The sequence below is a fragment of the Lycium ferocissimum genome, chromosome 12 (genome assembly GCF_029784015.1).
Source record: "Lycium ferocissimum isolate CSIRO_LF1 chromosome 12, AGI_CSIRO_Lferr_CH_V1, whole genome shotgun sequence".
Classification (NCBI taxonomy): Eukaryota; Viridiplantae; Streptophyta; class Magnoliopsida; order Solanales; family Solanaceae; genus Lycium; species Lycium ferocissimum.
Genome location: NC_081353.1, coordinates 45,455,119 through 45,520,106, shown reverse-complemented (window position 1 = coordinate 45,520,106; position 64,988 = coordinate 45,455,119). Strand labels below are relative to the sequence as shown.

The 64,988-nt window shown below is 34.2% G+C and overlaps 4 protein-coding genes and 1 non-coding gene across 6 annotated transcripts; 3 read left to right on the top strand and 2 right to left on the bottom strand.

Moving 5' to 3' along the window:
• Positions 1-13,276: 13,276 nt before the first annotated feature.
• LOC132040580 (uncharacterized) lies at positions 13,277-14,961 on the top strand. Its single transcript, XM_059431228.1, has one exon. It carries the CDS (start codon positions 13,620-13,622, stop codon positions 14,559-14,561), a length of 942 nt encoding a protein of 313 aa, XP_059287211.1. The 5' UTR covers positions 13,277-13,619; the 3' UTR covers positions 14,562-14,961.
• A 1,314-nt stretch (positions 14,962-16,275) lies between these two features.
• TRNAR-UCU (transfer RNA arginine (anticodon UCU)) lies at positions 16,276-16,348 on the bottom strand. Its single transcript has one exon. It is a non-coding gene; the product is annotated as a tRNA-Arg (tRNA).
• Positions 16,349-24,079: 7,731 nt separating this feature from the next.
• Positions 24,080-27,070, bottom strand: LOC132040868 (inactive TPR repeat-containing thioredoxin TTL3-like). Its single transcript, XM_059431558.1, has 4 exons — positions 26,155-27,070; positions 25,581-25,776; positions 24,731-25,237; positions 24,080-24,437 (listed from the first exon to the last, which is right to left on the bottom strand). The coding sequence occupies exons 1-4, from the start codon at positions 26,910-26,912 to the stop codon at positions 24,294-24,296; spliced, it is 1,605 nt and encodes a 534-aa protein (XP_059287541.1). The 5' UTR covers positions 26,913-27,070; the 3' UTR covers positions 24,080-24,293.
• A 4,058-nt stretch (positions 27,071-31,128) lies between these two features.
• LOC132040047 (uncharacterized) lies at positions 31,129-32,890 on the top strand. The gene is made up of 2 exons (XM_059430656.1): positions 31,129-31,519; positions 31,682-32,890. Exon 2 carries the CDS (start codon positions 31,686-31,688, stop codon positions 32,784-32,786), a length of 1,101 nt encoding a protein of 366 aa, XP_059286639.1. The 5' UTR covers positions 31,129-31,519; positions 31,682-31,685; the 3' UTR covers positions 32,787-32,890.
• Positions 32,891-44,330: 11,440 nt separating this feature from the next.
• Positions 44,331-48,090, top strand: LOC132040248 (uncharacterized). Of its 2 annotated transcripts, none has more exons than XM_059430873.1 (3): positions 44,331-45,093; positions 45,926-46,677; positions 47,030-48,089. In XM_059430873.1, exons 1-3 carry the CDS (start codon positions 44,806-44,808, stop codon positions 47,547-47,549), a joined length of 1,560 nt encoding a protein of 519 aa, XP_059286856.1. In that variant the 5' UTR covers positions 44,331-44,805; the 3' UTR covers positions 47,550-48,089. The 2 variants fall into 2 exon arrangements, with proteins under 2 accessions (XP_059286856.1, XP_059286857.1); XM_059430874.1 differs by having other exon boundaries at positions 44,895-45,093; positions 45,933-46,677; positions 47,030-48,090.
• Positions 48,091-64,988: the final 16,898 nt, after the last annotated feature.

Below are 64,988 nucleotides of genomic sequence, written 5' to 3'. Positions count from 1 at the left end.
GGGAGCATTTTCACAATCTTGCCAAAAGTGGGGTCCTCCACAATATGGACATGGGTCATCAAACTATGGGTTGCAACCATCAAACCCATTTTCATTCCATGATGTCATAGTAACACAAGTAACAAAAATAAATAACAAAAAGAAAAACTAACACAAAGAAACATGAAAAATCACAAACACATATTCATAAGTTTTGACCAAAGCAAGCAAGCTTAAATCCTAAACTAACCCAAATTACCCAACTATGAGTCGGGGTCGAATCCACAAGGAACAATATAAAGGCGATTTAAACAAGTAAGGAATTATCACTTTCTACGCTAAGCCAAACACTTGATAATATTTTGATTTTGAGAAAATTATAACTAATGCGAATATATAAACTAATCTAGAAAGCAAATAAAATGATCAATGGCCACAAGTATGGATACAAAGGGTATTATGCTCAAGTAACGATCCAATGTATTTCACGATTTTACAACTAAGAGTGAGTTTATGCTAATTAGATAATAGTTTCTAAAATCTCATCGAAAGTCTTCCCATCAAATCAATGAATTTCACTCTAAGTTTTTTCAAGCCTTAGAGTGTGATATCAAGCACAACCAATTGAATCTCAAGTAACTTTCCTATTCCTAGCTCAAGTTATTAGATGGGGGTTATGCCCCAAATTCTTGTTAATTAATCATTCCTAACTCAATTCTCCTCTTACGAGCTCAAATAGAAGTAAATGGGCGGGTCTTAGGGTTAGCTAATCTCTTAAGAAACATTAAAGTACAAGATTAACTAAAACAACATTAACTCACTTCTTTAGGAATTAAAATCATTCAATACATAAGCAAACCAAGAGTTTCAATCCAAACTTTAACAATGTATACTTCCATAAACAAGGTTCAAGTATAGGAATGAAATACTACACACTTAGATATTCAATACATAGCAAGGAATTGAAGAAATGAGTAAAGGGGTAAGAAATTTCTCATTAAAACTTCAAATCTTCAATCCTCAAGTGTGGGTGTTGGAACCCTAGCTCTCCAAGACTTGTAAAAGGGCCAAAGATGAGTTTTACAAACCCTAGCATTCTATTTATAGACTTGCTAAAATGGGAACAATTTCTGGACAAAAATACCCTACGTGTCATACATGTTAATCGCATTTGGTGCCGCATGTGCAACATGCCAGTCGCATGTTGCACCAAACTCTAGCGTGTTGTGCATATGCAAGCACGTATGTGACACATCTTTACGCAATCTTTGTCGTATCTGTGACGTACTCTCGCATGTGATGTGGTGCTCGCATGTGCTGCACAAACTATCTTCAATTTCTCACCTCTCTGTCAGCACATGTCGGCGCAGCAAGTGCTGCTCGTATGCACAACATGCTACTCGCATGTGCTACACCAACTATCTTCAATTTCTCATATCTCTTCGCGAAGTCTTTTTCGACAAATGCACAACATCTTCTTAACGTGTCTTCGCTTGTTCTATTTTTGTTCCATTATGCTCTCGGGACATCTTATCCTATAAAACGACATAAATACATGAAAAGTAAAACCAAAAGTGCTTGAAGAGTCACAGAAGCTTAAGGAATTAGGATCGAATATCCCGTAATTTCACGACACATCACAGGTTCGAAAGTTGAGGTCGAAATAGATTGCCTCGGTGAAGGTGCAATGGAAGCACCGTCCTGTTGAGGACGCTACTGAGATTGCTTCGGTAAAGGTGCAATGGAAGCACCGTCCTGTTGAGGAGGCTGCTTGGGAGACCGAGTTAGATATGCGTAGCCGATATCCTCACTTGTTTGCGGATTCACATATTTCTCGCTCTTTTTCTTTTCTTCGCTCGAGGAAGAGCGACGGTTCAATTGGTATCTGATGTAAAGACCCGTTTAGTCGTTATAGTTTTTTCGGCATTTTCACCATTTCCCGAGCATTGGTTAGCTTATTTTGACCCGAGGGGACTGTTGGCACGCTTTTCGAGGTGTCTAGATCGAATTCGAGCAACTTTTGTGAAAAATAGGCTTAAAGTGAAAAATGGTTGACCCAAAGTTGCCTTTTGGATAAACGGACCTTTTTCGAAACTCCGTCGATTTCGAGAGGTCCGGATGGTCGTTGAGAACTTGTGTGTGTATTTGGTTCGGTTTCTAATACACTCGGATGCATTTTGGGACTTGGGTTGGAAATTGGAATTAAGGCGTTGGGGGTTGACTCGGTCAACGAGACCTCCGTTAGAAATTTCGAGGCCACGGGTGCGTTCGTAGCATATTTTTATGTGTGTCTATGTATATGGTAGTGAGCAGATGGCCTCAGGAATTAGTCAAAAAATCGGATCAAATGGTGAAACTTCGGTAAGTTTCTGGTGTCTAGTGCCGCTTTTGCCGGCACTAGACCATGACAGGCCGGAACTCTTCTTTGGAGCGGTAGCTATCTTCACTGGAGCGATCAAGTGATATTTTCCTTTACCGCTGAAGCGATCGAGTGACCGCTGAAGCGGCACTGCTGGGGCGGTTCCAGTGTCGCTAAAGCGGGTGACAGATAGTTTGTAAAATTAATGAAGTGTTAAAAGCCCTTAGACCCTCATTATTTCCCATTTCGAAATTAGAGCTTTGTGGAACAATTCTTTGAGATATTTTGGAGATATTCTTGGAGGTAAATCTTGCTTGTTCCTTTACTCTTCCTTTAATCATTATCATCTTAGATTCCCCTTTCCCTTTAATAATCCCTTAGTGATAAAAGTTGAAAGAGGGTTTTGATGAACATTTTCCCTAGGCTTATTAATGACAAAATTGATGGAGTTTATGTTAGATTTTGATGAATCTACGCTTGTTAATCATATATCTTCCATTTCTAGTGTTGAATTTCAGAATTAAAGAGTTAGGATTTATACCCAAATTATGGGTTTTGCTTGAAATCATAAATTAAGCTAATCCTTAAGTTAAATAAGCAATTAGTGGTTGGGTTATGATCACCTAGTGCTTAATTTGATATTTTGCTTTCAAATTTTTTGTTTTACCCTTGTGGGCCCGTTTTCCCAATTTATAGGGTTAGAATTGACCTAAATTGAATAGTAACAATATTTGTATCTTTCTTCATGATTTCTAATCTAGAATTAGATTATGCTTAGACTACTTTGGTTCTGATTTTCAGCCGAAAGGCAAGGCAAATGAGTGAGTTATTGGTATTGCGGTTTGGCCATTCAGGTAGGTTATGGCTTACCTTTGGTGAGACTTCGTATAGCGAAGCATATATTTAGATTATATTGTTGGAGACAGCATGTGAACCTTCGGTATAAAGTTGGGATGGATATTGCCTTAGGTTGGGCCCTGTTGTGTGTCAGGGCTAGCCACCCCGTTGTGTTGTGATTTGATTGTTTTATTGTGTCGGCTTGATGCCATGAGTTGTTGATAGATATTGGATTATGTTTTTATCTTCTTAATTATGATATAGTTGGCATACCCACTATTCGTATTTGTACTTGGATATATTGTTGGCGTACCTACTATTGATACTTGTGATTCGGTTATATTATTGACATACCCACTGTTGATATTTGTGATTTCGGATATATTGTTGGCGTACCCATTATGGTACTTGGGATATTGGGCCTGATTATTGATGTTGATACATTCATTGCATGCACTCTCATTGTCATGATCCACTGTTGAGATACTGATGATAATTGATAAAATTCTTTTACTTGAGTGGCGTGAGATGGCCGATGTGTGATAATTAATTCTGGAATCGTTGATTATGGCATATGTCCGATGTTAGTTCCAGAATCATTGATTAAGTGAGTGCACGGACTCCGCGGGTCCCCTAGAGTGGTGCCGGTGAGAACCCCCCGTGGATAAAGATCCGGGGTCCTATCTGTCTGTTGGGCAAAGATCCGGGACGGGTGGCACTTAGACTTGAGTCACACTGGGTTGTGCTACCGAGACATCGATATTTTCGTCCGGAGTACATGTGTACATAACATTTGCATGGCATTGCATTGCATTCATACACTACTACATTGCATTGCATTATGACTTGATTTTGAGATGTTTGGTGTTGTACTTGTCATGTTGGATTGGATTGGATATATTCAGACTTGACACATTTAGGATTAGATGCTTTACATAGGTGATGACGAATACTTGAATTTGATTACATTGACTTATATTTGTTGGTTTGTCTGCTTTATTATTTGAGTTGTGTTAGCTATGCTTAATTAGCCGATGAAGCCTACCGATCTTTTGTTGATTGTATTGATCGCACCCTGCGCATTCTTTTATGAATGCAGAGTATCAGGTTGGATCCACTTCCGTGACGCGTGGCTGATAGTCGCTTCAGCTTTCTCTTCGAGTTTCCAGGGTGAGTATGGCCATCCGCTGCCTTGAAAATGTTTCTATGTTTATGTCCTATTCTATTAAGAGTTATAAATACTTTATGTATTAGTATTCCAGATTTGTATTATTTACCTTTTAGATGCTCTTGTGTTATTCAGACTAGACCCTGGGGGTGTTATTATCATTCCGCACTATGCTACTACTTCTATATATATCGTGAGACTTATGTATTTATTCTATTCCGTTGCTTAATTCCATTCTTTTATGTATTTATTCATTGTTGTGTTGAGGGTTTGCTTACCGAGGTGGGAAGGTAAGTGTCCGCATGGCTTAGGCAAAATAGGTCGTGACATCGATATCCATATCTTCATATCTAGGGTCATGTCCTTAGTAAGTTGCAGGATGTGCCATGTCCTGTCTAATAACCTCTCCCCAATATTTTTTCGGCCTACCTCTAACTCTCATCATACCCACCATATCCAACCTCTCACACCTCCTCACTAGGACATCTGTGCATCTCCTCTTCACATGTCTGAACTATCTCAGTTTTGTCTCCCTTATCTTGTCCACCACGGAGGTCACTCCCACCTTGTCTCGGATGTTATCATTCATAATCCTATCTTTTCTAGTATGTCACATATTTATTTCAACATCCTCATTGGGACTGAGAGTGGAGTCATTCCCGTTTGAATGAAGAAGGTAAGAAGTAGCTCGGTGTCGGCTCTGCTTGTTGGTGAAGGATGAAAAGATCTGCGCCTTTCTCTCCCTGTGATTATGTCTCCCCTGCCCGCTACTTTCATCTTCTGGACGTGCGAATTTGACCGGCCAATAGTACTCCATCCCATACAACATAGATGGTCTGACCAACACTCTATAAAACGTACCTTTATGGCTTGGTGGTACATTCTTATCACACAAAACACCTGATGCGGGCCCCTATTTCATCCAATGGCTCCAATATGATGTGTACCATTATTGTCAGTCACCTCATTTCCATTTCCTTGGATTATTGACCCAAGTACTTGAAACTTCCTATCTTGGGGATGACTTGTGTATCATTCTTTTTTTAAAAAAAAAAAAAAAAAAAAAAACCTTTTCTTTCTTGTGACGCAACCTTTTGTAACGCCAAAAAGGGATGCAAAACGTAGGAGGAAACAGAGTCCAACCCTACATTACATAACAAAGCTGGAAACTAGATTATCTAAATCACAAATTTTACATGTTCTGCACAACATATACAAAGGGTCCAGTGTGTGTTAAAGCAAAAAAAAAAAAAAAAAAAAAAAAAAAAAAAAGCTTGTGTATCAATTCTTACTTCCACATCCGCCACATGAATTACGTCATTGAACTTTCATTTCAAGTATTGTGTCTTAGTCCTACTCAACCTGAACCCTTTAAACTGTAGGTCTTTGTCTCCAGACCTCCAGCCTATGGTTAACTCCACTGCTTGTTTCGTCAATCAAACTATATCATCTCTGAATAAAGAACATTAATAATTTTATTAGGCACTTAAAAATATATAAAAGAACATATAAAGAAATTGAAATTTAGTAAGAACTAAACGGGTTTGGGTTATGACCCGCTTTTGGCTCATTTTAGCCCGAGTGACCGGTCTATTTATTTAGGGATAACTACATGGCATAACTAACTCTAATACATATTTATATTTAGTAGTTATAGTTTAGATTAATTACATCCTATAGCAAAGAGTAATATGTTAAATATAACTAATAGCTATTTAAAGTAGAATACTCTATTTTTATTATTTTATATCTTGACTGAAAATTTTTAGGGTAGCTTTGAGATGCTTCTTCTCTCTCTGCCGCCCCGACCACCACAAAACCGCCGCCGGAGCTCCGTTGCCGCCTTTGTTATCCTCTGGTCAAACCCAACAACTCCGCCAAAATCTTTATAATTTCGTTTTAAGCTCTTGGCATTTTTTTTGCATTACAGTGAAATCTACAATATGGCCAGTCATTAAAGTTCCTGTGAACATCCATGGAGGTGGAATTCGTTACAGTTCTAGCAGCAAAAAAAAATGTAATAGTTTCCGGTCATATCTGAAAAAGAAATAAAATACACTGTATTTTCCTTCAGATCCGGTCGTTTTCCGTAGTCTCCTCCTCCATATCCACCGTTTTCCGGCGTCTCCTCCCCAGATTCGATCGTTTTCCGGCGTTGCCTCTTGAAAAAATCTCGTAGCTGATTTTTAGATTGTATTCTTCATTTTTTTAGGGTGTATTTTGTTAGCATAAGGGTTGTTGTTGTTGTGAATTTCATCTAGCCGGAAATCATCGGCAGATACGTTTTAACTAGTGGTTGGTTTTGTTATATTCACGAATACAGCAATTGTATTTACTTTTTTGAGCTTTTTTTTTGTTAAATTTTTAGATTGTATTCATTTTTTTTAGGGTGTATTTGTTAATTTTTGGTGTATCTATGTTTTTTTGTATTCAATGTTTTACTCGTTGCATTCATGAATACAATGAGCCCGTTTATGAATACAGTGAAAGAGTAGCTAAAAATGAATACAGTTGAGTTGAATACATTTGACTTGAATATAACTTAGTTGAATATATCTGACCTGAATACAGCGAAATCGGACCTGAATACAGCGAAATCTGAACTTGAATACAGTGAAATATGACTCAGTCGAATTTTGAATACAATCCGAATTTTGAATACAATCTATTGTAGAGCGTGAATACAATCTACTGAAGCTACGAAATGTAATTAGCTAAAGTGTAGCTACGCCAAATTTTTAACCCTCAAAATGTAGTCATTTATGTAAGTTTCTCATTTATTAACTCAATTCATTTTGACCAACCAAAATCCAATCCACTTTGCCAATTTGACACCCTTATATAGAAGGAATCTTTTGGGATTTTCTTTCTGCTCAAGACTAGACAAACGCTTGTAACTCAACGCCTCTGTCCAAATCCATCTTCTGCCAACCCTACATGTACTCCCTATTTAAATACAAGCTAAGTGACCACAATCCACTGAGGAAACTTTATGTCCTGCATTACAATATTTAACCCAACTTTAGGATACCTTTTGTTTGTTTGGCCCAAGTTTTAAACTCAAAATTGAGAGGCTCTGATGACCCTTCTTGGATAACTGCAAAAGGTACCCGTTATATATAAATAATCTATACTATATTAAAAGCACGAAAGACTTTAAAAATGTTGACTAAACTTTTTGCCCTTCATTAAGGGACTCTGCAATAGACAAAATCGGCATTTACTATTTTCTTCATATTTTACTTAATTATCTTTATAGTAATTATTAGGACTTTGAGATCAAATAAAATTTTCTTATTAAGTCTCTTCTATTAATAATATGTATTAATTCCTAATATTTTGGACTTTAAAATTCACAAAATTTTTACCTTATATATATTTTTATTAAAACTTCAAATTCTATTAAGATTTTAACATATGTACCAAAATTTAATTATAATAGAACACGTTAGAAAAGGAAACTATTTTGTAATTTGATCACCATTAAACTTCTATTTAAGTAATACCTTTTAATGATCAAACCACTCTTTTTCATATAGCAAACCCTATAAATCTAACATGCCCGTTTTTTATACTGTTCATTCCAATTGTGATTCAAGCCTTTTTCTAGCTTTTATTGTGATCTTTCTTTTTTGTGATTTCTTTATTTCTTTTGTTAGTATCTTTAATCACAAATGCATGTGTTGATTTTGAGTTACATCATTGAATATTATTTTTAATTAATTTTTTTGTTGGTTACATTATATTGAAGCGTTTTTACTAATTAAGTTTTTTTAGTTTTACTCTTGATGCAAATTAATAGTTATAACTAGAAGGTTTTTTATTGTAGGGATTTTAATTATTCCTTGTGCGATGAATGTGAAATCCGACAAGGCCTGACGCCAGTCCGAAAGATTAAAGAATATTGTAGATAAATTGAGGTATTCAATTTCATCCTATTAACACAGATATTTTTAATTAGCTCAGTCTTTCGATTATGCCCGTACTAGCATAGATATGCTCGTATTATATTAAAAACACGAAGAGCCTTCGAATGTTGATTGAACTTTTTGCCGTTCATTAAAATACTTTACAATAGACAAAATTGTTATGGACAAAGGTGCAAATATACCCTCAACTTTGCGATTTAGAGCAGATATGCCCCCCATAAAAAAAGTGGTGCATATATACCCTTACCATTACAAAATGGTGCAAATGTAACCCTGCCTTACACAAATAGTGCAAATATACCCTTTTCGCTAATTGGATTTAAAAAAAAAAATCATTTAGCTAATTTTTTAATTTAAAAAAATGTCGTGTGGCTTTTAAAAAAAGTCTACTTATTTTTTTTGAGTAGACATATTTTTCTAACGCCACATGGTAAAAAAAAATTTCTGGTGGGTCGGGTCTGGTTTATTTAAAAAAATATCTTCGTGGCTTTAAAAAATAAGTCTACCCATTTTTTAAACGAACCAGACCCAATCCACCAGAAAAAAATTATCATGTGACATTAGAAAAATATGTCTACTATAAAAAATGGGTAGACTTTTTTTTAAAGTCACATGATATTTTTTTAAAATTAAAAAATAAGCTAAATGAGTTTTTTTAAAATTCCGTTACCGAAAAGGGTATATTTGCACTATTTGTGTAACAGCAGGGGTATATTTGCACCATTTTGTAGCGGTAAGGGTATATATACACCACTTTTTTAATCGGGGTTATATCTGCTCTAAATTGCAAAGTTGAACAGTATATTTGCACTTTTTCTCTTTACTATTTTCCTTAAATTATTATTTAATTATCTTTAGAATCTATCTATATTATATTAAATATAAAAATATCGTTCACCTTTTTTACCGTTTAGAAATAGATTTCACACTAGAAAAAATAGTCATTTAATAGTTTTCCTAATATTTGGGGTTCGAAATTAATTAAATTTTCGCTATCAAAATTTTTAGTTATTTGAACTAAGTAAGAACTCCTTCAATTTATGAATTTCAAATCGAATAACATTTTACTTATAGAAATTCTTTCCTTAATTTTTTACTTCACAATTATTTATTTAAGTTTGTCCGTCTATACTTTTGATTTGTTGTATATTATAGGATATTAGTGTAGGTTTTGTTATAGAATAAAAATTGTGGAGCTCAATTTAAAATCCAACATAAAACTGAAGAATACATCTTTACGTAGTCACCTCAGTTGGGGTGTACCTTAAGTTAGATAAAATTGAAATTGTACTCAAATGTTTTTTTAGGAGAAACCAAAATTTTCCAGTTTAAATTAGTTTTCTTATTATGGAAAAAAAAATAGTTTTCTTATCGGACAGGGCTTTTGTTTATTTAGTTTGAGGATTCACTTTACAATTGGAATTCCTTTATACCAATTATTATTAACTATATTGTCTTTTCGTAAGATAGGTTTAGAATTAGGTTTATTTCGTGCTGGCGATTCTAACAGTGTTTCACTTTTAAAATAAAATTAAAAACAGGGAGCTCATTATCACGATTTCCCTGTAAATTTACAATTTATGAGATTTCATTGCTTTCATAAGATGAAGGGAGCAGGACAAATTTGTTTGATCTAGCAAAGGTCTTATATTTGTTTCTTTATTCCATATTCTTTAACGTGAAATCTTGGTAGTGTTTATGATTGCAGAAATAAATTTCCTTGTGATTTGAGGTAAGTTTTCGAAAATTTTAGTCTGTTCTTGAAGTTATACGATAATAAACGATGTTGTATTCTTGATAAGCAACTTCTAATTGAAAAGTTGTAGTTGTTTTGTTTATAATGTCTCATATATAATTGATAATTTAAAGTTGACTTATTTACAATTTCATACAGGTTGTTTGGATCATTACATTATGTCACAGAAAATTTGTTAGGTATTCCAATTCATAAAATTAATGAAATTATTAATTTAAGATTATTTTTCCTATGTTTATAATTATTACTCCCTCTCTCCCATATTAGTTGTCAACATTACTAAATATATCCGTCCCAAATTACTTGTCAATTTACAAAACCAAGAATGAATTAATTTAAATTTTTCTATTTTGACCTTAGCATTAATTCTTTTTTAAAGTAATCAATATTAATTAGAGTGCAATTTATTGGAGAGAGATAAGAGTAATGTAATAAAAATACACTTTTATTTATGATTTCTTAAAGGACGTGTAAAAGGAAAGGTGGATAAGTAATATGGGACAAAGGGGTTAAATACTATTCTTTCATCAACTATAATTATTAATTACTCATTTTTCATAAACCTTTGGTTCGGAATAGGAGTCCTTATCATCGAAGAACATGTGGTTCCAAACGCAACTCAAATGGACGTTGCATCATGTTGCTACAATATTAGTTCAAATTGATTAAATGCAAATTTGAAGTAACAAGCTAAGGATGAAATAGTAGAAAATAAAATATATTCTAAATAAATTTTATTATTTTTTCACGCTTATTATAATAAAAGAAAATTTTCAATATTCTTTTATATTACTGATTTCACTACTAAATAAACATGAATTAGGGACCGAAAGTTAAACAGTAAAATTCGTCGCTAATTCTACAGATTTAGCGTCAAATTAGAAACGAATTATCAAAAAAAATCTTAGATCCAAGTAATTTTGCAACGGATTAATAACGAAGTTCATAGCTAAGTTCAATATTTTTTTCTGTAATGTTTGTCATCAAATGAATATGCGCTTTGGTCTTTGCGCGTACGCTTAAACTAGTACAATAATATAAGTTTGGTAGTTAAGCTCAATAATCACTTAATTAATGCCCTATTTTTGATTTAAATTGATAGCTAATTTTGTATGTTAGAGTCCGAAATTAGTTGCGGCAACAGAGTTATTGATTGAACAATCCTCCCCGCATGATTGCAAATCCTATTTAGTTATGGATTATCAAAAAAATTTACTAGTTATGTGCGAATTATCTAGCAATAGATTAAGGACGAATTTCATAGCTAATTCATGTTTTTTTAGTGTATAGGTGAGTATTGAGTCTTTACCATCTTCAAAGGACTCAACTAAAATTAAAGCGAAGTTTAATCTTCAAGTTAGATGTACCTAGTGCCTACCATCAATTATAATTTTGCTCTCATAATAGCATGTTCTCCACTTCATACCTCCTATTATCCTCTTGATTTTCCATTGTCCAACTTTCCCTTCTCCAATTCAGGTGATCAGTAATTGCGAAACCACAAATATATAAAAGGAATTTAATTTAAAGATATAGTAGATTGTCACATCTAAAATTTGAATTTATGACTTAAAGCATTTTTAAACCTCCTTTCCCACATAGAGCCCATTTGGATTAGCTTATAAGTTGCTTATAACCTGTTTTCAGCTTTTTTGAGTGTTTGGCTGACTAGCTTAAAGTCATTTGTGCTTAAAATAAGCTCAAAAAAATAATTGGATCCGTTTGACTTAGCTTATCTAAAGCAGCTTATAAGCAAAAAAAAATAAGTTGGCCTACCCTAACTTTTTTTTTTTCCAGCTTATAAGCTGCTTAAAATAAGCCCATCCAAACAGGCTCATAGAATCTTTCCTTCTGACGATGATTCAATAGTTCATATATAAAAAAATAAAAATAAAAAAACATTTTTGTTGCTTTGTGTTGTATAATTTCTCAGTGTAGAGAATTCAATTAAAACCCCTTGTCTCCCTTTAGCTCGCCCCTGCAAGTGATCTCTGTAGATAGGGGTGTTAAATGAGCGAATTAGGCTGAATTAGGTGGGTCAAAATGATTTGAGCTAATAACCCCCCCCCCCCCCCCCCCCCCCCCCCAAAAAAAAATTACTTGGCTTGAAATGATTTAGGCTAAAATGAGGTAAAAAGCGTGTTATAACATAACACGCTTGATTTTAACTAAATTTTAATTTATTTATTTGTTTTTAAATTATTTCTAGTACCTAAATTATTATTTTTTATTATGACTATATATAACATATTAAATAAAAAATAACTTGTTAAAAATATTTGATAGGTTTTCTCATGGGTCAATTCGGACTACATATCAGCCCAATCTTAATAGGCTGAAACTGGCTGAGCTAATAAATAAATGGGTCAATGACCAGCCCAAATTTAGACGGGTTGAGCAAGTCATGTTTTCATGGGCTAATTTTTTTCACCTCTACCTAAAAAGTTTATCAATTTTCTAAAGTTATGCATTCATCAAAATCCTCTAGCATTATATAGCTAGTATCCTATACCTCCAAGAAATAGATGATAGACCTATTTTAAGCAATGAGTTTGGTAGTCTGGTTAAGGACATTTTTGTGGAAACAAGCATTATATGGCATGAACCTGGCCTAACTTGGCAGACAAGGTCTCACAATTAAGTTTTAGGTTATGATTAGATCATGAAACTAAAGCTCGTGAATCCAAAATTTTCCTTCTTTATCCCTTTATTATTATTATTATTATTATTCTTATTATTATTATTATTATTATTCTCCTTTTGCTTTTTGTTTATTGATCTATCTAATATTTGAATTCTTTGCTTGGCAAGGGGTTTGAGAAAAAGTAAAGGCTAAGAAAGAAAAGTAGGGAACATCACCCTTTGTGACCCCATTTCAAAACAAAGCAAAATGAAGGTTAGTAAAAATGCATCATTTCAGATTTGAGCACTCTCAATGAAATCAGACGGATTCATGATTTAAACTTTATGTGTTTAATCATTAAGAATTTCAGTAGTGAATTTTATAATATTTTTAAAGTTATGGGTTCATATTTACTATTTATAGTTCTAATATTTTTTAAACATAAATTTATGCACCGCATCGAGAGTACTGGGTTCCTCTGAACCCAGTATTACAAAGCACCATCCTCCCCTGAAGCCACCTATATCAAGGAATGCTTTATTTCTAATATGGTACTTTCCCGTATAACCAATTTAATCGGACTTCAATATAAATATCGAGCTCCGGTTGAGAAACAAAAGGAAAGCATAACAGATGGTAAAGATAGAAACAATAAACAAAAAAGTAGCTACTAAAAAAAAGCTAGCTGTCCACTGCCTTTTGCCTCTCCCCTTTACTTTTCTTTAAAACTTCACTCTTCCAAACACAATTTCAAAAAACCAAGTACACCAAACATATTCATTATCATCCTTAATATTCATCAACTCTCAAGATCTGAATTTAAAGTAGCTCAAACAACATTCAAGAAGAAGCTCAACAATAAGCAAAAAGCTCGCCTAATTTTGATTTTCAGTTCAAATACGAAACGTGAAAGCCTGACCTAACTATCCTTTACACCTTTGAAATTCGAAGAAAGAAAATATAACAGCATGAAAGGTAGAAAGTGTAAAGAAGCTCCTTCAACAGATCTATTAGTCTGTTTTCCTTCAAGAGCTCATTTAACACTCATGCCAAGTCCAGCAACTCACCATCATCATCATCTAAGAAGATCTAACACAAGAGGTATTGGTCCTGCTGGACAAGCTAGTCCAATGTATTGGGCCAAATCAAAGAGAACAGAGATATCAGAGCCTACATCACCAAAAGTCACTTGTGCTGGACAAATCAAAGTAAGGACAAAACCGAAATCATGCAAGATCAAGAATTGGCAATCAGTAATGGAAGAGATAGAGAAACTACATGTTAAGAAACACAAAAAGAAAAAGAAGCCTGTTTGGATGGAAGCAATGGGGTTCAAGAAGGACGCGATGCAGTTCCTGACATGTTTGAGGAATATAAGGTTTGATTTTCGATGTTTTGGTTCGTTTAATACAGCTGAAACGGATATTATTACTTCGGATGATGATCAAGAAGATGAAGAAGAGGTTGAAGAAAATGATAATGAAGTTGTTTCGAGAACTGTGTTCTCGAAATGGTTTATGGTTTTACAAGAAAACCAGAAAACAGAGTACACAAAAACAGAGGAAACAGAGTGCTCTGTTTTTGAGGATCATGATGATGGTACTTCATGTGCACCACCACCACCAAACGCGCTTTTGCTTATGCGTTGTCGTTCTGCTCCAGCAAAAGGTTTGGTGGAGCAAAAACACGACGAAGAAGGAGAAGAAGAAGAAGAAGATGATGATGATGAACAGAAGGATGTAAAATCAAGAATGACAGAATCGGAGAGTACTAAAAAGAATAAGAAAAATTTAGTGGTGATGAGATATGGGAGCGATTTGTTCAAATTTTCATCTGATATAGCAAAGGAGAATTGGGTTGTGGGTGGAATTAAAGATCAATTGTCAAGAAGTCGAAGTTCGAAGAGGTAAATTAACATCGTGATGAACAGGTGTCTCTAACGCTATTCCTGTAACGGGATCACCTTTGATCGGATTATTGCGCAGAAGCTCTAGTGTGAGACAAATCTACTTCGACTCTAGTTCAAGGTCATTGCTCTTTGGCCAAATATTCCACTTTTGTTCTGAATTTTCTTAAAGCTTCTTCAAATACTAGTGTTTAAATTTTTAATGTTTGAATTATGTTTTTGTAATGTGAACTCTGAAGAAGTGAGCTTTTGGTTTTTGATCCTTCTGACTTCTGAGGGCTCACATAGCTAGAAGTGTACGTAGATGTGTAATTCTGTATAGTACCTTTTTTGTCATTTTTTTTTCTTTTCCTCATCTCTGGTTGTTTACTGAACCAATATACAATCTTAGGATATATTTTTAATGGGTAGAATTACATATATTGTCGCATTCGTTCTCTTAAGTTGTTTTTGTATGTCGGGGTGTTTGGTCATTTTTATTTACTTATCTTTTAATACGCTACCTTATGTGTGGTTTAGAGCGTGATGGGTACAGGAACTACTAAAGATACTAAAGAAAGAAACAAGAAAAAAAGATTGTCCTCTTTTGACTTGGCACAAAGTTTAAGAAATAAAGAAAGATTTTTAAAATGTGTGGTCCAAAATCAGCTTTAGATATTTGTGTGGCTGTAAATCATATCATAAAGTTGAATTGTTTCTAAATATAGAAAGGGAACAATCTTTATGGAACAGACTAAAAACGAAAGGAGGACAATTATCAGCTAAGATACTCCCGAGTATTTTGAAGCAGGCGTGGAGATGAAATTCGATTTCAAAATTTTCGCCATCATATTAAAGTATGCGGTCATCCCATAAGTTAAAGTCGATAGGAGTACAATTTTTTTGTTTGTCGTCAATATGGTGCATCAAGTTGACCTGTAGCTTCCGATGCTAAGTGCAAAAAAAAACTCAAATAGACAATGCGCCACAGAGAAAGTTAGGGATACAATGGATGATATATATTTGGTGAAATTTATAATGACAAACATCTACTCCTTGACATTTAATTTGAAAAAAAAATGCTATAAAATTTATGACTTTGACGAAGATGACATAAAATAGAATAAAATATTTAAACTACACAAAAAAAATATCAAATTAATTAGGTGCCGTTTGGCCATAAATACCAAAAACAAATTCACTTTTTTTGGAATTTTTGAAGTTGGAGTTGGAGTTAGAGCTGTGTTTGGCCATAGTTTTTGAAATTGTAGTTTTTGGTGAAATGTAGTTGTAAAAAAGTGAAATTTTTTTGAAAAACAAATTTTTTGAGTTTTTGGTATTCCGGAATACAACTTCAAGTTGTATTCGGACTATTTATGGCCAAACGCCCAAAAATGAAAAAAGTGAAAAAAATTCTGAAAAAATGAATAATTTTTATGGTCAAACGGCACCTAAATGTCACACTATTGGTTTGACGTAAAGAATACTCAACCTCCCTTTCAATTTACATGATGTAGTTTTAGTAGACACAAAATTTAAGATGAAAAGGGAGAAAGTTCAAAATTTCTAATCTAAAATATACCATAGCATGTGAGTAAGATTTTTGAATCTGAAACATCTCATAACATTTATATCCTATAAAAAACTAGAAAAACACTTGAGAGGAATTACAAATAATTACAACAAAAATAACTACACCTCATCTCAAATAAGTTGGAATCAATCAACCAAAAAGAACACACGCCCAGTGGGACTCGAACCCACAATCGCTTGATTAGAAGTCAAGCGCCTTATCCATTAGGCCATGGGCGCTTTGTGTTGTTAACCATCAATGAATGGTTTACGATTCTTATGTCTCATTAACATGAATTTTCCTTTTCCACATTTGACGTGTCATATTAGGGGTTTTAAGACAGTAGTGTAAAATGTGATATTTCAACACTAATTTTTTATACCATGTTTGATAGAAGGTATAAATTTATCCTCCTTCTACCAAACTGAATATAAAATGAAGCATAGTCCTAAGAGTGGGATATCCCACCTTATCTCACTAAGATTGGGATTATTCTATCCCATCTGAGAGATGAAATAAATTAGTCCCGGTACTATAATTCTGGGATTATAATCCCGAAATAATTTAATCTGCATACCAAACGATCATTTAGTGTACTAGTACTACTATACTATAAATGGAGATATGCATGCAGCAGGTCAACATGCCTGCTTTGGCATTTTGAGATTAATTTGGTCATTTTAGTTAAAATGAAATAACATCGAATTCTATGCAGCTGCTGTATTAAATTTGAGTGAGTTGACTAAATTGTCCTTTTGCTTGTCATCATTCATCAGACATTCAAAAGCCATACCTGTCTTTTCCGTGCTACGTGGCATAAATTTGGAAGATTTTTTTTTTCCTTTGTACTGTGTACTCTAACTTTTCTCTCTTCACGTAATTACACCTTTCACTGAACAACTATTTATTTCATTTTTCCTTTATTTCTTTTTCTTTTTGTTGTATTATAGGAGTAATAAGTTTAAGACTAGCTTTACATTTAAAATTCACAAAAAACAATATAAATAAAATAGCAAGACATAAAGGAAGTTTAAAATGAATTTATTCAAAACATTTGACCCCCCTAAACGAATATTAAGGACGATATTAAATATAATAGTTTAATCTATGTTAATAATTTTGGGTAATAAATTAAAAATACTTGTAAATCTTGAAGAGTATAACATGTTATACCCCATTTAAACGGGTTAAATTAGAGTACAACATATTTGTGATTCCTATTTTGCTTATTTTAAGGAGTCGCCACCTAATTAATTTTAAGGTGAATTAGGGCACCTAATTTATTAACTAAGGTAAAATCTAACTATACCTCCGTTAATGGTCTGCTTAAATTTAATTCTAGGTAAGGGTTCTAATTATCCTAAAGGGAAGGGGTTAGGCATCCTTTAGAATCCGCTAACTACGGTTTACCGGCCAAACTTAGGTTAATTAATTAGATTAAATATAAGGCTTAAATTTTAAGGAAATAGCTTACGAATATCACTAAAGTTTAAAGGAAAATAATATTAGCTAAAATAAACTTGAAGAAAATAATAATTTATGAAAAAGGACTTTAGAGGCTAATAAGACTTATAAAAGTTATTAAGATTTTAAAGGAAGAATAATATTTCACAAATACTGCTAAGGCTTTAGAATGCTATTTAAAATAAGGTTTGTACCAAATATATTAATCTTGCATAAAAGGAAATTTCGGATGCCGTTTAAAATAATATTGCGAAGGTTTTGAATAATAATGCCATTTAAACTAAAGTTTACAAAATATAATGGCTTATATATAAATAGGAACCATTTTCGAAGAAAGCTTAGCGAGTTTAAAATTTTGGAATAGAATTATATTATAGGAACATAGTGATGCGGAAAAATCTAGACTTATTAAGTAAAAATGCAAAAGGGTAATGAGTTTCTTTCCTCAAACCTTATTTAGTTGTATTCGGCTAAATACGTATAGTTTGATAAATCTTAAGGAAATAATTTGTCAAGTTCCTGAATATATATTTGTATATTGATAGCATTTGAAATCTTAAGGTATTGAAGAAAAATATGATTCCATTAACTCAAAGTATATAGTTACACTATTTGCAAATTAATTATCCTAAATGAGTAAAATATTAAATGCTATAACTAGTCTTGACAAATATTGAATGCTATACTAATTATAAATGCTATAATTAATATTAGTTTCCTACCCATTATTAAGACTAAGTCCCACTAATTTACTAAAATTCATCTAAGTTATCAAAACCAAAATAAAGGGTTAGTCAAGGAATACAAATTAAATGCATAAACAAACAAAGTAGAGATGTAAATAAAATTAAATGGGGCTCAGCCCATTTTAGGCTTGGTCGTATCATTTGTTGGGCTTCCCTCATTTGAAAATGGCTCGCTAACGAGACCGCAATTGAAATGGGTTCGGCCCCATTTTAGGCTCGGCGCGGACCGGCTCACGCCCGCCGGGCCTTGGCCTCGTAATTTTATTATGCTGCTACTGTTGGGCTTCGGCCCAACTGATTTTCATTTCTATTTTTTGCTGCGGACTGGCTGGACACGAGAATATTATGTTGGGCTTTTAGCCCAACACTGAATGCGGGGAGGGACGAGTCGCTCGGATTCGCGCATGGTGTCATGCATAAAAAGAAAGGGAAAAGGATTAGTATATGTATAAGCACATAATTTCATCATTTAAACAAAATAAAATATGCAAACCAAGCAAATACACAAAATAAACAATCTAAGACAAACAAGCCTTATCTGGGCAATGAGAAACAAGTTTAAGCCGAAGACAAATCATTAAAGTGAAAGTGGACATAACGGGTTAAACATGAATGCTGTTCTCATTTTATTCCCTTTGCTTAACTATCGTGTTTTTTGTCTCATTCTCATCTTAACGAGTCCTATATGGTCCAAGTGTCTCCTTTTTAAGGCCGATTTTTACATGGATCGTATCAAAGTGATTCTAGCGAAATACGGACCTCATAGACAACACTACTCACAACATGCCTTCATTAAAAGATCAGTTTCATTCTATCGCTCTATCATTAGTCATGTTTGTTACACCATCTGCAGGTTAGTTCAATTGTCTAGTGACCAAAACAGGACACTCACGTTGAAAAGCAAGCGGCAAAGATATATATCACATACACTTCAAACTATTTCATTTTGCCAAGGATAAACTACTCAATTTCACTCTCAGTAATCAGACATCAAACAGAGAAAACTTGAGGGTTTGGACCTAAGGACAGTCTTAGCCTATTTCATGAAATGCATAAGCGGGCAGAGGCCCTAAATATTGAACTAATAATAAGCTAAGTGTCATTTTCAACCAGTTCAGACTAGTGCTCATAGCAGGTTAAATGGGGTATCTAAGGCAATGTTTAAATTAAGCGGAAACAGAGACATGAACCCGGCAGGAGGGCGGACATTAGCATGTAAATGGACTACTTAGATCTAACAGACAAAAATAAAGTCTCAAGGGGCAGAAAACAGGGTCAAACATGCCATTTCCAAAGAAGTTTAAGCTTTCTTAGGCCAGCAAATAGACAACCATACTTGATTTTACTACAAATGATATGACCTATTCAAACAGGAGCACTTGCAGTACTTATAGACAAATTTTGTTGAAAGGAGGAGCATAGGGCATCATTGATCATACAAAGGCATGTTTCTCATTTTACACAAATCAGCCAAGAGGAGAATGCTTTAAAGTTTTTGGGATGAAGCAAATGATTAGACCATGTCTTAAATGTACTAATGACAATATTAGAAGCGCAAGAAAGCAAAGATGCGAGACCGTATGACCAAGATGAAGGACTAAACAATAGATACAGGGGTCCAAACAACAACGTAGATAACTAGACCCAAGTTTGTTATTCTCGTTCGCGGACATGAACTAAATCAGATTACATTCTTATGACATTTGAATGGGATGGAAAACATGTTAATATGTACTGGCATCAGCATACTACGTTATCGGAAACTAAGCGACTCATTATACCGATCAACATTTGAGCATTTAAGGAGGGGTTTTCAACACACATTGGCAAATCTATAAATTCACAGCCAAACAAACACATAGGAACCACTAAATTTCCACATTATTCTCCACTATCGAATCCCAAACTTCAATCTACAGCTAACATCATCGATTAAACCAGACAAACCAGCATAGACAAAACTAAGTTACAAAATCAAAATATGAAACAAAACAGACTAAAAATAGAAATTATGCCGAAATTAAAGGAGAACGGAACAAATAGATGAAGGCTTACTTTTTGTGGGTGCAGTGGACTGAGGCCTCGATCACGGATCTACACCCGAACAACAACAATGCCAAGCTTCACACACTCGGATCCGATATCTCGGTTGAGATCCAAAATGAAAACGAAGGTATAGAAAAAATATTTTGAAGGGATGTTAATGACAATTTCAAGGGTGTTCTTCGCGGACCAAAAAAAAACCTCCCTTTCAGTGACGGAAAAGCACATACTTATAGGAAAGTTCTAGGGTTTTTGGGTTCAAAATTGGGCGGGATTTTGAGATCCCTTTTCGAAATCTCATTCAAAATATGGTCAAAGTGAACGTTGGTATATCTGAACGACCTCGCTGACCATCACGTGATCGATCCATAGTTGCCCGAAATGGTGATGCCTTGGCTGGAGTCGAGAAATTCATGCACCTTGAAGCGCGAAAATGGAATCACGAGACAGAGAGGCGTCTGGGAAAAGCATTCATTTACACGGAAATGGCAAGGCAAAACTTTTGTTTCACTGAGGATGCTCTGGCAGCGTTTTGAAAGAGGAAAATGAGAGAGAAAGAGAAAGGGACGCCTCTGTTCTTCAACAGAGAGCCCTAGCCGAAATGAAAGAGGAAGGTGGGCCGGGTCGGATATAATGGGGGTTGGGCTCGGCTGAAATGAATAAATGTGGGCTAATTTTCACAGATTGGGCCTCAATTTTCTTTTGGCTGAATTAACATAGTGGTAAATAAGGAACATATATGTATATGTGATATTAATAATAATTGAGCCATTAGAACTAATAAGGTGTAATTTAATAAAATATAAATAAGTAATAAATGAGGTTTGAAAGTAAATAAATGTTGTTGTCCAATTGTATAAAATAAATGCGACGCGTTTTACATAAGACGGTAAAAGAAAAATGCTAAAAGCGACTATCGCGATCATAATATTAGGCGCGCTCGCAGTATGATGATAATAATAAATAATAATAATAATAATAATAACAATAACAGTAATAATAACAATAATAATAATAATATTAAGACGGCGATTATGATAGTACTAATAATTAAAATATTAAATGCTTGCAGCATAATAAAACAATAATAATAGTAGTAATAATAATAAACATAACATTAATAATGAAAAATAATAATAATAATAATAACGATAATGGGTGACGACTGAGTTGGACAGTGACCAAATTAATAGAAAGCAAATAATTGTGGTAAAATATACATAACTATTGGCAAATAAATATTTTAGAAAAGGGCGGGACAAAATCGGGTGTCAACATAACATTCTACTAATCTTAAAACAATAGAAGTTTATATTGCAGTTTAGACAAAGCACAAACAAGCTATATCCGAAGTTAAATTGTATTCATTTTCGCCAAAATTTTGTTCAATTAATCGTTGAGCTCTATTTGGGGCTTAAGTTTGTCATAATATACATTCTATTAGACAAAAACAACATAGGAAAAAGCATATTAAATATGCTAAAAAATCCAAGGGGTAAAAACACAAAAGAAATAGAAATATTAATTGCTTTTACGGTTCAAAAGTTGGAGTTTAAAGTAAAAAAGAATTGAATAAAATAATCACAAATTAAAAATATAGAAAATTGGTATACGCAGAAGAAGAGTTGTTTCTGATGTTATTTTTATTGATCAGGATCGAAATATTTAAATTCCTGTTAAATGCATGCAACAAAAGTTGAAATAAGCAAAAAATAAAATTGGCTTCAATTAACATAAGAAAAATACTAGGAACTGCACTAGCAGTCGAAACATAAATGAATCATATTGAAATTGAGTTTAGTATAAGCATAAACGAGTACTCTCTCCATTTTATTATGTAGAAGTCTCATTTTTTTATTGGACACAAAATATTTTTAAAAAAAGAACTTATAATTTTAAATATGTCATGATATTTTATGACTATAAAATTGTACTATTAAGAAATAATAAAGATTTAAAATAAAATTATTTCGAAATATGAAAGAAATTTTTCTTAACAGGTTAAATAGAAAAGAGCGGCTTAGGTTGTGGTAGAGTGGTAAAAACTCCTTCATCCTTAACTAGATGTCTCGAATTTGAACCATGCTGGATACAGAGTCGTCTTTGCTAGAGAGAGCTTTATTTCCAATAATATACTACCCGACACAAATTCATAATTAATCGGACCTCAATACGGATATCAGACAACAAGAGAAACAATGAAAAAAGTGTCACGTAAAATTTAAGGGGAGGCCAGTTTGGGTAGCGCTTTTGGTTATTAAAGACTTGAGGGTAGTTGCGTGAGGAAAAGATAGAATTGGCCGCTACAGATGTGCGAAAGTACTGTGATTGGTGCTAGTACTATGCTTTTGAGTCTCTTCAATAAATCATTCGCATCCTTCTATTGAGTCTCTTCAATATATCATTCGCATCCTTCTATTGCAGGATACATTTCAAAACAGAAGCAGGCCAGCAATGTCTATGATCTTGTCACTCAACAGGAAAGAATAATATCATGGCAAAAGGAATGTTTGGTGGTTGTAATTATGGGTAATTATTATGTCACTCTTTATCCCTATTATAGTACTGCTGGACCTGGTCCCACTATATATGGATTGGTAACTAACATTTGTATTTAATTTCTATTTACACTCAACTATTTATAAATAAACAAAAAATATTAAAACTCATTTCAATCAACTAATTTGTTTTAGTAAGCTCCACTTATTTGACTTCGGAAAAGATTATTGACCAAAAAGAAGGGTAAAATTTTTACCTTCTCTTTTTTGAGGTTGCAATCATATGAACCATTATAGTAACTCTCGGTTCTTTCTATTTTATAGTAAAGTAATAATAAAAATGGTTTAGGTGGAAGACTTTAAGTTTGTCGATCAAAGCCCGCCTTCCAGAATAAAATTGAAAATTAAAGCAACATGAGAGTGTAGAGTGTTAGAAAGGAAAATAATTAAATTTGATCTTTAAATCATATCAGCTGAAACAGGGCATGGTCATTTTTCTTTTCTTGCTAGTCAAATAATTCAGTAAATGGCTTTTACGATCAGTAGTTTAGCTAGATTGATTGGAAAGTAGTTTAATTTGTTGGATTCCTCACATTATACCGAACATTATAAGTTCTCTGTTGATTCGGAACGTAGCTTATAATATGTCGGCTTATATTGTAAGGGCACATACCCACGCCACCAAGTGGCGTGAAAGCCACACTACTTAAAGTTGTTCATCCGAACCCCCTCGCTACGAAAAAAAAAAAAATACTATTTTTCTGCTAAAAATTATTTTTTATGTATATATATTTAGACGTCAATCCCCTTGAGCTTCTTCGTGACATGCATTTTTTTTTATATTTTAACCCCCATTGCGGAAATCCCGCTCCGCCACTGCACGCCACAAGACCTAAGTTGTGTTTAGTCCAATTTGGAACTCAAATTTTCTTATCAAAACAGAGACTATGTGGACTTCCTGTGACAAAAATAGCAGGTTTTAACTTCCACAAGTATCATGTGCGAAAAAATTTCTGTTTTCGAAAAAAAATTATGTTATATGTCCCATTCTGCTGATGGTTCTTTAATATTATATCAATTTAGTACAGTACAATTCCTGGTTACTCAACCAGTATATAATTTTCTTTTAATATACAGTCAGAATATATAAGTTAAATACAAAAATAAAATAAAAGGACGTGTTTTTTTCTGACTTAAAGTTTACAAGGTTGAAAAACTGTTGACTGTAAAAAGATTCTGTTAATATTCACCAGCCTTTTGGTACACTTCATGACTAGTTCGCACAAAGACGGCCACAATTATAATCCAAACTACATTTGTCTGTACAAGCTCTTGCATATACTTTGGAAAATTAAATGTCATATTCATGATATAAAAAAACGTTGATATTTGATAAAAGAAATGGAAAAATGTAAATTAATATGAAAGACAATTTAATTTCTTTGGTTATGGTCCTCCTCTAGCTGCTTTTGTAGCTGAACTTTTGCCTCTGAGAACACTCTATTTACTTCATAATCCTCTGGATTTTCTTGAATCAACACTTCACAATCTTGAATAGCTAGCTTCCTTCTTTCCAACTGCATATATCACCACACAAAACAAGTAAACAAACATTTATCAATCCAAATTCTAGTCTTGTTTAATAAACATGACTTGCTTTGCAATTGCAGCCAAACTACATAGGCTGTTCAATTGTATGACCAATTCACCTAAAAGCTTAATCTGTCAGAGAACACATTTTTATTTACGTAGTTATGTCTTCAACACGTCCCTTTACGTGCAAACCTGATTCACTTTAATTTTCATGGATCAAACACGTGGAAATTCCCTTCTTTTTAAAAAAAATAATTATTGGCACGCTTAGAATTACCTTTATGTTGCAATCAGCTCTTCGCAATCTGGCTTTTGTATATGAAGGACGCAATAGAAGAGCTGCAGTACAATCCTCCACTGCTTTTTCGAATTGTCTTAGCTTGAATCGACACGCTGCTCTGTTAAATAGCAGAACAGAATTGTATGGCTCTTGTTCTAGCCCTTCAGTGTATACAGAAAAAGCCTCTGAGAATTTATTTTCTCTGAAAAGCTCGTTTCCCTTTAACCGAGCTGATCCCAACCGTTTAATTCTCCTTAGAATTGTATTAATTACTTCATTACTTTGATCTAATTTTGCTGCTTCTTGAGCTGCAGCTATGGCATCAGTGAACCTCCCAACTGTTGCATAGGCCTCAGCTCGAGTGATTAAAAAATATGCTGTTTTTGCTGAACCGAAAAGGCTAGCATATAGCTCGGTTGTAAAATCAGGTCCATTCTGAATTGTTGTGTATGCTTCATCATGTCTATGTAACTTCATCAATGCTTCAGCCCTCATGGCAAAGACCTTTGATTGAGATCATGTAAAAGGAAAAAAGTCAACCATTTGGACATGAATTGGGTGATATTTGAAAAAAAGTAGCATCTGAAGTTAAGTTGGAAAATGGTACTTGGAAGTTGAAGTTGTGTTTGGACATGCATTAGTTGAGAAAATATTGTAGTTTTGTTACAGAAAAAAGAATTTACTTTGAAAAACTGGTTCGAAGTACATTATCAAACTTGAAAAGCTAACTTCAAGTTGGAGTTGGAAAATTGTGGTAACAATTAACCAAACATTGATTTGAAAGTATTTTTTCACATAAAAGGAAAAAAAAAAAAATTATGTCCAACCTTAGACTTTGTACACTAACCTGTGGAGCTGAATCTGCTCCTAAGGAGATTGAATTTTTTGTTTCCTTGAGCAATGTGTTGTAATCCCTCAGCTTTTTTGCTTCTGTGCATTTTATGATTTGTCTCTTAAGATCATGTGCCTCGGAAATATCCTTCTTGTCAACTTTTCGTCCTGATTGTTTATAATGATCTATCGCTTTCTTTGCATCTCCCAGTCTGTTGAAATTAATAAATTTTTTGTATCATAAATCAAACTTAAACAAAACTGTTTAAGAAAGTATTGGGATAATTACATTTTTGGACCGCTCAGAGGTATAATAGCCAGTAAATGTATGAGTTTTGTATATTAAGTATAATATACATATAATATACACACATATATATATATATATATATATATATATCTGTGTGTGTGTGTGTATATTATATGTTATATACACAAAGTATACATCCAATATGCATAAATATACATATAATATACATAATCAGTGTATAGGTTTTGTATATTCTGGCTAGCGCAAGCAATTATTTTGGCTGACTGGCCAAAAAAGAAGAAAAACACCCAAAAACATTTGACCATTCAAAATGTTGCACCTGAGGTATAATCTTGCAAGACGATAATGTGCATTGTGATAAGAAGGGTCTAGCCGGATGGCCTCTCTGCACGCGACAACTGCCTCAATCAGGTGGCCTAAACTCATCAAAGCTGCACTTTTGTTGCTATAATAACAAGCATTTCTTGAATCAATTGCAATTGCTTGATTGTATAAAGCCAATGCCTCCTCAAATTTGCCCTGTCTATACTTCTCATTGCCTATGGTCTTGAGTACATCAGGATCTAATTTGTTTGCAGAACCGCGAAAAAAACTGCCGGATTGATGGCTTCTTACAGTACTAGTCTTTTTGTCCCTAGAGGAACTTTTGTTCAAATTTCCCAGGTGGCCTAATTGCGTAATATTGCCTGTTGAACCGTGATTCAACATTATATTTAGCCTGGATTTTCTATGACTAAAGATTGTCATGCTCAAATCACTTGAGGTGAAAGTTGGTTCTCTTCTAAGCTTTTGTGTGTATGCCAAGTTCACAACTTGTGACATTTTATTTACACTAGAAAGGTTGAATGATGCTTTCTTCGAGTTCTTCGGATAAGAGCTGTCATGACATCTTCTTGAATTCTTGACAACATTGGTGTATCTGGACTTGGTTGGAATTGGTGGTACTGTTGATTTATTTCGGTTAATATTTCTTCTTGGGAAAAAAGCACCTATTAGACCACAACCCAATTCATGTTCCACTGAACTATCTACAATTCTTGACATGGTTGATTGACTACTTTTTCTAGTTTTTTCCATCTCAATAGGTTCTTAATTAACAGGGGTTTACAAGAGAATAGAAGCTGACCACTGATTCAATTAATCAAAGAGAAGAAAGAAAACATGGGACTTTATCCAAAGTGAATTACTGATGAATTCATACAAGAGGGTCAACTAGGATAAATTATACTTGTATTAAATAAACAATCGAATGGACACATGGTCCCAAAAAATGGGAAAGAAATGAAGATAAATCTTGAATGTGAAGGGTTCAAAGTGATAGGCCTGTTACTTATGGAAGATGAGTGAATATTAATATACACCCTATAAGGATCCTAGAGTGGATGCCAAGAAATTTCCTGTAAAATAAAATTAAATTCCAGGAGAGGACAACTGGAAATCTTTCTAATATTTTATTCAACTATGGACGTTTCTTATCAGCAAAGCTTGGAAAATTTCATTCATTTCTTTCACATTTTGTTCATCCATCCACATTTTCTCTATTACCAAAGAAATAGGACCTAGCTCTATGCAATCGTGAAATAGTATTCAATTCTAGTTGGATCAGCTTCATGCAGCATACCACCAATTTTACTGCTGGACTAAGTCTGTTAAAAAATACTCATAACATGATGTGAATACTATCGATATTTGGCTAAGCTCGCATTTTTATTTCCTCAAATGTCTCACACCATTGAAAATATTCATACACGTTATTATGTACATTCTTTTTCAATGCCATCACTTAGTTAGGCTTGTGTCTTTAAGTTATTTTTTTCATGAGCCACAGGCCACAGCCATAGGAAGTAAAAATCTCAACTTGATTTGTCCAACAGTTGTAGTAACTTATTAATTACTTCATAAAAAATAATGATGCTTTTGTGCTCTTGTGGAACTCGGTTAGTATGTGTCATTATCTTCACTTTCAGGCAACCAACCTAAATTCCTAAGAACCTATCCAAAAACAAAAAAACTAGCTAGCCTGCATGCAATTAAGATATGTACTTAATTATCTGCTACATGGTTTGCCGGCTTGTTTTCACCTCTAAATGTATCAGAGATCAAAATAAAGCCAAGTGTATCTCATTCTTGTAATTGGGCTAATTACTTAACGGCAGAAATGGACATCTGAAATAGCATCAAGGCAATCACAAAAATAGTTTTTATCATTAGTTGGATGACCATCTGACTAATTGACTCTTACTTTTAAGATTGTTTATTTAGAATATAGCCAACATTTGCAAAATAGTTTTAAAAAAAACCATAACTAAAAAATGCAACAAAGATCCGCAAAGTAGTGGAACTAATAACCATTATTGGAACTTTAAAACTGTCCTAAAATTTGAAATTCTCCAATTTTAGACCAATTATACTCGCTGGTGTCCAATTCTAATACAAAGCATCACTTGTTTACTGGGAATAATGATAATGAGGATTACCTATCTATGTATGCAATATGAATAGTCAGTTTTTGAACTTATAAAAACATCAACCTTTCACTTTCCCAGGTTGTTAAATTGGTCATTACCAAGTTACAACTTACAAATACGATGTTTCCTAATACATGGTTCGTTCAAGCAAAAGGACGATATATTTGTAGTTCAATTAATGAAATTCAAATAATGAACGACTGTCGTGAAGTTTAGTTGTAAAAGTTTGAATTTCAGGATACTGTCATGAAGTTCTGTTATAGAAGATTTAACCAAGAAACTTAAACTGCCACAATTAAAACATCTATACCAATACTTTTGTCCAAATATTGGTTATATTCCAAACAATAACCCAAAAGGTGGTTATGTCTGAAAATTAATGACGTATATATACATAAGAATAGGGTATATTTATAAAATATGATGATACTTTTCAGTTTTCAAAACATAATAATAGATTTCTTACAAAAAATTTCGCTCAAGGCTTAAGATTTTGTGTATGAAAACTGTATGAAATGTGTATATTTCGCTCAAGGCTTAAAAATTTCGCTCAATTTTTTATTTATGAAAACTGTATGAAAGATGTATTTCTTGTTCAAGGCTTGAATATTTTGCTCAATATTTTGTGTATAAAACGTGTATATCTCGCTCAAAGCTTAGAATTCTCACATTTACTATGTATTGCTCAAGGCTTAGAATTTTGGTCACAATTTTGTGTATGAGAACTGTATAAAATTGGTATGAAATATGTATATAACTGTATAATTTTTGTATAAAGTTCATGTTAGGTTTTTCGAAATTTAATACAACTACAACAACATTATTTACAACTTTCATACAATATTCACACAAATTTAATACAAATAATACAACATACAAAACTTAAAATACAATTTTCATACAACCCATGTTCAATTATCATACAACTTTAATACAATTTGACTTTAACTTCGAACTTCAACGAACTAGGACTGAAATTCAATCCAAAAGCATCGAATAAAATCTACCTAGTTACTTAGTAAAGAAGTTAAGTACTTTCCACTATTTCCTACTTTTTATTTTTCGTTCGTATCTTCCTTTCCCTAGTTCCTTTTCCCCTTTGTCTTCCTCTCCACTTGATAGCGGGTTATACATACAAAAGGAGGGAAAATAGGGGCCAAAGCAAAAAGCATCATTGAAGGTTTGGTCTGTTAAAGAGGTTGAAAAACTTTCAATGCGAAGAAAAAGGTGTGGAATCAGCAAAACAGGGCGAAGTGCACAAACAACTGAAGAAAAAAAGCATGAAGGAGAAGGCTGTAATATTTTGTAAAACATCGTTATGTTTTACAAATAAAAAAATATTTATATATTTAGTAATAAAGAGTCTTAAATAGATACTCTATATAATTTTTCCTTTCTATAAATATATATATATATATATAGAGGGATGAAAACCGAGAATGGGCCCAACCCAAAGGCCCAAATTAACACTGGCTTTCCCGTATTTATAGTATTCGTGCACTGGCTTGTTTGCAATTTGTGGATTGTGAATTTGATTATAAAAATTATTTATTCACCATCGATATTCATATAAATTAATTAATGAGCTGGATCTGAAAACAGTATATGCGAATATGAACCAAAAGAAAGCTATTATGCCCTATGGTCGTGAGACAAATTAAAATGCTAAACACTAAGCTTTAATGCTAGTCAAAAGTGTAAGTATGCTATGTACAAAGCTTAGTTAATTTCAATTTTCAATCATTATTTTGCACGTTTGATAAGCTAAGTAAATAATAAAGATGTAAAAGTCATATATCATAATTATGCCTTCCATTTCAATTTAAGCTGCATAGTTTAGCTCGAGGTTTATATAATATAAATAAATAGACTTTTGAAATATTTGGGCTTACCACCGAACATCCGTACAGATATAAAGCTAAATCTGTGTCTTAAGCATGTCATATCACATTTAAAATAGAGTTGAAAATACTTAACTTCAAAATATTATACCTTAATTTACATCGCGTCAGGCAAAAAATACCACACTATGAAATAGAGGGAGTACCTCTTGCAACTCTACCTTCGTTTTGTTATGCGTTTTTATTCGATTGGACGCATAGTTTAAAAATCAAATGAAATTTCTGAATCTTGTAGAATTAAACCAAAATATGTACAATCTATTAAATGTTCTTTGAATTTTATGATCTTGTCATGTGGGACGATGGAATTAAAGAGTTACTCAATATAGAAGATGACATTTTTTTTTTTTGAACAAACTAAAAAAAAAAAAAAAAAATAGTAAGACACATAAATTGAAACAAAGAAAGTATCTTCTTAACTTTAACACTGTTGAATTCGTTTCAATTTATTTGTCTTATTAGTCCAGTTAATTTATTTATAAAAGGTCACATTTACCATCAACCCTCTCTATAACGTCTTTTTTTGGGATATTTTTTTACTTCCACAGCGAAATGTTGTTACAGAAAACATACAATATAACATAACATGAAAAAATCGATTCCAAGAAAAATTCGACCGTTATAGTGAAATGTTGTTAAAGAGGATGACTGTTATAGAAAATTCTCACTATATATCTAGTATTTTTTTTATTCCAATGTTGTCATTTTACCCTAGTGATACTTTTTTATAAAAATGACATGGTTTGATTAACGCCATAAAATCTAAAGATATTTTTGATATGCTATGTACACTTTTTTTTCCATTCCATGAAACTTTTCTTGTATTCATTTTTTCTCGTTTTCACACTTACCCCACCAACCTCCCCCACGCCCCTTCTCTTGCTTTGTAATAGCTCTAATTATGTTTCTCTTTTGAGTGAGTGGAAAACATAAATTGAACCTTTATTGCCTTATATGCCTCTCTTTTAGAGCCCTTCTCAAAGCCTTATATATTTTACAACCCTTTTCTCTTTGTCCTTCCTTTCTCTCTTTACTTCTTCTCTCTTTTCTTCCATTTCAAAACCCTAATCCAAGAGCTTACAAAGAAAGAGAAAACTCAAGAAAATATGATCCAAGACTCTCAAATATTCTCTCCACTTTAAACAACCAACATGTTTGATTTTTCCTTCCTAATCAAACATGTGTGTGAGAACAACCTAGGTAGTGGTCCATCAATGAGAGGCAAAGGACAAGTCTCATAAGTTAACTCCTAAATTTTGTAGATCATTAGATCTTTCAAGATATAAGGATATAAACTTTCTCCAAAACTTATATGGTAGGTGGAATTTTCCTGTTTGCTCACATTTTCATATTCCTTTCTTGATCATCAATCTCCTTATAGAACCTCATTTCTTTCTTTCTTTCTCCAAACTTTTTTCAACTATCACATCTCTTTCCTTCTTTTTTTTTTTCTTTTCTTTTTCTTTCACTTTTGTAGAGTGATGGATTCTGGTAATAGTGGTAGTATACAATCTTCAAGTGGTGGTGAAGATCAAGAATATGATTCACATCATGGGGCATCATCAATCTCATCTTTCTTGAATTCTTCAAGCCATTTTGGTTCAATTTCATCAAGTCCATTGCCACAATTTCTTTCTCAACAACCCTCTCTCTTTGATCCTAACACACAAAACTTCAGCTCCAATTTTCAAGATTCAACAAATTCTCCTTACAATAATGATCTTGTTTGGCCTAAAGACTTGAGATCTGACCCCAACAACAATTTTAACAACTTTGGAAACTTAACTTCCTCATCATCAATTGCTCCTCATCAAGGTCCATATTATGATTCAACTTCAATACCAATAAACTCCTCCATTGTTCAACCTAATGTGGGGAAAAATCCTAAGAAAAGAAGTAGGGCATCGAGGCGTGCGCCAACAACTGTTCTCACTACTGACACTACAAATTTTAGACAAATGGTTCAAGAATTCACTGGCATCCCAACAACTCCGTTTACTGGTTCAGCCTACACTCGCCGCCTTGATCTTTTCTCAACTGCCAGCTCGGCCATGAAGAGATCAGCCCATTTGGATAACCTGGTACCACTTAGTTATACTTTAAGGCCATCCACCCAGAAGGTCCAAAATTCTCAATTTATGCCACCATCTAATTCTTCTTCTCCATTTTTGAGTTCTAGCATGATGGATACTTTAGTGCCAACAAATAATAGCATAGTCGGTACTACAAATGCTTCCACCTTTGATCAAATTAATAAGTCATTTACTAGAACAATTCCTTGTTTGGATGAAATGAGGATGAGCCATCATGAGCAAGTTAGTGCAAATCTTGGTGGATTTGATCAATATCAAAGTGGGACAATTGGTGGAGATCAAGAACAATCAAGAAAATATAGGAATATCGCAAGATTGTTTGATGGAAATAGTGGTAATACTAATTACTCACAACATGTTGGTGGGTATAAATTGAACTGTTCAGCTTCATCAACATCAGAATTAAATCATGCTGAGAAGGGTTTTGAAAATAATGTGTACACAACAGGTGAAGGAACAGTAGGTTCATGGACTTGTCCTTCTGGCTAGTGGCTAGGACTTGTTAGATAATTTGGCTGACCTAATAATTTTTTTTTATATTAGATTAATATTATTGGTGATGTTGACGATAAATATATGGTGAAATTCATTGATGACTTTGTTCATTTTGGTCATTACTTAATTTTATTTAGTAATATGGGTTTTGTTTAATTGTATAGTGAGCTGTTTAATTATATAGCTTACTATAAACATGTTGATATGGCATAAATTGTACGAGGAGTATTTCTTTATGATGTTATTAAATATTAATAGAATGCTTACATAATCTTGGAGTTCCATTTATTATCTTCTTGTTCTTGCTATCATCACTGAGTATTCCTGTTGCTTTTAATTATGAAATGTTGTTATTATTGAGTTCCATTAATCATAGTTTCTCCTTTAATTTGTATCACCTCATAATTATGTTGAATGATTTCTCCAAGTCCTTTTTAATTTCATTAGAGGTATCTAATAATCAGTTACACTTCAATACTTATATCAAAACATAGAGAAAGATTTAACAGTAGCCCTTTGATTTTAAATCTTAAAGCCGAACCACAACATTCAAGATCTAAAACGTGACACGATTTTTCTGGAGAAAAAAAAAATCATCCTTTTATTCAACATAGAATTTTGCAAAAGTTTATAAAAAAATGTACCAAGAGAGGTATGGTCTTATACAATTAAGCAAATGTGAAACTTTATAAATATCAGACAACGGATGAGAAATAAAACAGAAGATATTAGAGAAATTAAGTGGTGAAAATGAGTATATCATAATTTCAGTTCAAAATGCCAATGATAGTGAAATCTTGGGGAATGGGGAGGGTCCAAAAAGCAAAGGTAAAAATGAAATGATAGAGATGATTAACCAATAGCTCTCTCTTTTTCTTTTTTTGTTTCTTTTTTTTCCTTTCTGGAGATTTATAGAACCTTTTGAAAGGATGGTGTGACATGTGAAGCACTCTCTATTGAATTATGGTGGCCCCTTTCGCAGAATAATCTGGTTTATAGCAATGATGAATTGCTTCTTCCCATCTATTTCTATCAACAATCCAACCATATCTCTCAACTTGTCTTCCCTTGGCCAATTCTCAGTCACCATGTGGGAGGAAATTGTGTCCCTTTTATATGTTCCTTTCTCAAGTTTGAATTCTATGCAAGGGCGATGTAAAAAGTATTACTCCATCCGTTTCATTTTATTTATCTGGTTTTAATTTGACATGAAATTTAAAAATGTAAAGAAAACTTTTGAATCTTACGGTTTTAAATTAAAGATATGTAGAATGTATCAAAATATTCTGTAATCTTACATTGTGGTCTTAAACATCTTTATGTGAAAAGTTGTAATTAAAGAATTCTCAAACAAGTAAGACAAACAAATTGAAACAACAGGAGTACTCTCTTTATTTAATTTACGTGACATAGTTTGATTTGAAACGAAGTTCAAGTAAAAAATAAGGACTATAAATTTATGGTCTAAAATATATCATAATATTATCTTGTCCTTTGATTTATCTTACTATCTACCGTCTTGTGTTCTTCGTTTAGCGTACTGTTTTGTTGTATTTCCTGTACCTTTTACTTTTTGACCTGTTTTCATATTGTTTTATCCTGAGCCGATGGTCTATCAGAAACAACCTCTCTATCTCTAAGGTAGCGACAAGGTCTGCGTACACTCTATCTTCCTCACTGGGTATGTTGCTGCTATTTTGATTATAGAACTTTTAAAACATGTGGTCTCAAAGTGTGCTACTATAACATAGAGCTTCTCATTACGAGAAGTATAAAGTTATATGTTTTCAAACGTAAATATGTAATTCATTTTGGAGTAGACTAATATTAAGAAAATAGTGTCACACAAACTGAAGAGTAATAATATTTTAGATTACTTATAAAATAACCAATTAATTTATCTTGATTTTGTAAAATAATTGGGATAAGTATTTTTAACGGAAAAGGGCTTAAAATACCCTTGAACTATTAGATTTGGTACAAAAAAGCCCTCCATCTATCCTTTCGCCCCCAAATACCCCCGTCGTTTATCTATAGGATCTAAAATTCCCTTATTGCAACGAACTCATTATAAAACACAATTAAGGATTTCATTTATTACGTGGCGCGTTATCATTCGTCAGCCCTATAATTAACCTAAATTAATTAACTCCCAACCCATTATCCAGACTCGCCCAAATCCCCATGGCCTACTACACCATCGGACCCGTTTCCGCCATAACGCTGCCACTGCCCAGTCCGCCATCACCTCCCCCACGCCACCAGTCGAAACCCACCACTCCATCTCCAACAATGAACCACCAACACCACCACCCAAAATCCCCTTCACTGATTCCGACCAGCTCCACCACGACCACCGAACTCTATAATCCCCATGCCTTTTCCCCGAAGAGCTCCGCTATGACGACCAACAAACCAAACAGTTCCATGTTCTTTCTTCTTCGAACAACCCCTCCACGCCGGAGCTCTAAGCTCTGCCGAACCACAAGCCGCCACTGCCCATCCCCGTTACCCCCACAACGCCGGCGAAACCAAACTAACCAGTCTGAATTCCGATGCACCAAACTAGCAGCAACCACAAACCACAAGCCTCCACCTAGCCCGACAACCAAACCACCACCCCAACGAAACCCCAAGCTTCTCTGACGGCGAAATCTACCACCAAAACCGCCATTGCCCCATCACACACTGCTAAAAAACTGGCAAAAAAAATTGATGGGTAGCATCGGTTATTTTTAGAGCAAAAATGCGAGAAAAATATAATTATTTTTTATATTGTTTTCTAAAATAAACCGACAGACTCCGTCGATTTTTTATTTTTATTTTTTTTATTAAAAAACCATCAGTTTTTAGAGCGAAAAAATAATATAAATTAAAACAATATTGAACAAAGAACATGAGTGGTCTAGTGGTAGAGCCCTTTAATGCCAAGGAACATACCCGGGTTCGATTCCAAGTTGCGACATTCATTATTTTATTTTCAAAAAAAAAAAAAAAACGACGGAGTCTGTTGGTTTTCCAAGACCGACGCGACCTAAATCGACAACCCATAGTCCATCGGTTTTTGGTCGATTTTCACTGAAAAACCGACATAGTACGTTAGTTTTTTTCTTCTATTTTTGCATTTTTTTAGTAGTGACACAACTTCAATTACGGTGGTGGTGGAAATTTGATGAACAATTGGGTAGCGATGGTGGTGGTGAAGTCGGAGTCCGATATAAAAAAACTCCAAATTAAGATCTTTCCCTTCGTTGCTCCGATGAACAACCCGTCTCCTTCGTTGGTCTGATCTTAATTGGGGTTGGTTAATTTAATAGGGATTTAGTTCGGGCAGGTCGGGGTTTAGTAGGTGGATCCGGTTAAATGAGTTCAGAATTAATTAGTTATAGTTAATTATATGGCTAACCAATGAAAGGGTACCACGTAATAAATAAAATGGGTTTGTTAAAAATAAGGACATTTTAGATCCCATAGGTATATGACTAGGGTATTTGGGGGCGAAAAAGTGGATGGAGGACATTTTTGTATCAAGACTAATAGTTCAAGCTAAGGACATTTTAGGCCCTTTTCCGTATTTTTAACAATTTTACTAAAATGGGATGGAGTGAGTATGACACATTCTTCTTTTAATTGGATAAAGGATGACCAAGATTTACATCTTCTCCCCGTCATACGAGCCTCCCTCTCCTCTCTCCTGTTACATCTGCTTTTACATTTTAAAATTCCAAAAAAGAAAAGAAAAACTTTACATGAGCATAGACATGATTAATTTCTTGAAAGGACAATTGTAATAATGAAAAAGTTTTAACTAAGGTCTTTTCACGTAGTTGGTTGGTTTTAAAATTTATGCATGATTGATATATAAAATATTAGATGACAAATCAGAGCCACTTTCATACCCTTATGTCCGTCCGTGATTATGGGAAAGAGGGAGATGAATGCAACAAGTTTATATTAAAAGAAGGAGAATCTACTATATAAAGCCGCCCCTACCTCGCTTTAAAAAATGCTATAATTAATTAAGAAAAAATATCCTTTCTTAATCTAAAATATTCTTTTCGTTAAGCACAATCAATCATGAGTAGATACAACTTTTGTATCAAATCACCGTAAAACAATACAAACATTTTTTAGGGCAAATAATATACAAATATATTGCTAATCTATAGCTAAATAACTCGTAGCTAATAGGTTATTTTTTTAATCAATCGCTAATTGATTGTTGAATAAAATTCATGACGACTTTTTATTATTCAATGACAAAAATTATCCGTCGCTAATTTTTGTTTTCTTGTTTTGTAGTATATGGTAGAAAGTACTCTCACAATTTTTTTTTCAGGGTATCACTACTAAAAAAAAAGGATTTCCCGACCTCAAAAAAATGGCTATTTCCAACCTCATGAGGTCGGTTTTGGGCAAAAACCGATCGACCTCAAGATTAGGTCGAAAAATAGTGGGTCGGAAATATTGAGGTCGGTAAATTTTTTTAAGTCGGGTATTAACGTACTTAAAAATCTCCAAAGACATACCCTTTCAAAAGTATTACAAACTCAAATAATGTTCATATATTCTATCATCTGACCATGCATCTGCCATTATTAGATAAATGATGTGCCGATAAATACTTTTTGTTTGTTCTATAATTGATCAATTAGCAATTCAGAACCATTCAATAAGTATGCAAGTTAATGCTTATAAATATCAAAATCTTCATTGACATGCTACATGCATAATCCTCTACTTAACGAGTTTTGATTCGAATAAACCTAAGAAATTAAATTATTTAATCACAGCTCACAGCCTTGGCTATTGGCTACTGGCTACAAAATATATGTACATAGTATTTGTTTTTGTTTTTATGATGGTGTCTAAATCAATTTATGCGCATCTCAATTATTTCAACACAAATATCCATAGAAAATTCCCTTTTTATTTCAAGATATTGTTTCACTCACGCTAATACAGTGTGTACTTTTAAGATTAGGGGAAGATCAGTCGATCCCTCTCTTGCAAGTGCTTGTCTTCCTTTCCTTGATCTCTCTCTCTCTCTCTTTTTTTATTTTTTTATTTTTTTTATTTAGCATTTAGTCATCCCTTCGATAAAAAGGTAAACCATGTTTCCGCAAAACTTAGACAAATGAAAAATCGTCCAGTGTTTTTTGCCATTAGTGTAATAATACACTTGGCAATTACTTATAAGCACTTCATTGAATTTTAGCAGTGTATTACTTTGTTGTTTACATTAGTTTAGTTGAAACTAATGTCTATTTTATATGGTTTCTATACCATAAGCAATGATGGAAACACATTTGAAAGTGACGTGAATGGATCTAACTTAGAGAACTTAACTTCTTTATCGTGTATAGACTGCTTAATTAGGTGCAAATGGTAGCCCACTGTCATTAGGTGCTAAAATTTACAAAGTTGAATTCATTTGACAATTTTAACCCACAGTGGTTAGGTGCTAAATGAACAAAGTTAGAGTTCATTTGATAATTTGCTAAATATACATTGGTGGAGCTCGGAATCAAAGTATAAAAAAAGTTAATATACGAAAAAGCTAAAGACATTTAACGTATTGTATAATACACAACCTTTTTACCACCGCAATATTAAACTGTCAATTAACATCCCTTGAACAAGAATAACTCGGTCATATACATACATCTAGGTGTTTAGGTGGGGGAATGGGGGCTTCTCCACCTTAGAACAAACCAAAATGAAACATGATTTGCTGCATGTGAACCCAAAACTTGTCATGTGGACAAATATAGCTTGGACCAAAACCAAATAGAGATATTAGTTAAGACCACCCAAAAATATCTAGGGTTTTTCTCATACTTAGAAAAAATATTCGAAGGTTTCTTATAATTGTTCTTTTTCTCAATCTAATGTACGAGCTAGAAATATAATTAGTCACGTTTTACAGTAACAGTTATAGCCAAAAGTTAAACATTAATGCAAATTTAGCAAAGTTGTATTCTAGAACACTCCACTTAACTCACAAGTGGTATGAAGACTGATATTTAGTGTGAGTAGAATTCCTCATGCATCAATACTTCCATTTACTAGTAATTCTTTTGTTTTATTTATGCAATGGTGTTTGTTGATATTCGAAATTTAAGGGAAAAAAATAGTTTAGACACTAACACTAGTTTATGTATATTATAATATTGTGAGTTATAACATGTCATTTCTCTTAAGTCATTAAAGGTATATAATGGAAGGTTAACGTTAACGAGCTTTTAAATATAGAAATATGGTAATTTTAAGAAATATCATATGAAATAAAATCGCCATAGTATAAGATTTTCAAATTTAACACGATCGCGTTATATATGTAATACATATATTTTATTAATATGTGTGTTTACTTAATGCAGTGTGTAATCATCTCGTCTAATATTTGAAGTTATTAGAGAAAGCACATTCACTACAAGAGAACATGGAATTAGCTATGGCATTTGTCGGTAATCCCTAGCTAATCCGTCGCTAAATAGCTCCTCGCTAATTATATTTTCTTATAATCCGTCGCTAATCCGTAGCTAAATGATATTAGCATGGGATTTTGCTGTTTAGGTACGAAATTTTGTCGATCGCTAATTCCATGTTTTCTTATAGTGATTGTGTTGTGTGCTCTCTTTGGCTAACAACCTAAGTTTTTAGATGAGATGATAACACACACTTTAACATGATATCAGAGCAAACATAAGTCCTGAGTTTAATTATCACGACCACCCATTTTCGAAAAGACTTTCCAAGTGTTTTGACTCACGGTAAAAGAAACAAACAGGCACGTGAGGAGACGCATTGAATATAATAATTAAATTACTTTTAAAAAATTAACAACTTAAACTTTTAAATAAAATTGTAATACACTCCAAAAATATACACACCCACCAGCCGCATCAATTTCGTTTGGTGCCATGTAATTAACACTTTAATCTAGCAAGTCTATACCAAAAGGTGCCAATCCAATCTAGTAAAGTTTGTTGCCTCAATAAGTTTTTGTTTATTTTATAGATATAGAAGTCCTTTTTCAGTGAAGTCTCTATCGGTCTATTTTATTAATTTCTTGTTTGGTAGCTCTCGAGTGTTATCAATTAAAGTTGTGATCCCACCTTTGCCACATTTTGCAAATTGGCATCTAGCAGTACCATGACACAATATCACCAATAATATATAACCCAACCTAAACTCTGTACAATTGGTTGATTTTTCAATATTATTGTTTGACCTTGACCAAATGCAATCAAAAGTGGTCAACAAACTTTGATTTATTTTCTTCCAATGTTGTGTTGAATTGAGATCCTCCTTCATTGGTAATTTATAGAGATAATTCCTGGTGAATAATATAAAGATTTTAAAGTTTAGCTTCTGCTCTTTTGAGTCATTACAATCCACAAGAAATAACTCTTGTCTTAAATTTATGCAGTGTATAATTATTCATTACATAATAGAACGTGCGTATACATTATGCACTGAGTATACATTTATTATACATTTGGTATATACCAAGTATACATAGACAATGATTACAAGCATTTACAACTAGACAACTGAAAATTATTTTAGCTGACTGGCTAAATATATTAAAATCCCAAAATTATATGTAGAGTACTTTGACAAAGTTTAAGGTCCTAAGCACTTTAAGGGATATTAAACTGTATGCACAGGCTAAAAGAAGCACAATCAATCTAGAAATAAACAAGTGCTCTTTTAAAAAAATTCCGACCAAAAAAGGGAAAGAAAGAAAGAGATGATGATGATGAAGAAGACGATGAAAAAGGTGTAGAATCGAAATTCTCCTTAATCATCATAAGAAAATACACTACGGTACAAATTAATGTCGATATGCAGTCAACTTTTGTCTAAATTCTTGCACCAAAAATAAAATAAAAAAAAGGTTGTCTAAATTTCATCGGATTTAGAAGGTCATTTCTATTAGATTCCATATCTTCTGAAAAGATCTGTCGTTTACTATGCTCCTTTATATCTATTTCTATTTAAATAGTAATTAATTTTACACGCGGCAAAGTTATACAACAAAAACATAAACAACATATCTAATGAAATCTCATAAAGTGGGGTCTGGAGAGGGTAGAGTATGATAAGAATATTTCAGTTATTACTAACTTTTCGAAAATCAAATGGAGTAGCATTTTATGAATTTGCAAATATGATGTGAGGGTCTTATGTACAAAAGTTAAGTAATAGTTTTATCTTATTTGTCCTTAATACTTTCCCAACGAAGATAATTCAAATGAACTTTCTTCCTTACATGTGGCTCCACCACTGATGCCATTGATAATTACTAAGATGCTATGTTCTTTCACCCCAATTTACTTAATAGTTAATAGTAATTAAGTTGAAACTGGCATTTAAATTGGGCTTAGGTTTCGTTAATATTAACTAATTAGTTTTTGGATATATGCGATGCACGTGTATCCCATATATTATATATGTAAAAATATGTAGAACTTATTCATACATATTCTAGCAATATTTGGTCGAACTATATACTATAAATTAAAATACATAAAAAAGTTAGCATTGTTCTACATCCTTGTTTGGTTGGAAACAACTTATCCCGGGATAACTAATCCCGGGATTAGTTATTCCACCCTCAAGATGGGATAAAATAAGGCTACAATCCCGGGATTAGCTATCCCAGATTTTTATTCCAACCAAACATGGGATAAGGAGGTACTAAAATTTTATCCTGAGACTATTTTTGCTTATCCTTCACGCCAAACGAATAGATATAACTTATGAATAGAAAGTTTGTAGGCTATGACTAACTCAACAATTTGGCTTCCTTAATAAAATTACTTCCCATCATATTTCACTTGACGATGCAATAATTTATCCTAAGTAGGAATATGATGGAACAAAAAGATTGGCAGACTATCAATTGGATTTGATATTAGAGAAAGTCATTTCTTGAAATTTATTATCATTACTTTAAACACGACTCTTTATAAGTATAATGTACAATGCGTTTGATCTTCACCGTCATAAAATCCCAACAAAGTAGATTAGGGCTTTCCTTACATCCCTCAAATTAAATTCCAAATCAACTTCATATGAAAACTTTTACCCATAATAATCACCTTTCTTCAGTCTTGACACATGCATCTCTCACGAAGTCTTCTTCAGTTTCTTCACGTCCTTCATCTTCAAGGTCATAGAATTAAATCAAGGACTAACAAACAAGAACAAACATATTTACTCAATAACAACAACATAACAATCAGTATCTTTATGCCATAACAGTCATATAACAATTAATATCTTTTCTGCTACAATTAACAGTCGTAAAAGTTCATTATGAATGTGACTGCACCTTCAATGAACAATAAATTAAAGAAGCAAAATTTGATTTGCAACAAATCACAAAATACAATTGAGAAAAAAGACCATTTGAAGGCAAGACATTTGTCTCAAGATCTTACCAAACAACAAATGAACAGAACATCTGCAACCATAAGCAAACTTAATTATGTTAAAAGTCTAAAGATTTGCTGGAAAAATTTATTTTGTGTCGAGAAATCGAAACCTGACCAAATTGGAGAACTTCGGTGTTAGAGAAGAGAGGTAAATTGTAAATCTTGAAATATGTAATAAGATGCAGCTCTAGTTTGATAGAAAAATTTGTATCATTTTAATATGATGTTATTCTATAAAATAGAGATGGTAATGGAAAACTAAAGCAGGCAGCAAAACATTTTACAAGATGAGTCCAAAAATAATACTACAGAGCAAAAAACCCGCTGTAAATTTTCAATATAAAAGAAAAACATTAGAAGGACGCAACTTTTGGATCAACTATATATTTAAAATATATTTAAACTCTTCAATTCATAGATGTTGTTGAATACACGATCCAACATAAATGATGGATCAGTTCGCACAAAAAATTTCATCTTCCTTGCATGCACATGTCCGAAAATACATGATCTTTATTGCGTTAGATTTTAAAAGTCAAGGTTTGAGAAATCAAAATAAGTAAATGAAGCAGTAGAAAAGTTGATATAGTACATGAATTTGTAATTGCTATTGGAAGGTCAAAGAAACAAATACTGAATAGACAATTTAAAGATTAATAATTACGGTACATTTACAAAAGGTAGTGGAAGATTATAACAATTCTAAATTGAATAGATTACAATAAATGGCATTATTAACTTTAGAAACATGAAAATTTTCACACGGTTCATCTTTTACATTTTGTATGTACTATATTCACTTTATTATTTAATGAAATGTAAATTACATTTTAGAACAAAAATATAATATGAATAGTTTTTGAAGAGAAGGGTGAAATGGTCCTTTAATTTTTTATGGGCATTTTGGTAATTTATCTTTAGACTTAGGGACTTCCTACTTTTAGTATAGTATGATGATTAATGGAAGCGTCTAATATCCTTCCGAACAAGGTTTAACCTAAAAGCTTACTAGATATAATTATTATTTGCTGATTTGGTTTAGAGTTGATTATAATTATAGTGGTAGTACTTTTACCCTCTTTTCTCTCAAATTACAGTGAGGTTTTGCCAACAACTTTTTACAGTATTTTTAATATTCACGAAAGTCATCTTTAAGAAAAATATTTCGTATAAGAAAGTTATTTTTACTGATATGTGAGCCTCGTTACATTTAACACATTCTGCTACTACAATATGTTTCATAACTTCTGTATAAGAACTCATGTTCTCCAAGTACAAAAACTTAAGGATGCTTCTTGCTTGATAGTACCTTATTCCTTTTAACTTTTTCAGCAAAAGATGTTAGTGCAACTGATGAAAATTACCAATTTTTTTTTTTATGGAAAAGGGCCAAATATACCATTCGTTATATTTTGGGTCCAAATATACCCTACCGTTATATTTTGAGTCCAAATATACCCGTCTTCCGTTAAAATTATCCAAAGTGGACACCAGATCTTACGTGGCATTGACAAATCAGTGAGTTGAACGCCACGTGGCATGCCATCTCACCACCCAATCCGTTTACCTCCCTCTTCCCCTTCTTCACCCACCACTACCACCATCAGCACCACCACCCCACCACCTCCACCTTCACTCACTGACCGAGCAGTTTTTACTTTGAAATGAAGTTGCAATTAGTTGCAGTAGATCAAAAAACAAAATGACTTTTAACATTTAGTTGTTTTATCAACTAATGTAGCATTGAGGCATAGTTGATTAATTAATCAGATATTGCATCAATAGTTTCTTTTGTACTAGTATTCAGATGATGCTATTATGGTTAATTGATAAATTGGCTTTGTAAAGGAGGTCTTCACTCTCGATGCTCTATTGCTTGTTTCTCTTTTCGTTTTTTCCCTTGGTTGCTCTTGAACCCCTCTCTTTATTGACAGGAAGATGAGCAGAGGGAGTGAAGGTGGAGGTGGTGGTGTGGTGGTAGTGGTGGGTGAAGAAGAAGAAGAGAGAGTTAAATGGGTTAGGTGATGAGGTGGCACTAAGATCCACCTCACTGACACATCGTCCACGTAAGATTTGGTGTCCACTTTGGACAATTTTAACGGAGAGGGTTATATTTGAGCTCAAAGTATAATGAAGTGTATATTTGGCCCTTTTTCAATAGTACAGGGGTATATTTGGCCCTTTTCTGTTTTTTTTTTTAATCAATTAGACAACTTCATTTGGAAGTACAATTAAATGGTAGAATCAATTCCATGGAAAGTAGAACACTAATATAAGGATCCGATATTGCTTGCTAGAATGGAGGCAATCTTGGTTTTGTCCGAGTCAATTGGGACTTAGTCTTTTTACCAACCATCATTTTTCAACTACCTTTTAATCTAGTCTCCAATTTCTCACCCTATTCTCTTTGAACACTAAAAAGAACAAAATGATCTGTTTTAAAAATTACTAGTATAGTAATTTACTTGTTCAAATAAAACAATTTGATTTTCTTTCACGTTGTGTATAGTTTTGTTTTTCTTGAATGTAAAAACTCTAGAAAGAAAATAACAAAAAAAGGAGATATGAAGGTAGAAACACTTACACTTGTGTTAGTAAATTTAGCAGGAATAATGGAAAAAGCAGATGAGTCATTGTTACCAGGGGTCTATAAAGAAGTTGGAGATGCACTTCACACGGACCCAACTGGTTTAGGTTCACTCACACTTTTCCGGTCCATGGTCCAGTCCGCGTGCTACCCTATCGCGGCGTATCTAGCAGCACGTCACAACCGGGCCCATGTTATTGCCTACGGGGCTTTTCTATGGGCTGCAGCTACATTTCTCGTCGCTTTCTCCACCACCTTCTTTCAAGTACAGTACTACTCCTATTTTCCGTGTTAGTTTATGTAACACTTATTTTATTTTTCTTTGGAGTTTGGACGTCACAAAATGTTAGATCTCATCCTCTTTTTATACAATTATCACAAATGTTTTGATAATTTAAATTCAATAAACTATTCACACATAATTTAGATCAAATGTTTTGATAATTTAAATTCAATAAACTATTCACACATAATTTAGATATGATTTTTGTTCTCTTTTTGATGATTACTTCAACATCACTATATATTATATATGTCAAAGTAACACCTTAAACTTTATAGTCAATCAAAAACCGTCACGTAAAATGAAATGGTGGGAGTATAAGTTATACTGCTATTTTTAAAGTTGAATATTTAAGAATGTCTAAATGGGAGTAAAACAGAGGAAGTGATTAAATTGATTGTGTGTTTGCCAATAACAGTACTATGTTGTTAGGTCTTACTATGACTACAATTTACATTAGAAGACTTTTGTGGTTTGATCAGGATTTGACCTCCCTAACAGTCATCCTCTATAACAACATTTCACTATATCAAACCATGTTTCCTCTAGAACCGATCTTTCATGTTATATTATAATATATGTTCTCTGTAATGACATTTCGCTATAGCAGCCAAATAATATTGGAAAAAACAATGTTGTTATAGAGAAGTTTGACTGTATCCTCAATTTTGTCACTTTGAATATGTTACACCTCTCCTCCAATGGTGTTGTCCATTAATACAGATACATACATGCATATAGTTGTAGGAAATTTAAGCAATTTATGACACTTTATCAATATCACCCTTAAGTGACACCCTTTTTTGTTGGTAAGTTGGCAGTATCAAGAGCTTTGAATGGGATTGGACTAGCCATAGTCTCCCCTGCTATTCAATCACTAGTAGCTGACTCAAGCGACGAAAGCAACCGCGGAGTCGCATTTGGATGGCTGCAATTCACTAGCAACATTGGCTCACTTGTTGGTGGATATGTTTCCTTATTAGTAGCTCCTATTACATTCATGAGAATCCCTGGCTGGAGACTTTCTTTTCATCTTGTTGGTATGATCAGTGTCCTTGTTGGGGTTCTAGTTCGCTTATTCGCGAACGATCCTCATTTCCCAGATGGTAATTTAAAAGCTAGTAGTAAAGTTCATGGAAGTTCCTTTATATCAGAAATTCAAGGTCTACTTCAAGAAGCAAAATCAGTTGTAAAGATACCGTCGTTTCAGATTATTGTAGCTCAAGGTGTTATGGGATCTTTTCCATGGTCAGCTTTGTCATTTGCACCAATGTGGTTAGAACTAACTGGATTTACTCATGGGGAAACTGCTATTCTTCTTAGCTTGTTTGTTGTTGGTGATTCTATCGGTGGATTATTTGGAGGCAGGATGGGAGATATTTTATCGCAGCATTTACCGAATAGTGGAAGGATTATTTTGGCACAAATAAGCTCAGGATCAGCTATTCCACTAGCTGCAATTCTTCTGCTTTCTTTGCCTGATGATCCCTCGTCAATTTTCGCGCATGGTTTGGTCTTATTTGTTTCAGGATTTTTCATATCTTGGACTGCACCAGCTACAAACAAGTAATGATCATTAGCTATACTCTTCTTGAAGTGTTCATTAGCTTTAGAATTCAGTTTTAACATCTTAAAAACTTTTATTAGAAGAAATACTTCTTTGTCCATTTATTGCACTTATCATGAAAAACTGGAGTTGATTTCTCAGATGGTCACTCAACTAACAGTAATTGTCTCAGAAAGTCACTTTTCTTTGTTTTGTAATAGTGACTTTCTGAGATAATGACCATTAGTTGAGTGACTTTTCTGTTACCAAACAAAGAAAAGTGACTTTCTGAGATAATTACCATTAGTTGAGTGACCGTCTGAGAAATCAACTCGAAAAAAACTACAGAGGGTACTAATGGGACACCAAGAGTCCAATTTTTGCAGAGATAGTACCTGAGAAGGCAAGAACGAGTATCTATGCATTGGACCGATCTTTTGAATCTGTATTATCGTCATTTGCTCCTCCTGTTGTTGGGATACTGGCTCAGAATGTCTATGGTTATAGGCCAGTCGTTGCTCAAGGTGCTGATAGTATTGCTACAGACAGAGAAAATGCTACATCTTTGGCGAAGGCATTGTTCACTGCAATAGGCTCTCCAATGGCATTATGTTGTGTTATTTACTCTTTTCTTTATTGCACCTATCCAAGGGATAAGGAGAAGGCTCAAATGGAAGCTCTGATCGAATCCGAGATGCAACTCTTAGCCTTGGATCCTTCAGCTCTTAGTGGACAATATTCACTAGTCAAGTCATCCGAAAACCAAGAGAGTTATCTTGATGAGAAAACAATTGATGAAATGGATTTCAGTGAGGATGGACTTGATTTTGAGGATGGTGAAGACAGGACATTGATCTACCGTCGTTCAACAATTTCCAAATTTGCTGAATAGGATTTCGTCAACCGAGTAATAGACCAGATGCAACTGACAGATAAGATGACGTTAATAGCAGGTCTAATTCTTCGATAAAAGAGCTCAGTTTCCGCATAAATAGCATAGACGACTAGAATGACAATTCAGTTATCATGGACAACCAGAATGCAATGGAGAGCTTAGCCTGTAATAGAGAATTATGACATTGTAACAAATATAATAGAGCAACTTAGCTTTCTCAAGGTCCAAGAATGTATCAATGCTCAGCAGAAAATCTCACACATCAAGAAGCATATCAACATAAACAGGATAGGACATTGAAATATTAAGATATATTATTGCTCATTCATTCTTTCTAGTTTTATAGTCCTTCCCCTTTGACATGTACTTGTATATCGGTATAGGTTCCTGAAATGCTGGAAGTTTCCTAGCTAGTTTGATATGAATATTAGCATTGTCACAAACAAAGATTGTACATCAATATTTTAACACCCTATTGCCTCTCAATTTAAGAGAGTGGTATTGAATTTTATCATCCCTTCGTAAATTCCCTAAAAGGTCACCCATGTATTGAGGATTACCTACAAATATCACTTTTGTTTCTTTTGGGACTAGAATATCACCCAACTATCACTATTTTCCTCAGAATATACTAAACACACAAAACTCTCTGTACATATCGAAATTTCAATTGAATTAATCCATACAAATTTTGGATTAAATTCTAAGTTATTGATATGTTGACCAAGTCAAATTTTGGTTAATAAAGTCTGATTAATTATTTAAGTCAAAATAATTACATGACTTGAATGAATTTCAAATTGCATTTGGGTTAGTCCATCAAGTTGACAAGAGAAGCCCAATCCATGTTCTTCAAGCCCAAGGTCCGCTAGAATTACTTGGAGACCAAAATACCCCCAAGCTCTAGCTCACACCTATATAAAGGGGTCATATATCCCATTTTAAAGACATCTTGAAATCTTGAAATTGACACATCATCTTGACTAGAGCCAAAAGAGAGCAACGACATCTACATAAGTCTTCTCTAAAGGTCTTCAACAAGAAGCAGAGTTTGAGAGACGTCGTCCCTCAAGAACAATCCAAAGTGTTGCTCAAAGTTCTTTCAAGATTCAACAAATCAACAAAATTTCATCCTTCATTCGAGAAAGACGCTACATTGGCCCTCGATTTAAGGCGAACAACACGGGGATTAGAATCAAGAGATACATTCAGAGTTGTACTCACAAACTAATCAATAAAATGATTTTTTTCTTATATTTTGTTTTATGATTGCAATTATTTATTTTCTTGCAGCAAAATTTATTGCAAACAGATTTTTGGCACGCCCAATGGGACCAACTCTGCCCTTCATCTCTTTATCTCCAATATCAAATCTGCAAATCTTAAGATCTACTGCTGTGATGGCCTCAGAGAAAAGCCTTGGAGTTCCGTCCATAAGTGTTATTGTTCTTGCTTGCCCAATGACTCGTAGCATGTTCAAAGCTGGTGATTTGAAGGGATCGAAGTGTTTCATCTCCTTGGAGACGTTAGACAAGAACGAATCGACAACTGCAAGATTTGGGGGCAACAGTTCACTTTCGTCGTCTGGCGAAGTTTCTCAAGCATGCTCTAACTTCTACGAGTCCGAGGACTTGGTGGATTCTTCAACTTCTAACATGGTTAGTGCCATGATGACCAATGCGACCAACACAAAGGAATAACTCGTCGCGATGATGCAAACTATTGAGGCATTGAGGAAATTCGTGAAGGACAAAGATCTTCAAATAGCCCAATTGATGAACAAGTTGGAACTCTATAGTACTGGCGAGTCACACATCCTAACACCACAAGAAAAAAAGGTTGAATCTGCCACCAAGATGCCCAACTATCAAAGTACAAATCAAGTTGATTCAATTGCGACGTTGTCTGTCCAACAACTGCAAGACATGATAATAAACACCATCGGGGCTCAATATGGTGGACCATCATAAAGCTCATTGTACTACTCTAAACCTTACACCAAGCGAATCGACTGCCTACCTATGCCAATTGGATATCAACCACTGAAGCTGCAACAATTGGACGACAAAGGAAGCTTAAGACAACACGTCATACATTTTGTGGAGACTTGTAGCAATACTAGTACATATGGTGATCTTCTTGTCAAACAGTTCATTCGCTCGTTGAAGGGAAAAGCCTTTGATTGGTACATCGATCTCGAGCGAGAATCAATTGATAGTTGAGAGCAACATGAAAAGAAGTTCCTCAATATCTTCTACAGCACACGCCGAACGGTAAGCATGATAGAGTTAACAGCCACCAAGCAATGAAAGGACGAACCCGTGATTGACTACATCAACCGCTAGTGAGCATTGAGTTTAGATTACAAAGATCGTCTCTCAGAAATGTCTACTGTTGAAATGTGCATCCAAGGAATGCATTGGGGCCTTGCATACATTCTCCGAGGACTTAAGCCACAGACTTTTGAAGAATTGGCAACGCGAGCACATGACATGGAGTTGAGCATCACGACTCATGGAAAGGCTTCACATGTTTTCGATCCTAGGAAGGAAGAGAAATAATTCAAGCGACCATCAAGGCACCAAACTGAAGAAACCATGACGGTAGGAACAACATCTATAAAAGTTCCCGCTAAACAAAAAGGAAGGAAAAAATTGCAACTCAACATCCTCCAGAAGAAAAGCGATATCTAACATTGAAGGAGTTAGGAGCAAAAGTGTACCCTTTTCCTAACTCTGATGTCCCTTCAATTCTTGACGAGCTATTGAACAAGAAGATCATTAAACTTCCTCCATCAAAATGACCCGACGAAGCTAACAAAGTCAACGATCCTACGTATTGCAAATTTCGTCGCATTATCAGTCATCTAACTGAAAAATGTTTCATCCTGAAAGAGAAGATTATGAAGTTGGTTAGGGACAGAAAAATTGTCACACCCCTACCAAGAGTATGATGGGCTCCGACCCGTAGGCCGGGAACCACCTGACTTATCCGTTACTTTGAACATTATAAACCATAACTCAAAGAACACCTGCACGCAGAAAAGGCCTAACATAGAAATATCCGATCATTCAGCATATATATTCATATGCGGATCGACAAGGCCGCCACAACATAACGTATATCATAAAGCCGAAAGGGCTAACAGTGAAGTATCAAGAGCTCAAAATTGTCACGACCCAACCCCGTAGGCCATGACTAGTGCCCGAGCTGGACACTCGTATACGCTTGTTATCTATAGTCATACACTACTAGCATGAACGAGCTGTTATAGGTATAAGGGCAAAACATATGTAAGTCGAAGCTACTTACCTCCTGAAGAGTTACAGCCTATGACAGTTAATATCGCACCAAAGCCGGCAAAGGTCGTCATATATATATATAGGGAGCGTCCCAACAAAACATAAGCCGAGAAGGCTACCACCTTCATACACACAGTGCCATGATAAACATATATAGCTACGCAAGCCGACAAGGTCGCCACTACAATGGGAACGCCCCAAACACAAGTCATGTTCGCACAACAAAACATCAACTACACACGGACCCACACATGTGACCACGACCTCTAAGAGTGACAACGACATCATATGACGGGACGTGGCCCGTCGTACCTCGAACGATAACATATGTACATATCAAAAGGTTATACCACGAAACTATGCTCCGGAACAAAGGAGCACTCGGAATAGCCGAGTAGATATCCTGTCGGCGGATCTCCGAAGCGTGTGTCCGTACCTCGCGGGCATGAAACGGCCCCCCGAAGAAAGGGGTCGATGCACGAAATATGTCGAGTATGTAAAGCGTGAAACATAGTAAATAGAATCATATACGAGACAAGGTGTATAGGACTCAATACAACAACGAGTTTCATAAAACTTACCTTTAAACATACTTCATTTATATCGTTCTCATATCAATGTCAATATAATGCTTTATAATCAAAAAGCGCATAATCATTCGTATATAACATATATAACGTGTCCCGGCCCTTTAGTAAGGGACTCGGTATTTATAATCATAACATCATAAACGTAAGCATATTCGTGTCCCGCCCTTTAATAAGGGACTCGGTAATAAGGAATATATGCCCTCCGGCCTCCATCTCCAAATCATCATATCATCACATCATCATCATCATCATATATATATATATATAACGTGTCCCGGCCCCTACAGTGAGGGACTCGGTGAATAGTATAATAGATCGGCGCACGAGAACGTACCTGGCCCGGGACTCAGTGAAGGATATAGCGGTAAGCACGAGCAGAGTAATAAGCAACCACATATATATGTAAAACATTTTTGAGACTCAATGAATAGTAACAAAATCAATTCTTGGACATTAGCATGTTACGTTATATAAAAACCAAGCATACTTATGCAATTCCTTTTTAAAAAAATAAGAACTCTTGTACATTACATACTAGTCCATCATGTAATAAATAACGAGATCATATTTCAACTATACCAACATTTTCAACATTACGGACGAATAACAATCACATATCATACTAAGAGTTAGAGAGTGGAGTCACCCCGAGGCTCAGATTATATCTTACTTACGTCTAGGACATGCCAAAAGAAGGAAGGAATAGGCTTTGCGTACCTTTAGCGTTTAGTCGTATTATAACTCGTACTTGCTGCCTAGTAGTACTTTATCCTATAACGATACATCAAAACTAGGATTAGGTTACGAGGAATTCCGAACAGCCCGCACATTACTCAAAAACAGTCCGACCAACATACTATATACTCATGACTTCCAACTTCATCCAACCAACAACAAGATGTCTAGCAACGATGTTCGTATAATCACAAGAAATCATATTGGCAACATCTTAACTCCTACAACAGCCCACAACAACTTGAACTCCAAATTTATAGAAATTACAACAATCAAAACAACATTCAAGACAAGTTAATTCCTTCTTTTACCCAAACGGTCACGGTTTTGACCGTTTCTATACTTCCCCTCAAATCATTCCTTTTCCCCCTAAATTCACATATACACAAGGCATACAATATACCACAATGTCCATAACAACAACAATTAAAACATGACACAAAACGATTCAAAACTTCTCCTAAAACGATCCACTACACGGCTTCAACACCACCACAACAACTTCATGATTTTCATCCATTTATTCATACTACAACACATTCAATCCGTTCACAATAAATGCACAAGAAGATTAAGCATTCTTTCCTATAAGCTTATAACACTCGGCTCATTTCAATTTCAAGAAAACAGCCCAATACTAACATGCACAACCATACGAAAACTTCTTACAATTCTTGTTCATTTTCATATATTATCGCAAGTCCAATCCGTCCACAATACATGCAAAATAAGACCAAACATGGCTTCACCTAAGCTCACGAGATCACCTCAACTTCAACCACAACAACAATCCAACAACAACATACACAAATTATACATTCAAACCATCATACAACACATGAAAAGTGATCATTCTTACCTTGTAACTCAACACTTCAATCGGCTAGCCCATCACTTTCACCTCTTGAACTTTAACACTTGTTCTTGCTATTCCAATGAATGCTACACGTTAATACACACCTTCAAGGAGTTGAATTGCTTAAGAAACTGATTTTTGGATCAAATTGGAGAAGGTTATTCTCGGCCAACTTGTAGCCGAGAGTCTCTCTCTATCACTAAGTTTTCTAACTTTGTAAATGTTGAAATGAATGTTTGTTGAATTGTGAATCAGCAATTCTCCTTTTATATGCATTACACAAGGTGGACATGTGTCCCACCCAAGTTCTTAGCCAATAAGAATTTGCCATTCCACAAGTGGGGCCCACACGGCCACTTAGGCCCACTAATGGTGTAATTAAGTTCTTAATCTCACTTAGTCATCCAATCTTGGCCAATTAATCCTTATTCTCCAATAATGTTCTTATACCAAACGAAATCCATAAGCAACTTGTGCATAGAAACGAAATCGGGAGGCGAAAACCCTTACCGGGAACCTTAAAACAGCTTTGTCTTTAACTTGCCGCACTTGGCTTTAAAATGTCCCAATGTAAAGATACGGGACATAACAAAAATAAAGTCAAAAAGGTCACCAATATATTATACAACAATATGAACCGGTGGAGTTATAAAACATCTAACTGTACACACACGTCTACGAGATTCTACATAGAATACAAATGATCATAAAGACAATACCAAATAATCATAAGGACAATACCTAATAGTCCCCTAGGTTAATGAATCAATGGTGACATCGGACTTTGTTAAGCTCCTTATAAAATGCCCGACTATACTATGCTCCTTCAGCGGCAATTTTCCTTCATAGCTATCATTTCACCAGTACCCTTGAGATTCCTCTTACTCTTGGTTCCCGATTCCCGATTCCAAGTTGGGTTTATACCATACCAGTAAAAGTCGATACTCTCTCTCATTCATTCTCACGATTCGTCCTTTCCTTAATTTAGCTCATAGTGTCCCATAGTTTCTCTGAACTAATTGTTTATATCATAATCATGCATCATAATCCTTCTAATGTCTTGCCGATTCTCGTTCTCATCATGAAATTTTAGTAAAATATGCCCTTTTCTTTCTTCCTTCGTTCATTTCTTATTTCCCTTTACGATCCATAGCTTGCTCGTATGTATGTCTATTCCTCGTATATTCATCCTGTTTCCTTTATAATCGCATCTCTATTCCAAGTCCACTGTCGTATGCCATCACTGTCTACCTTTGGCTAACCTTACTAATTTATTAAGCTTCCTCTTATCGTCACCGATCACATAACTTCCTTTAATTAATTTATAACCGCATTTTCTCGTACTTCTGTCCTTTAGGTCCTCCTTGATTTCCTTTGCTCTTAAAGTGCTCTTTCCCGTTTGCCACTTAATAATATCTACCTAGAAGTTTGCAGAACATTCCACTATGAGTACAAACCAATCTTGATCTCGTATATATATATATATACTTCTAGTGTGGAACTTTCCCGTACTCGTTAACTTTCTTTCCCATATCAATATCTCTTTGTTATCAATCTAATCTATAAACCGTAATACTGTATTTGAGTTCCTAATGTCAACTTTCTTTATGTTTCCAATAGGTCCCACTCCTCCAAAATCTTGGATGCAACTCATCCCACTTTCTTAACTACTAATCATTTTTCCCTTCATGGTTCCTCCTTTAAATTAAATTAAAATCACTCTAAAACTTCTCTTTGAAAGCATCGCATAGTTGTTCCTTCAATCATGACTTACCAAACGGCTGATGGTCATATTCTCCCTTTACTCTTTCTCTATAGACATGCAAACAATTCAATTTGTAAAAATTTTGGCAGAGTTTCCTCTATAATTCTTACTACCTCATTCTTGCATACAGACTAAAAAACACATCCAATACCCACGAGCAATCACAAATACCCATAATATCTTGCTTGCTCAAGTTCTTGTATCAACATCTATCTATATTAATAAAACAGGAAACATACCTTTCGAATGAACAACTTCAATTCTCAGCAATTACCTCGTAGCGGCATAATCAACTGCTTATCTATGATCAAAACATTTGGGGTTAGAATCAGGGGCATCATATCCTATGATTTAGCTCTATGGCACGATCTAAGATAAGAAAGAAAGGTAAATGGTTCCTAAATGCCTTGCAGCCTCTAGTTTATAAGTGTGGCGTGCTTCACACTTATAAACAGGACTCTACTGGACACGGCTCGTAAACATTTCCTAGGACGAACTGCTCTGATACCAATTTGCCACACCACTACCAGGAGTATGACGGGCTCCGACCCATAGGCCGGGAACCACCTGACTTATCCGTTACTTTGAACATTATAAACAATAACTCAAAGAACACAGGCACGCAGAAAAGGCCCAACATAGGAATATCCAATCATTCAGCACATATATTCATATACGGAACGACAAGGTCGCCACAATATAACGTATATCATAAAGCCGGAAAGGCTAACAGTAAAGTATCAAGAGCTCAAAATAAGGTCGACAAGGCCACCAATATATTATACAACAATATGAATCGGTGGAGCTATAAAACATCTAACTGTACACACACGTCTACGAGCCTCTACATAGAATACAAATGATCATAAGGACAATACCAAATAGACTGCAGCTCCGAAATAAGTAGAGTGCTCCTGAGAATTCTCTGATAGAATACCTATGGGTCTGATCCGTCTCCCTGCCTACCTACGGGCATGAGCGCAGCGTCCACAAGAAGGGACGTCAGTACGAATAATGTACTGAGTATGTAAGGCATGAATAACAACATAATACAGATATGAAAGGTAACATGGAATATGAGAGATAACCTGTACATCTGGATGCCTCATAAAGCAGTGTTATGCATGCTTAGCCTTTTTAAAAAATATATATATTTTTATACATATATATAGTACCATGCCCGGCCATTAAGGCTCGGTGTCATATATATATATATATAGTATCATGCCCGGCCATTAAGGCTCAGTGTCATATATATATATAGTATCATGCCCGGCCATTAAGGCTCGGTGTTATCATCATTAGCCCGCGTCCGGGCCTCCCGCGTTCGGGGCAATATTATGACATGCCCACTGCAGTGGTGTGCACATCTACGTGCCATGCCCGGCCGACTATAAATATATAAATATGTATATATATGTATATGTATATATATATATATATATATATATATATATATATATATGTGTGTGTGTGTGTGTGTGTGTGTATGTATGTATATATATACATATATATACATAGATATACATATATATATGTACATATATACATATATATACATACATACATACATATATATATATATATATATATATGGAGAGGCATGAGTGCAGTTCAATCTTGTGGTGTATTCATTTGTAGTGAGTAGGGCCTCTTTCTCGTTGATCAGTTCGCCTCCGCTCCAGAACCACACGTGCAAGTTTCCCTGCATGTGGCTCGTCCGTGCTTTCCGAGGCGCTGTCTATGACTCAGCATAGGAGAAGGGGGCGGAACTGCACACTTTCGTGTTCAGAGCATTGTTTTGATTTCGATCAGTTTATACGGTGCTTTTAATCAATATACAATACTTGTTGAGTTAGACTTGAAACTATAATGAATATCAGTTGAATATATGAAGCAAACTACTTTAGTATCATATAGATTCTAGGTTGTTGTGTGAAATTATCAGCCACAAAATTGATTTCATCAAACTATTAGTTGTTTCTGAACAATCATTGTATTAAACAAAACAAAGATGATTTATTGTTGTTTTCTAATAATAACTAAAATAAACTGATCTAAATCATATATATAAAGCATGCATGAGAGCCTAATCAAAAGCCACAACTATATCGGAGTGACGTAAGGTCGGTAGCCTCCGATTATACTATGGATCAATCATCATCATTTATCCCACCTTGAAGGAACAAGGGTCATAAGGTGAGATTACCAATAATGAAGGAAATTAAGAAATTGCAAAGTAAGCTCAATCACCTCATAATAATATAAAGCTCATGTACTTGGAAATCTCTATGAATTAAATCATCTCATAATATCATGAAATCCGTATGCCTTGGAGCTTTGATAAATAAATCCCTCATAATCATCGTCATGGTTATCATAAAAAATAAAAATTATTCATCTTTAGCACCATAAAAACTTTGAGAGTCATGAATCTCTAACATTCTTGGAAATGAGGATTTTTTTTTTATGGAACTCATGCATGGGTTGGTAGGAAAAGAATCATGCCTTTAAAAGAAAGAGGAATAGCCTTAACATACCTTTTGGTCTCCTTAACTACTCAACGTTTATCCTTCCAAGCTCGTAAATCTATATGTAAACCATTCATACTATTGTTAGGCTCATTGTCACATGCTTATCTTAAGCCTTCAATTTAAATCTATTTAGAATCTGCCGAAATTCGGGCAGCATTCCCCTATATTCTTTACTTCCTCCAAATACCAAAACAACTCCCAAACAATACCAACAACATCAACAACAATATCATCAAGATTCTACAAGATAAATATGTGTAATTTCATCCAAAACTTTCTTCAACTTCAATCCACAAGCCAACAATACCAACACCACAATCCATAGCTCTTATTCTCGTAAATATCCTTAAATCAATATTAATAAAGAGAAATTCATACCTTATCTTTGCTAGAATAGGAAGATATTCAATATTTACTTTGATTCCAAGCCAACTTCAACGCAAAACGAAAGTATAAGCACGACTACACGTTGTCCGGATCTCGATTAATACTCCGTAACTTGAAATCTCTCAAAATCCTCACTTTTATGTTATATGTATACTCTCATATGTGGCTGAATTTTCTGGAATATTTGGGGAATTATTATGACAAAAAAGAGGGGTTTTTAACCCTTATATAGTGTGCCAAAGTTGGTGGCACTGTAGCAGCGCGCCCTGCTCTGCCCGCCTAAATTGTAACGTCCATAATTCTCTACTCCGATGTCGTATTGATGAGCGGTTTGTTGTGTTGGAAACTAGACTCGACGAACTTCATTTTAGGATTTTGACACACCTTAAAACTCCTAATATGCCTAGAGATATACCCCTCCAAAGTTGACCCAAAATTCTGTTCTTAATTCTGCCAACTTTTCCAAATTTTCGACAAACTTATTTTCTTTGATTTGCTTGGTGCCGGAATCTTCCAAAACTCCCCATACATGATATTTATCATTTATTATACTTGATAATGGTCATGTTCTTGTGTTTCAAGATTATCCTTCCCGGTTACGACTTACGAGATCTTGATTCATCCTTTACTTCATTGTTACGTACTTCCCATGGCTTGTACCTTCCAAAACTTCATGGGACGTCTCTGATACTCCATTACTATGGTAAAGTATGTGGCATGTTCATGCTATGAAAGTGCGGGGTGCAACAAAAATAATCATTGATGATGAAGATATAGTCAAGGCAAATCATGCTAGTGCTTATCTTCACAACAAAAAGAGTCTGATGCTAGAAACTCGAAGAGGTAGGCATTTTGTTGCTTCTCCAAAGATTGGACAAGGAAAAGTCGTGCTACAATTTGGGAGGTCTGAACCAATTGAAGTTCCGGCTTTGAAGAAATCTTTAAACACGTCCAAGGTGGATAGCCACTCCAACAAAAAGGATAGTGAAACTTGGACTTTGGCTACTCACAAAAGACATAAGCATCAAAAAGCTTTGAAGCAACAAATCCCAAAGGCAAAAGCAACTACAAATCATCTGCAAACATGCAAAAGCATAAAGTCCGACGTCAAGAGTTGGTGCAATAATGTTTCACCACGAAGGGTTCAAAATCCAGTTACACTATTGGAGTTCTTTCCTAAAATGCTCCTTGATGCACGAGCTTAAAATGCACATCACAATGCTTCTCGTCGCACGAGCCTAAACTGCAAGTTGAAACGCTCCTTGACGCACGAGCCTAAACTGCAAGTTGAAATGCTCATCGATGCACGAGCTTAAACTACATATCACAATTCTCCTCGACGCACGAGCCTAAACTGCAAGTTGCAACGCTCCTTTTCGCACGAGCTTAAACTACACGTTTCAACACTCTATGATGCATGAGTATAGACTGCATACAAAAAAAACTCAAATAAAATACTCTTTCTGAACTACGTAATGACTTGATCCTCTTTCGAGGTACGTAGGCAATTTAGAATTTCCTTCTAAGTGCAGTCACATGAGTTTAAAAAAAAAAAGAAACATCCCTTCAATGTGGAGCCAAAGAAAAGTTGCTTGCAAGAAGTTTCCTTTGCTGCTTTTCACACGCTTGGAGAATCTAAAGACAAGCTTCTACAACTTTGGAGGATGGAGCAATTTTCCATGACGATCTTCTTACATCAACTTCTTCGTAGTAGATAGATCTTGGTGCATCAATGAGTTTACTCACTCTGTCTGGGGGCATATCTACTTAGTTCATGTACTTGCTCGTCATAGATGAAAAAATGAGGTACTTCAAGTGTCTCTCTCACCAAGCTGAAGAGGGAGATGCACCATCAACTTTCTCGCTAAGGTTAGAAAAGACTACTCCAAGTGTCAATCTCACTAAGCTGCAAAGGTGAAGGGCACCATGTAATTGTCCTATGAACATCGCAAGAAAATTCGAGGCTCCAAGTTGTTTCTGCAAAAATGCTCGAAGGATGGTTACACCAAGTTTCTTCACCGATCACGTGGACGTCTTCTTCTTCTTCTGATATCGAGACCATATCCTTCACAAGTCTGCCAAAAAAAAAAAAAAAATCCACAACGCCGCCGCCATAATGCTTTTGTGCGGCATGGCAAACATTGTGACATACACTACTCTATCAAATCTTGAAGGATGAAACGCTTTACAAATTCTTCCGTCAAGTCTTTGGAAGGATGAAATGCTCTTTGTACGTATTCCTCAAAATGACATCTACTTCTCTTGCCAAGTCGCATGGATGAGATGCACCATCTAGACAAAATCTTGCTCACCAAGGTTGAAAGGCTGCTATAGTCTCCTCTATCAACATCGCAAGGAAGGTGGATACTCTAAGTGATCTCTCCGATGCCTCAGGAAAGGTGGACGCACCAAGTCTTGTTCCTAAAGAGGAATGAAGCCTATCTAAATACGTGACAACAAAGACGGCAAGTAATGTCTTACCAAAGTTGCAGGGCCACAAGGAAGGATGAAACACCAAGTGGCTCTTCGCCAAAGTAGAAAACCCACAAAGAAAGGATGCGCCAAGAAATTTCTCAGCAGAGCTGGACAGAGGGATACAACAAGTTTCATCAAAATCAGACGGATGAACACTCCAAGTAGTTCCGCGCCAATCAACAATGGATGAACTTTGAAGGTCGTTGCTCTTTATGGCTTCAAGAGAGGGTGGTGACATCACGTGCATCTTCTCGGTATGATATCGAGACCATTTACATCCTCATGCAAACCTACAAAGAAGAAAGAAAACAAAGAAAAATTAGCGTCCATGAATGTTATTTGAAGTCGAAGTGCCAGATTGTGTCATCAATTTTGAAAATTTATTCCAGCTGATTCAGAAAGAGTTTCATCTTGATTTTTGGATATGTCGTAGCCATCGATGTCTTCTTTATACAGAATCAAGCCACTCGTCATTTGGACACTCCAATCTCAAACTATGGAGTTTTCCGTGAGACGACATAGTGCTAAGAGGAGAACCGCTAGATATGGAGACCAAATTTAAAAATTAATTTCCGTCAATACAGAAAGATCTCGATTGTGATTTTTGGATATGTTCTATTCCTACGAGTGTAGCATCTTTAGAATCAAGCCTCATGTTATTTGGATGCACCTACACCAATATACATGCGTTTTGGTGAGACTGCGTGAAACTGTCAGAAAAAATTGTAGACATGGAGCTCAATTTTACAAATTAATTCCTATCAATCCATAGGGAGTTTTCCCTCGAATTTTGGATATGTCGTAGCCGTCCAAGTCTACTTTCACATGAAGCAAGTGGCTTGTCATTGCGACACTCCAACAGCAAGATACAGATTCTTTCTCACAGGCACGCAAAGTTGGAAATCCGATATAGCTTCTTCAAAATGAAAAAAAGGACAGTAGTTACTGATTTGCAGAAGGAAAAAAAAAAGGAAGAAGAGAAGCGTCTCAGGAAAACTTTTGCTACGATTCCAAAAGAATGTGGTTGAAATGGTTGCATAACATATGCTTATATAGAGTTCCTGAGATTGTTCATCAATAAATTACAATCCTCTACAAGGCAAGTTGTGGTAAAATCTCAAGAAGGAAAATATTCTTTTGCATCATATGAAAAGGTGAACCAGCAATTAAGGAAAGAGAATCTCATATTCATGTATTTACATTTGAATGATTTTGTGGTCTCTAATTTTGGCTATGAATTGAGGCTACTACAAGAAGGAAGGATTCTTTGCAAATTAAACAAAGAAAGAAAAATTGTCATGTGCATCAAATAAATTTCTTACCAAGTTTACACTGGAATGATTATGCCTCTACATGGAAACTATTGGAAGGATCTTTACCATATGGGGTTATAGTACAACTTTGATATTTGAATATTGATCAAGAAAAATTGATGCAATGAATTCATCTCCAAAATTGAAGGAAGAGAGTTGTGTATTATTTTGATTGTTCACAAATTCAAATAACATTAACTCTCAAGCCACATTTCAAGAAAGTCACTGAAAACAAGTCTCAAGGAAGTTTTATACGAAGACAAAAAAAAAAAAAAAAAAGTGGTCTTCACGGCTACTTCAAGTCTCGTCTACAATTTCGGCAAGCCTAGACCTCGACAAGTCTTGAAGTAGAGGGCATCTGTACACATCGAAATTTCAATTGAATTAATCCATACAAAATTTGAATTAAATTCTAAGTTATTGACATGTTGACCAAGTCAAATTTTGGTTAATAAAGTCAGATTAATTATTTAAGTCAAAATAATTACATGACTTGAATGAATCTCAAATTGCATTTGGGTTAGTCCATCAAGTTGACAAGAGAAGCCCAATCCATGTTCTTCAAACCCAAGGTCCGCTAGAATTACTTGGAGACCAAAATACCCCCAAGCTCTAGCTCACACCTATATAAAGGAGTCATATATCCCATTTTAAAGACATCTTGAAATTGACACGCCATCTTGACTAGAGCCAAAGGAGAGCAACGACATCTACATAAGTCTTCTCCAAAGGTCTTCAACAAGAAAGAGAGTTCGAGAGACGTCTTCCTTCAAGAACAATCCAAAGTGCTGCTCAAAGTTCTTTCAAGATTCAACAAATCAACAAAAGTCCATCCTTCATTCGAGAAGGACGCTACATTGGCCCTCGAATCAAGGCGAACTACACGGAGATTAGAATCAAGAGATACATCCAGAGTTGTACTCACAAACCAATCAATAAAATGATTTTTTCTTATATTTGTTTTATGATTGCAGTTATTTATTTTCTGCTGGCAAAATTTATTGCGAACACTCTCCTTCTCTCCTAGTTGGCATGCCATGTCACATAAAATTCTATTTTTTTTAAAATAATAATGGGATAATTTCGGAGACCCCTTCACATTTAACCTTATAATACTTATTCCCCTATGGTTTAAGATATTACACTCACCTCTCTTGTATTTAATTTTTTGTATCCAAACGTTTATATGGTAATCTTGCAACAATATTCCAAAAATACCCTTTTGTGGCACTAATATAATTATTTAATAGTACTCCTACATGACTGGTAATCTGAGCAATATTTCATTCAAGTTTTTAATACTATGTTTGACTTTTTTTATCTTGGATTTGGATTCACAAGACAACTAAACCTATGAAAAAAAAGTAAAATTATAAAAAATTATATAGCCATTACTTTTTTTATTTAACACAAGATAATACATTTTTATTTTGATAATTTTTTGGACTTAAGAACAAAAAATAAATCATGTTCAGATAAAAATAAGATTTTCTGCACATATGCACCAAGCAATATTTTATTTCTTTGGTAGTAAACTGTATTTTTATAATAAACTAATTAACAATTTTTTGTACTTATATGTAACTGAAAAAATTACATCTAAACTTTAATATGTTTAAGTTGTATAACAATTAGAAAGTTTCATAATTTACAAGAAAATAAATAATGCATCTAATGAAAAGTTGTGCCCAATGGATCACTCTAAGTCGAATATTTTAATTCTAAAGTAATAAGTTTTAATGATTTTCGTTCCACAATTAAATATCAATATATTATTAAAAAGAGGATAGTTTGCAATAGAATTGTGACAAGTGGTAGCACAAGAAAATGCCATGTGTTAATTTTAGGTCAAAAATTAGGTAATTAGTTAATCTTTTGAATGGAATTCAAATCTACTGATTTACAATTTAAAAAAAATATATAAAATTAGATTAAAAGGGACGTGCTCCAAAATATTAGAGCCAAGCATACCCACAATCATCCTATATGGGCTGAGCACGTTCTATGTTGCTAATGTTCTTCTTTTTTTTTTTTTCGTTTTGTTTTTGTCAAATACATGTTGCTGTTGTGTATTTACTTTCTTATTTAGTTACTTGAAAAAAAAACTATACCATGTTTTTTCCTTTCTTTTCGGGTCACGTCAGATATTTTCCTCAATTTTTTATATTTGAATGTAAATTTTTTTAAAAAATAAAATAAAATGAATTTAAGTGTTAACTAAACTCTCAATCTTGTATATTTAAAAATTTTATGTTAATTTCTATTATATAAAATTGGTTAGGATGCTGCGGGTTTGTTTAGAATATAGGTAGCTATATGGGTGGAGTTGATCTGTGGAAAAATTAGATCCCGATAACTTTACCAGTCAGATGCATTATTAAATCATCGAAGTTGTTTCTTGTACTATCTATATTTTTGGTGTAAAATAATTTTCTATTATTTGTATAGGTATAAGCGGTTGAAACTAAACTATTTGGGATCTCGAATATTGAAAACACAATTTATTTCAAATGTGTAGATTCAGAAATTTTACGATGATGGTGGCATTAGATAAATTAGAATATTGAATTGTCGGCATCACTAAAAATTTTAAGATGAATTTAAATTTTCTGCTGTACAACTTCTTCTAATTTATTACGATGTTGTGTTAGAATAATTTCTTAATCTGTTAACAGTATTCAAAATGATCAGAACTTAAAGCCGTTGTAACTCTCTCCACTTTTTATTCTTTGAAACGATCCGCGCATCGCGCGGGTACTTATACTAGTTCAATATAAAGCCAAGAAAGGGCAACTTTGAAATATTGGATAAGTTTTATCATTAAAAGAAGTTTGGTTACAAAAAGTTGAAAATAAGAAAGGTGAGCGTAATATCAGAGACTACAAGGGAAGTTAGTGTTATAAGGCTTAACTTGAGGGTAGGTCTATGCAATTATTCCTACTTTATTAAAAAAATCATGGCATGTCAATTAAGAGATGGGGAGAGTTTTTTGTGTTTAGTATATTCTGAGGAAAATAGTGATAGTTGGGGTGATATTCTAGTTCTAAAAGAAACAAAAGTGATATTTATAAACAATTCTCAATACATAAATGATTTTTTTTAGGGAATTTACTCTAAACTTTTTCAGCTTCATGTACTTCACTGACAAAATGGAAGTACACCAAAAGAATTATTCCCACCTTTCCAATTTAAGTGTGTTAGTTCTTTTACAAAGTTTAAGGAATAAAAAAGATTTTGGAATCTCATTGGCCTAAATTAAATAGGGAAAACAATGGTTTTAGTCCTTGTATTATTACATAACTCCTATTTTAGTCCTTATGTTATTGGATAAAGCACATTTAACCTTTAATTAAATGAAGCGTGTGATTTCAATCCCTCAAGGTAACGGACGTTATAACTTTTGATACGTTTCTGTTTTCTTTTCTTTCAGAATGAGACTATCATGCTTAGCAAAATATGTCGATGCCTTTTCTTTTTTG

What these genes read in the sequence shown, in the direction of transcription:
- LOC132040580 (XM_059431228.1), top strand. Translation starts at nt 13,620, where the DNA reads ATGAAAGGTAGAAAGTGTAAAGAAGCTCCTTCAACAGATCTATTAGTC.
- LOC132040868 (XM_059431558.1), bottom strand. Translation starts at nt 26,912, where the DNA reads ATGGAAAAAACTAGAAAAAGTAGTCAATCAACCATGTCAAGAATTGTA. An exon ending in CTTGCAAGATTATACCTCAG is followed by an intron (nt 25,777 to 26,154) that starts GTGCAACATTTT and finishes TAATTTCAACAG; the next exon opens with ACTGGGAGATGCAAAGAAAG. An exon ending in GAGCTGATTGCAACATAAAG is followed by an intron (nt 24,438 to 24,730) that starts GTAATTCTAAGC and finishes TGATATATGCAG; the next exon opens with TTGGAAAGAAGGAAGCTAGC.
- LOC132040047 (XM_059430656.1), top strand. Translation starts at nt 31,686, where the DNA reads ATGGATTCTGGTAATAGTGGTAGTATACAATCTTCAAGTGGTGGTGAA.
- LOC132040248 (XM_059430873.1), top strand. Translation starts at nt 44,806, where the DNA reads ATGAAGGTAGAAACACTTACACTTGTGTTAGTAAATTTAGCAGGAATA. An exon ending in TCTCCACCACCTTCTTTCAA is followed by an intron (nt 45,094 to 45,925) that starts GTACAGTACTAC and finishes TTTGTTGGTAAG; the next exon opens with TTGGCAGTATCAAGAGCTTT. An exon ending in ACTGCACCAGCTACAAACAA is followed by an intron (nt 46,678 to 47,029) that starts GTAATGATCATT and finishes GGACACCAAGAG; the next exon opens with TCCAATTTTTGCAGAGATAG.